This window comes from Arabidopsis lyrata (genome assembly GCF_000004255.2).
Source record: "Arabidopsis lyrata subsp. lyrata unplaced genomic scaffold ARALYscaffold_5, whole genome shotgun sequence".
NCBI lineage: Eukaryota > Viridiplantae > Streptophyta > Magnoliopsida > Brassicales > Brassicaceae > Arabidopsis > Arabidopsis lyrata.
In genome coordinates, this window is record NW_003302551.1 from 10,988,158 (window position 1) to 11,059,959 (window position 71,802).

The 71,802-nt window shown below is 33.6% G+C and overlaps 5 protein-coding genes, 2 long non-coding RNA genes, 1 other non-coding gene and 2 pseudogenes across 15 annotated transcripts; 7 read left to right on the top strand and 3 right to left on the bottom strand.

Moving 5' to 3' along the window:
* Positions 1 to 8,554: 8,554 nt before the first annotated feature.
* Positions 8,555 to 10,396, top strand: LOC9313409 (putative F-box/LRR-repeat protein 19). The gene is made up of 3 exons (XM_021026670.1): positions 8,555 to 8,590; positions 9,081 to 9,459; positions 9,719 to 10,396. Exons 2-3 carry the CDS (start codon positions 9,095 to 9,097, stop codon positions 10,230 to 10,232), a joined length of 879 nt encoding a protein of 292 aa, XP_020882329.1. The 5' UTR covers positions 8,555 to 8,590; positions 9,081 to 9,094; the 3' UTR covers positions 10,233 to 10,396.
* Positions 10,397 to 10,947: 551 nt separating this feature from the next.
* LOC9311729 (ABSCISIC ACID-INSENSITIVE 5-like protein 1) lies at positions 10,948 to 13,026 on the bottom strand. The gene is made up of 5 exons (XM_021026667.1): positions 12,920 to 13,026; positions 12,019 to 12,840; positions 11,839 to 11,910; positions 11,703 to 11,732; positions 10,948 to 11,277 (listed from the first exon to the last, which is right to left on the bottom strand). Exons 2-5 carry the CDS (start codon positions 12,826 to 12,828, stop codon positions 11,191 to 11,193), a joined length of 999 nt encoding a protein of 332 aa, XP_020882326.1. The 5' UTR covers positions 12,829 to 12,840; positions 12,920 to 13,026; the 3' UTR covers positions 10,948 to 11,190.
* Positions 13,027 to 15,426: 2,400 nt separating this feature from the next.
* On the bottom strand, positions 15,427 to 25,113 carry LOC9313410. 2 transcript variants are annotated; one of them, XM_021026668.1, is made up of 4 exons: positions 24,145 to 25,113; positions 23,461 to 23,672; positions 22,190 to 22,457; positions 15,427 to 15,928 (listed from the first exon to the last, which is right to left on the bottom strand). In XM_021026668.1, exons 1-4 carry the CDS (start codon positions 24,292 to 24,294, stop codon positions 15,578 to 15,580), a joined length of 981 nt encoding a protein of 326 aa, XP_020882327.1. In that variant the 5' UTR covers positions 24,295 to 25,113; the 3' UTR covers positions 15,427 to 15,577. The 2 variants fall into 2 exon arrangements, with proteins under 2 accessions (XP_020882327.1, XP_020882328.1); XM_021026669.1 differs by having other exon boundaries at positions 15,434 to 15,928; positions 23,461 to 23,684.
* A 651-nt stretch (positions 25,114 to 25,764) lies between these two features.
* LOC9313411 (protein HIRA) lies at positions 25,765 to 31,769 on the top strand. 2 transcript variants are annotated; one of them, XM_021025792.1, is made up of 11 exons: positions 25,765 to 25,802; positions 26,173 to 26,301; positions 26,865 to 27,140; positions 27,237 to 27,488; positions 27,673 to 28,064; positions 28,335 to 29,331; positions 29,764 to 29,974; positions 30,272 to 30,512; positions 30,600 to 30,722; positions 30,981 to 31,095; positions 31,169 to 31,769. In XM_021025792.1, exons 2-11 carry the CDS (start codon positions 26,194 to 26,196, stop codon positions 31,526 to 31,528), a joined length of 3,075 nt encoding a protein of 1,024 aa, XP_020881451.1. In that variant the 5' UTR covers positions 25,765 to 25,802; positions 26,173 to 26,193; the 3' UTR covers positions 31,529 to 31,769. The 2 variants fall into 2 exon arrangements, with proteins under 2 accessions (XP_020881451.1, XP_020881452.1); XM_021025793.1 differs by having other exon boundaries at positions 25,773 to 26,301; positions 27,234 to 27,488.
* Positions 31,770 to 49,240: 17,471 nt separating this feature from the next.
* On the top strand, positions 49,241 to 58,478 carry LOC9311730 (annotated as a pseudogene).
* TRNAD-GUC lies at positions 54,730 to 54,801 on the bottom strand. The gene has a single exon. It is a non-coding gene; the product is annotated as a tRNA-Asp (tRNA).
* A 3,170-nt stretch (positions 58,479 to 61,648) lies between the features above and the next one.
* Positions 61,649 to 64,986, top strand: LOC9311731 (annotated as a pseudogene).
* Positions 64,987 to 66,039: 1,053 nt separating this feature from the next.
* On the top strand, positions 66,040 to 66,854 carry LOC9311732. Its single transcript, XM_002875618.2, has one exon. The coding sequence runs from the start codon at positions 66,040 to 66,042 to the stop codon at positions 66,625 to 66,627; it is 588 nt and encodes a 195-aa protein (XP_002875664.1). The 3' UTR covers positions 66,628 to 66,854.
* A 961-nt stretch (positions 66,855 to 67,815) lies between these two features.
* LOC9311733 lies at positions 67,816 to 69,663 on the top strand. Of its 6 annotated transcripts, none has more exons than XR_002331689.1 (5): positions 67,816 to 68,271; positions 68,353 to 68,384; positions 68,507 to 68,604; positions 68,704 to 69,109; positions 69,622 to 69,663. It is a non-coding gene; the product is annotated as an uncharacterized LOC9311733 (long non-coding RNA). The 6 variants fall into 6 exon arrangements; XR_002331692.1 differs by having other exon boundaries at positions 68,722 to 69,109; positions 69,583 to 69,658; XR_002331690.1 differs by having other exon boundaries at positions 68,537 to 68,604; positions 69,583 to 69,658.
* Positions 69,664 to 69,727: 64 nt separating this feature from the next.
* LOC110228688 lies at positions 69,728 to 70,390 on the top strand. The gene is made up of 2 exons (XR_002332157.1): positions 69,728 to 69,936; positions 70,045 to 70,390. It is a non-coding gene; the product is annotated as an uncharacterized LOC110228688 (long non-coding RNA).
* The last annotated feature ends 1,412 nt before the right edge of the window (positions 70,391 to 71,802 follow it).

The window sequence follows — 71,802 nt, forward strand, 5'->3', positions numbered from 1 at the left end:
TCTGTTCTTGTATGCGTAGGTTGGTTCTAACCTTTAGCATTCTACTAAAGCTCTGTCCATTCATGAGAGTTCCCTGTTACTGTGAAAAAGTCTGAAACCATTTACAGAGGAACCATCTTTGTTTCTCAGCCTTGTCCTTTAAACCAAACGAGTTCTTCAACAATGTTTTGCTTGATTCATGGTTTGAGCTTAATCAATGTTAAAGGGAATTGATGATCTGAAGGTGTGTGTAGATTGGAACAAATGTTAGGTTGTCTTGTGATGAATATGGCTAAAGTTTTTAAGTAGAGTTTGGTCTCTAAGCATTCCACAATTACTAACTTGGACATTGAGTTCATTTGCTTTGTCTGCATGCTTTGGTTCTGAGTCCCCGCTTTCAAACCTCTCCTCCAGCTTGTTCTTAATTGTTTGCTTGAGGGCAAGCAAAGACTAAGTTTGGGGGAGTTGATATGTCTATATTTTACTTGTTTTGAGCATCCATTTAGCATCACTTTATCATCATTTCGTCATTGTTTCATACCATTCTTCATCATTTGTCATCACTTTGCATGATTAGGATAGTTTTGCATGCATGTTGCATATTTAAGTTGTTTTCAGGTGATTTGGAGCTGTTGGTGAGCAAATTGGAAGAAGTGGACCAGAACCCATCAGTATGCTCGACCACGAGGTCGAGCACCATCATCATGACCTTCCAAATGCACTCGACCACGACCAAGTCGAGCACCAAGTCGATCACCAAGTCGAGCACCAAGTCGAGTACCCTCTCCTTCACCAACTCAACCTACCACTCGACCTCGTGGTCGAGTACCAGCTCCTTCACCAAGTAGACCACGACTCCAGATCACGACTCGAGCACGCAGTCGAGTATCCTCCACTAACTTACTCGACCAAGCACTCGACTGCACGCTTCAGAGGCTTCTCAGATCCCAACTCAACCAGACACTGAGCATAAGGAAGAGAAGAAGATGAAGCGGGACTCGAGTGCATACTCGACCTAGTCACTCGATCGCATCACGACCAGATCAAGAAACCGCAAAGGAGTCAGCTTTGCTCGACCTCTTCACTCGATTGCACGAAGCCGAATGTCTCCGTAAACCGCCTTAATACTTTGTCGTCTTGTGATTTAGGGTTTCCTAGTATTTGCTATAAATAGGTTGTTTCTCATAATTTTGAGACTAAGTTTTATTCTGCAGAACAATTAGTGCTTTCTTCATATTTGTAATCCAGATTTCTCTTAATCTATTGAGTATTTGCTTTTGATTTCTTCTACAAAGTTGTTCATCTTGTTGAGATCTTGCTAATATGAAGTTTTTATGTATATCTGGGTTTGTGTTCTTGGTTATGAATTTTGAGTAGTGATTAGGGTTCTTGAGGATGAGTTAGAGTAGTTTAGAATCCTTGATCTGCTAGGTGGTTGAGTTTGATTGGTACATCCCTTCTGGATTAGTTGTTCTTAATGCTGATTGCTTTCTGATCAACTGGAATCTGAGCCCAGACATTTCCGCACCCAAAAGGTGTTCGATGAAATGTCTGAACCACTAATTCCAGAGATTCGTGGCTCTGTACCAAGGTATTGGTTACAGGGAGCGTTTTGGCTTTAACTTGTTGATTCGTAATGCCTGTTAGGTTAGCTCTCGTCAATGGTGATTGAGTCTGGGACTAGCTTTGCTTGAGGATCTCTGTTGCGGTAGCACTTTGATTTGGCTATTGAACTTGTTGTCTAGGGATAGTTTGTTGAGCATGTTAACCACCTGTTAGATTAAGGAGACTTCACTACTCGATTACCCCATCCTCGGGAATTTCTCTTCCAATTGATTTCTTTGTTTACATCGCTTTTGATTGCTTGATCTTGTCACTTGGTTCTTAATTTTCGTTTTTGGCTTAATTCACTTGAAGTACTCGACCACACACAGTGGTTTGGAAACGAACTGTGTGGTAGAGTAGTTTTATTGCAGTTTCTGCTGTTACTCGACCTGATACTCGACCACGCCCAGTGCTTGGCATCAGGCTGTGTTGGTCGAGTATATTAGCTATTTCTGTTATCAATTTCTGTTTTTGCATGATCACTTAGGATTGTTAACAACATCAAAACCTGTTATTGCTTGGCTTGACTCTGTAAAATCTGATTGCATCTTGATTGCTAGCATCACACCCATTTGGATTGACACCTTAAATACTACAATGACATGATAGTGATTTAAGGATAATTGATCGTAGTTAAAATCCTACTATCACCTGTAGTGAAACGTGCTTGGAGAATCCCCTTAGCAGTAGTCTTCCAAATTCCTGAGGTAAAAGAGCAAGCGAAAAAGAGATGATCTCTAGTTTCCACACAGTTTTGACAGAAGACACAAATACCTGTTGCTCCACCGTTCCATCGGATCATGCGATCTCCTGTAGAAAGACGGTCATGTAAACTTATTATATTGATTATAAAAAGAAATGTAGACATAATCCATTATCAAACCAACCATTTTTTTTTTTGTTAACTCTAATTTAATTTGAAGAAAAATCATATTTATTTTCCTTTTATTCTCTGTGTTGATTGGCCCCATGTAAATTTAAAGCATCAAAATCAAAAGGTTGTGTCAACTTCAATTCATTTGTAAGCCACAAAACAAGATATATTGCAACTTGCTAAAGCGTCTGTCCACTCATGTTGTGATCATACTCATAATTTCTTTTTGTCTACTGAAAGCAAATTTAAGAAAACTGACCATTTTTCATAAAAAAAGGAGACACAAAGTTCCCGACGATAATTTTTCTTATAATGAACTATATATCTGTATATCTTTTAGAATAGTTTTTTTTTTCCTTTTTTGCAAAAATAAAAGTTCCAAGTAACTCTTTTTGGTAAGTTTAACATTGTATGTTTTAACCAATTCCAAAGCAAAGTCGTTCTAAAAACAAATTTAAAACCCAACAAAGTACAAAATAAAAAAATTAGTTATGGTGATAGTGGACTTATCTGCAGGGGCGGAGCCAATTAAGAGAGAGGGGGGTCAGTTGACCCCCATAACATTTCAAAGTTTTAAAATTATAAGGTAAATTATCTATGATTTTAGATATTTTGGTACAAAATTTCCTAGTTGACCCCTATGTCATGCCATAATTTTATGTCTTTGACCCCATTCATATTTATTTTTTCATTCAACATTAATTTTCTTTCTATGTTTGTTTTGTTTTTTTCTAAAAAATGATTACAATTCTCTAATAGTTTTTTTACATATTGATTATTTCTCTTTGTATCACCGGATATCTTGTTTTTTTTTTGTCTTTTTTCTCAAAATTGTTTTGACATATATTTCTATAAAATATCATAAATCAAGATAAATATATTATTTAATATTAATATGTAATTAAATAAAAATAATAATATATATGACCCCTATAAACAAAAATCCTGGCTCCGCCACTGCTTATCTGCGAAAATATGTGATTCTAAAAACATAACTATAATTCGTTTCGTTTGAAAAAAAAAAAAGTATAATTCGTTCTAAGTCATGACGACAAATAGCGACCAGTCCAATTAATTTAAATTTAACTTAGGAAAACGAAGAATAGAAACCATTTAGATTATGTTAACAGGAACACTAATTCTTTGTCTTCCACCAAGAATTTTACATACTAAAGAAAAAATATGTTACTACTTTCTTTGGATCAACTAATTCTGGGGTCATACCATTCCATTCTTACATTGGTGGATATATTTTCCTTATGGTATGCTGATATTATTATTATTATTATTATTATTATTATTATTATTTTTTTGCTGATATTATTATGTTGTGCTGACATCACTATGTTTTGATATATTGTGTGTTCTACTGATTGACTTGATATATTGAATTTATCAATGATTTTATAAATTTGAATATATGTTTGGTTTCCCGCTTGAGGATGATTAGAATGATATAAAATCTTGGTGCACAAAAAAAAAATATATGTTTGGTTGTCCTGTTAAAAAAAAAAGAATATATGTATGTTTGTACCAATACATGAACATTTACTATTCATGGTTATACCATGTTGCCTTGACATATGTTTTCCTGTTTATCGAGTCCGGGCTTTGCTTTGGTTTAAAATCATTAGCTTGTTCCAACAAGTAGCTTCTTATCTAACATTGCATGCTTTGCCCAAAAAAAAAATCTAACAAAGCATGCACTTTCAATTGATACAACTAGGATAATCAGGCCCATCTCTACCCCATGGCAAATTAGGCAAATATCATGGGTCTACTATTAATTTCAAGAAAGTTTAAATTTATGGATAAAAGGCCACAATTTTTTTTATTTATTTTAGTTTACTAAGCGATTTTAGATTTTTTTATATTTTGTCCTAGGTCCAATTATATATTGAGACGGGCCTAGAATTACCATATTTCATTTTGAGGCATAGATCATGAACATGTCCGGTCTTAAGAAAACCCAAATGATAATGAAAAAATTTGAACTCATTTTAAGAAGTTAAAGACAGGAAATAAAATTTGGTTTTTGAATTTTTTTCTCTTTGATATTTTATGGTAAATTGTTAAATGATCTTCTATGTCTTTTAGTGTTTCTTTGAACACATTTTATAGGTTTCTTTTATATTTTTTATCGAATCTTTTAGTCGAGAACATGTAGTTTTCGATTTCTTTTAGTGTTTTCAGGATTCTGGACATGCGGCATGGAAATGAGGTTTTTAGAGGAAGAATTGGGCCAAACGTGTCAAGAGAAAAGATGATCCAATAAGTGGACCGACCGACTAAGAAATCAAACCGGTCGACATGAAAGTCGCCTCTAACTGATCAGTTGGACTTATAACCGATCGGTTATGTTTTTGTAAGCTTCTATTTATTTATTTTTAGGGCTGCATTTCAAAGCCTATATATTCTCATAAATTTTGTATCCATAGAGCATACTTTTCTGTATGATTTTTTTTAATAGTTTTAAGGTGTTCTTCTTCTTCTTCTTTGTTTATTTGTTTAAGATTATCAAAACCTTTTCGTAGTCCTTTCTCTAAACTCTTGATCCTTCTTTTGCAATAATGATCATATGTACTTAGGTCATGTGTGAGTAGTCTCATCAAAAAGTCTTAGGGACTCCAAAGGAGATGACCATATAAACACCTTTATATGTATTTCTCTTGATATGATTTATATTTGTTCTATATCTTTAATTGTTTTTAGAGCCTTAGATGAATTAGGCCAATTCCCTTATTGTCCATGATATAATACTTCAAACCACCAAAAGTGGTGTTGAATTGATGGGTTTATTATTATGTAGGCAAAGCTTCTTTAACCAACCTAGCCACAAGTTGTTGTTATCAAGCTTTGTGAATTTATTGAATTCTTTTCTTAATGCTTGATTAGATTACTTAGAACAAGCCTAACCAATGTTTATGGATCTCTATAGTCTTTTCATATGAATTATTACTAAAACGCCATTAGGATAATTCATAATAGAAATCTAATTACAAGAACCTTTATAATCATAACGGAAAAATCACATTTTTAACCTTCAAAGTGTCAATGGGTAGCACTTTAAACCTCAAAAGAATTTCACTAACATTATAAACCACCAAGATAATTTTACTAACACTTTAAACCTTCAAACTAGCTTTCGTGTTTGCACCGCCATAAAAATGATGAAATAGTTAATTTCTGTTTGTTTAATATTAATTAAATTAATTTAATTTAAATGTGAATTAATTTTATTATTTATTATAATTAATAAAAATCTAAAAAAAACTTCATCTTCTTCGTTTACTCACCGTCAGGCCATGAAAATTTCTTGATAAACCTCTAAAACTAGAGAAGAAGCACAATAAAATTTTATATAGAAGAAAAAAAACTAAATAATGTAGAATGTAAGGTAAAAGAAAAGCTTAAAATAAAATAAGAAAAACTAAAGAATGTCGAAGCTTAGCCAAAAAAAAAAATCATTCTCGGTATCGGAGGAATCTTTTGGGAGACTGATCTGAAAGCGATTTCACTCTCTCGAGTGGATAAATTAGAATCTCTTAATACCAATTGCAACAAAAGATGGTGAACATATACAAAGAACTGATAAAAATATAAAAATATTGTGGTCGGACGGTGAGCAGTCGAAGATGATGAAGTTTTTTTTTTTTGACTTTTTAATTAATCGTAAAATCATAATAAATAATAAAATTAATTAAAATTTAAATCTAAATAAATATTTTTTTAGTAAACAAATAGAAATTGATTGTTCCATCATCTTTTATGGTGGTGCAAACAGGAAAGCTAGTTTGGAGGTTTAAAGTGTTAGTAAAATTATTTTGGTGGTTTATAGTGTTAGTGAAATTCTGTCGAGGTTTAAAGTGATACCCAGTGATACTTTGAGGTTTAAAAATGTGATTTTCCTATTCTCTAATTCTTATATATTATATATCTATTATTTTTTATTTATATACTTATTTTATTATTTACTTTATTAATTTTATTTCTACAAACTTCACATGTGTTCCTACAACTGCTAATTGTTCTAGTTTAGTTTAATACTATATATGATAATGTGTCTTTCTTTGGTCTCTGCGGATTCGATCCCTAAATACTACTACTTTAGTATGTGCACTTGACTTTTATTGGTAAATTTTACTCGTATTATAAATGTTGAATAATTTTTGACAGACAAAATGTCAATAAATACCTCAAATTTGAAATTGTTTTTTGAAAAAAACACAGAGTTTGTGTTGACCGAGTCATTTTCCAAATTAAGAAAAAAAATCAATGTTGATAATCTATTAGAATATAGTAACTTTGATTTTATTTTTTGGGATCTGAAATAGCTTAGTGACCCAAACCCAAATTATCTCAATTATCACAATTTTAAAGGTATTATTTTGATAATTTGTTAGAAATATCCTTTCTTTGATACCTCTTTTCAAAAATACCCTTTTCTAGTCATTTTTCATTTATGCCCTCTTTTAATTTTTAATGGTCATTTTACCCCTATTTGAAAATAATTAAGTCAACAAAATGACAAAAATGAATTTTCATGCCAAAAAATTTTCCGACAAAAATTTTCCCGTTAAAGAAAAGTAATCCCTTAATTTTTGACGAGAAACATGATCCCAAATTTTTTTTGTGGGATATGGATTTACAAAGAATTTAAAAGGATTTTAGAAGGGTTTACAAGTGTTTTAAAAGATTTGCAAGGGTTTTTTAAAAGGGTTTAAAAGGATTTACAAGTGTTTTAAAAGGGTTTTAAAAATGATTAATAAGGGTTTTTGAAGGATTTTAAAAGGATTTTAAAAGGGGGTTTTAAAAGGTCTTAAAAGGTCTACAAGGGTTTTAAAACATTTACAAGTGTTTTAAAACGATTTAAAATAGATTTATAAGGTTTTTAAAAGGATTTACAAAAGTTTTAAAACAAGTTTATAAGTGTTAACAAGGATTTTTAAAGGTTTTAAAAGGTGTTACAAAATTTTTTTTAGGATTTTCAAGGATCTACAAGGGTTTTAAAAGGATTTTATAAGGGTTTAAAAAGGATTTACAAAGGCCAGAAAAGATATACAAGAGTTTAAAAAGAATTTTATAAGGGTTTTTAAATGATTTACAAGGGTTTTATAAATTTTCGTCTTAAAATTTTTTGGTGGGAAAATGTTTTGTCGGAATTTTTTTTTATTGTTACAAAAAAGTTTTGGCAAGAAAAATAAAATTTGGCCGAAAATTTTAATTTTCTCATTACCTTCTCTCAATTAAGAAGGATAATTTAGTCATTTGAACACATAAAGAGATGTATTTTTTTTAAAGAACATAGAAAATAGGGTATTTTGCAGATGCTCCTTTATTTTTACTATTCAATGTTAACTACAAATGTCTTCTAAAATAATTTTTTATTTAAAAGAATTCAAAACTAAAAATGTAGTTAAAATTGAGCAATCAAAACTACTATATATATATATATATATATATATATATAATTTTGATAGCTTTATTGTTAAATATATATATTTTAAATTTAGTATTATGAAGTTCAAATTTTTTACTTTTAACCAATGTGGGCTACGAATAATTTTTCGATCTCACTTAAAAATGGTATTGGGCTTTGCAATACCGAGCCCACCGTAGAAAAGTACATTTAGTCTTTTAATGAATCATTGTCCCCTTTTGAAACCCTAATCTTTTGTTGTGACACATATTCTCGTCTCTCCTTCTCCAGTCCTTGCGGCGACGCAAGAGGTAAATCCTTAATTTTTCAGTATCTTCTTGAAAATTCTTTTGAAACCCCAACCTTTTGTTGTGGCTACATGATTTATTATGGAGTTCAAATATTTTACTTTTAACCAATGTGGGCTACGAACAATTTTTCGAAGTCATTTAAAAATGGTATTGGGCTTTGCAATACCGAGCCCACCGTATAAAAGTACATTTAGTCTTTTAATGAATCATTGTCCCCTTTTGAAACCCTAATCTTTTGTTGTGACACATTTTCTCGTCTCTCCTTCTCCGGTCCTTGCGGCGACACAAGAGGTAAATCCTTAATTTTTCTGTATCTTCTTGAAAATTCTTTTGGAACCCGAATCTTTTGTTGTGGCACATTTTCTCGTGTCTCTTTCTCCACTCCTTGCGGTGACGCAAGAGGTAAATCCTTAATTTTTCAGTATGTTCTTGAAAATTCTTTTCTTTTCTCCAATTTATCGAGTTTCTTGAATTTATTCTGTACTTCGTCCAATATATTTTTGTTAAAAGCAGCAAACAAAATCTACATATTTTAATTCAATAAACTTTGAGAATTCCTATCATAAAGTAATACTCAATATGGAGATTAAAAGATGTGAGAATTTACATGTTTTTATCATTAAGGATGATTAGAGTATACTCAGAAAAAATAAACTAGATGTTGGCTTAAAATATTTCAAATTTTTTATTTTAGACCAATATTTCATTAATTTATTTTGTTATTACCACTACAAGAATGATATTTTGTGTCACTTATTTATATATATATGCATCAGTTATAATGGATGCAAATTAGTTTTTACATCACTTAAATAAGTGACTCTGAAAGTGATGATGCAAATATTTTTCATTAGTTGAAATAAATATTGACATTGACTATTTGTTAACGTAGGTAATTTAAACTTAATGGAAGTCAACAACGGTAGAAGAAATGTAGAGATGAAATCAGAACACATCCCTGACTGGACTAAGCTGAATTTGGATTGTCTCTTCGATATTTTCTCAAGGCTGAGCATACAACAAAGATGTGTGGCACCAATGTTGGTTTGCAAGACGTGGATGAACGTGTGCAAAGACCCGTTTCTCAACTCGGTCTTCGATCTTGAAGGTTGGTTTCTTTCTTCCACCGAAACGAGCAATCGGTGGACTTCCAAATTTTCTGAAAAGGTCGACTCAATCCTCATGTCTGTTGCTGAATGGAGCGAGGGCGGTCTCAAAGTGATCCGAGTGAGGCATTGCACGGATCAATCTCTCTTGTACGTCGCTGATAGGTACGTCTATAGAAAATTCTAATATTCCCTATGTTTGCTTGATTCTATGAAAGATTTGATTGAACTATAGTAAAATTTCATACACTGAAAGTGAAAACATTTTTTAAAAAATTTATAAGATATATATAGGTCTTCCACTTAGAAAATTTATTTTTAGCTGAAAACTCATGATTCTTGATAGATTACTATATAGAATTTGAGAATATTTTGGGTATCCAAATATCTTACCAAATTCTATGTTCAATAATCTGATTTGTAGATGTCCTAATCTTGAGGTACTTTGGGTTAAGCATTGCCCAAAAGTTACAGATGAATCGATGGGGAAGATAGCCTTAAAGTGCCCTAAAATCATGGAACTTGATATAAGCAGCTCTTATGCACTTACTCGTGAGTGTATGGGAGTGTTTGGTAAGAACTGCAAGAATCTTCAGATTGTGAAAAAGAATTATGTGTATCCAACCGAGGTCTCGAGGTTTGAGTCTCATGAAAACTATATGGAGAATCTATCTATCTTTACTTTGGGGAATATTGATGCTTATGTGATTTCGAGATACATGCAACATGTTAAGCACCTGGAACTTCGATTCAGCACAATGACTGATAAAGGGTTTGCCTCTATTTGTAAACATTGTGTAAATCTAGAGTATCTAGACTTGTCCGGGTCTCCGAACTTGACGATGGATGGCGTTATTAACGGTATCTCGATTTTGAAGAATTTAAAGGAGATCAAGAAGCCAAATTCTACAGCTTTCTTTTTCATTGACCTCTTATAGTTTTGTGTTAATACTATTTTCTTGCCTTGGTTGAATTTGAAAATGTCAGTTAAATTTTTCTTTTGGGGGTTCCTTTATCTTTTCTTGTAATTGGTTTCTAATTTTACAGCAACACTAAACTATTACAAATTTATCAAATTTTGTAAGAAAATGATTGTGTTCTACTTTCTTTGTTTCACAAAAGTTTAATTATCTTTATAAACAAAGTTTTCTCTTTTACAAATATTGTTGTCTTAGAAGTTTAATGTAACTTTTTGGTAACAAATTAACTAATCACTCTTGTTCAAATTAATACACAAAGTAGAGTAGACAAACCGACACAGGTTCAACTCAATTTTTGACCACTACACATAATATCATTAGAAGAAGATGAAAAAAAAAAATACTCAACACCAGATAATAAGAAAGGTTGTTAAGCCCATTGGCCTAGTAATCAAGAATTTAAAAGCTTTTATATTAGAGAAGTTCAATAATTATAATGTGGTCTTTGTATAATTGTATTGTGGTTTCGCGAAAGGATGTAAGAGTGTGTTCTAAGTATTTTTTCAGAAAATTATTATGTGAGAATCAAGAAGTGGATATGAAATATTTCCAACATGTAGAGAAAACAATTCGGTATGTATAATATGTGATTAACTACACTCATATTTCTCGATGTATTACTGTATTCTAATATCTTCAAAATTTTCAACTACACTCATATTTAAACACATGATTAAATTATCGGATTTCTCGATGTAATTTCAGCATCGGAGGAAGAAGAAGAAAACATGGAAATTAAATCTGGAGATACAACATTATGACTTATGAGTATATATATAAAAAGAAATGATCCTATATACACAAATTCCACTTTTGTCTCAAAATAAAAAAAATAGATACAAATATTTATATGTGTATAGATGGAAATGATCAATATAATATATTATATGCAAATTACACAAACTCTCATATCTATTTACCACCCTGCACTAGCCATCCTCCGAATCTTTCTCAATTTGTCTCCTTTCTTCTCTTTAGTCACTTGTTTGCTTCTATTTATTATCTGCATGCCATTCGTTAATTAATTATAATTAGTTTTTTTTTTAGCCTGAAAAATTCCAGATAAAAATTCATAGAAATCCATTTTTTATAATAATTTTATGGTCGCTAAATTGTGAAGTAAAAGATCACTTGAAAAAAAAATCGATTTCGATCCTAATTTATGAAGAAAGTTCTTACTTTAAATAGAAACCCCTAACCCATCAAAGCTTAGTTATTATCACTAAAGTTTGTTAAACCAAACTAATATTTATATTTGTTAGATACTGATATTCATACTTTATAATGCTCTTTAGAAACCGATGCAAACTCCTATGAAGTCAACTTTGAATCCAACAATATGACATATATAAATCCAAAATGATGTATTTGATAATCCATATTCGTTAAGTAACCGTTTAGTACATATGGAAATTGGAGTATTATTACCTCTTGCCTTCTTTTCTTTTCATTTTCCTCCTAGCAAAAAGTAATAAATTCAAAATGGTTGGTATGATTTTTTTTCCAAATAAGAATATAGCTTAATTATATTAGTCGTTATAATAATGTTTTATCGAGAAATTACCACAATTTCCTTCAGCTTTGTGTTTTCTTCCGTGAGGTTGTTCAGTTCCAACTCCAATTCAACAGTATACGCCTATAACGAGTGAAACAAAAATTAGTCTCTAAACCGGATTTAACCAATGACCATAGTCATGTTATACAAAATCAGCTTCTATATCTTTTGGTCCAGACTCTGATTTACCTGTCTCCGGGCTCGAGACCGAGCCGCAGATTCACGGTTTTTAATCATCCGCCGTTGTCTCCGCTCCATCAAAATTTCAGGTGGACCATCAATTATCCGTTTCTTGATCCGAAAAGCATCTAAACCGGTTAAATACTGATTACTTCTCCCATTCCCGGTCATACAGCTTGAAGATTCCCCCAAAACCGAGTAAAACGGCCGGTTATCACTATAAACCGACCGGTTATCACCATAATTGTTTTGGTTCTGACAATGTAAACCAACTCCAAACTCCGGGTTATAACCAAAATCAGAACTCGACATCCTCATCGTTGTCTTCAATGGTTCTTGTACAACACCAGCTTTAACAAGAAAATCCTCGAGCGTGATCTCACCAAGAGTTTGTTGCCGGCGAATATCTTCGTCGGAGTTTTGACCGGAATTTGACGACGGTGGATGTTGTTGTACGCCGTTTTGTATCTCTAGCCAAACCTCGTCCACGGTTTTCTTGCATAAAGGCACGGGGAGGGACAACGACCCTTGACGTGGAAGCACCGCCGGTTTCTCTCGGTCGTGGTGGGGCCCACCTCTTCCGTTGTTGTCGTTTTCTTCAACGGTTGTCCATAAGTTCGCTAGGAACTCGTCCATGTTCATCGCTCCAAAGCTCTTACCACTTTTCATCTGAATTTCGTCAAGAGTTAGTGACAAAATCGAGTTTTGTCTCCCTACCGGTTCCTCCTCCGACAGAAACGTTTGCATCTGCGGTTGTGTTTGGATTTCGTGGTTGTTGTAGACGTGGAAGGTCGAAGTCTCGGATTCAAAAACCGACATCGTTTGGAAAACCTATAAATCTTGAAATATTAACATGCATTCATATATCAATCTAAGAGTATAAAAGTGACATAAAAAGATAATTTGTTACCTTGAAAAAAATTGTGTAATAAAGATGAAGAAGAACAAAGGAAAATAGTTAAGGATTGTGTCAGTGGAAACTGATACTTTTAAAAGGAAGAAGAGGCGGAGTTTACTATGGTGTATATATATGCATGCATGCGAGTGATATTTTTTTTATGAACAAAAAAAGAGTTATTTGAGTTGTGAAAAAGAGTGTAACTGCCAGAGCAAAAATAAAATAAGATGAAATTTATTAATTTGGTACGTCGAATCTGGATTCTATAATTTTCCTTTTGATTGACACGTTCATGACACTTGTCTCACAATTTCTGCTAAAATTCTTCTTGCGAAATTTTATCTTACTTTTACTCGTATACGGATTTTTACCTCATAGCTAATTGGCCAATCATATCATGGATAAATATCATCGTAAGCGTTTTGTATGAATGTCCAAGATAACAAAATAATTTATATTGTACACGTTTTTGAAATATCTTCTAGAAGTTTATTTTATATTATAAGCCTTAATACATACAAACAAATCAAATTAAAAGTATTGGCGTTAATATATAAATGCTGCTTGCTTTTCACATATTCTGCAGCTATTTTCATACTAGATAATGTCGGAGCAATGTGCAGAATTATATCGTTCAATTTTTTTAATATAAAATATATTAGAAACATGTTCTAACCAAAAAATAAAATAAATTTTCAATGTTGTTTTGATGTTGAAGATTGTTAATGGTAATTAATTCAAATTTTAAATCAGTTTTTAAATTTATTTTTATGCATAATAGAATTGAGTGATATTTTGCGATATTTTTGAATATTTTAAAATTATAAAATATCGTAACGGCTGATTCATGTATTTGATTCGACATCTGACTTTTTTTGTACACGCTAAAATAAATTAATATTCTAAACTGATAGTTATCCGAACTGGTACGAATATGGTATTGCATGGCAATTCGGGACACGGATAGGTTGGGTCAAGTAATCCGACAGAGTGGCCGCTAGACTTATGCGGCATCTCGCCTAGCTTCGTTCTTGCAAGCTTATTTCCGCCGAGCTTCGTCTTATCACATGAAGATTTATCTAGACCTAAGGACTTTTTTCATTGAGCTAGATTTGTGACAGTTTTGCGGAAAAAGATTTGTGGGCTGAAATACACCTTCAACAGTATGTTTAATAAATGATTAATATAGGTAAATTTTAATAATTTCAAATGAGGTAAAATAAAAATAATTTAATTTTACCAGCCAAAAAATTAATATTATTAATATTATCTAAATTCTCTCCTTATCTTGATAAATTTATTAAACACATCATCTTTAATATTTAATATTTTCATTATTTGTTGACAAAAGGAATGATTTAATTCAAATTTTTATAAGTTTTATATAATTAATTAATTATTTTTTAAGAATTCAACTGTTATCTGTTTAAATTCTTAGTTTTTTCTCCAAACTTCTGCTAGAAATTACCACTAATTTATGTGAAATTCAGCTAAATTTAAATTCATTCATTTTCAGCCATAGCAAGCATAATTTAGCGAATAATTTTTTTTTTTCTTTTATCATCATTGATTTTTAAAAAACTTTTCTGTGTTTCATAGGCTTGATTGATATGTCAGATAAATAGTAGAATAATTGAACAACTGAATAACTATTAGCAGAACGAATTGAACTGAATAAATTTTTTGCAAATTAATTATAAAACATTGAAAAGGTAGCTTTAGTGAATTAATCATGTGTTGTTTTTTCTACTTGTATTTGTAACACACTAGTGGTATATAGTGGAAACACTTTTCCAAAACGTGAAATTTTTATAAAAATATTTTGAATAGTAGTAATAAATAGAGGAACCATATATTCAAAACGTGGATACATTCTTTCCTAAGTAAATAATGATTAAACAATATTTTTGTGAGATTAGTGTGTTGGCAGTATAAAATTTTATTTTGATATGTGAAATAAAATATTTTATTTATAAGAATTTAAAACCAAAATGATAGCTCAAGTTTTAAAACTCGAGATTACCAAGTCCATGGAAACATTAATCTAGTGTTTAAGGGTCGAATCCAAAAATAAATAAGAATAACTTAGTAAATATAAGGAAAAATGATTAAGCTAAATAAGTAATTGTTTTCGGGGTTTCTACGTACATACTAAGCAAATGAAAGCATAAAAGACCATTTTATTTTTTGTTTTTATTTTTTAACATCTAATAGACCATTGTATTTATGAGTCTAGTTTGAGAGAAAATATGAGTCTATAAGATGAATGTTGACTGTATTTATAAAACATTCAACTTCGTTAGCATATTTTTTTCACCAACTCGACAAAAAGGGGTTATTACGGATTTTACCATTTTTCTTAGTGACATTTATGGATTTTTCCATTTTTGTTAAAATCTTACGAATTTGCCTTTTTGAGTCAATCAGTTGGCTATGAGGCGAGGGCATATCAACGGATCTAAATCCTTGAAAACAACTCATGATTTTCGAGAGAAATTGTCGTAGCTACGAAATTTACCTTTCCGTGTAATGGATAAAATAAATATGTCATAGATATGAAAAATTCATAAGTACATATATATTTTACAAATAAGAGAATTCGACTTTTGTCAAACAAAATCAAAGAATCAAGCAAGAAAACGAAAAAATTTAAGAATAGTGACTTAGTCTCTAAGCTGGCTCAATGATCACATCTTTTGGTTTGTACATTGGGAGATGTTCTCCTAAAAGAAGTGATTTTAAAATCGCATCGCATACACCGTCGTAGTGCACGATCAGGTGGCCTCCTTTAGGGACCTCATGGTACCTAATCCACGGTAGCTTGCGGCACAAACATCTTTGCAGCTGAAATGGCATCACTTTGTCTTCGTAGCCTTGCCATATGTGAACAGAAAAAGAGCCCTTTTCGGGTCGAGACAGAGACGGGTCCGGTAGGTCGGCCGGATCGAAGTCCCAGTCGCCGAATGCCACCAAAAAATCGCTTCTCAGTGTCTCGAAAACGCCGCGTTCTCGTAACTTCTCCTGTGGACAAATGTGGATACTATATGAGTATTCGTAAGTTGACTAAGCAACTCCATTTTTTCTTTCAAGATATCTAGTTCTGAACTAATATCACACTTTGTAATTGAAATAAGTACAATTTAGAAAAATCATGAAGGCTATCAATTTAATTTCTCTACTGTTATAATACATCATATTGGACTTATAACCGGGCCCAATAAGCCCATCAGGGTTATTCATTATGTACTCTAAAACCCTAGGTTTATATGCCTATATATATGTATCATTATTCATGGAATGGAATGAGATAACAATAAGTTTCACAACACGTTATCAGCACGAGTTTGCTCTTAACAACCCTAACCCTAAAAATCACAAAACACTGTTCACGCCGACACTGTTCACGCCGACACTGTTCATCGACACTGTTCACCGATACTGTTCATCGACACTGTTCGCCGATACTGTTCACGCCGACACTGTTCATCGATACTGTTCATCGACACTGTTCATCGGTACTGTTCATCGACAGCGTGAGTTACCGAGGTCTTAAGCTCCCGGTTCAATTCGTTCAACCCCAATTGGTGAAAGGTAAAAACAAAACCTTAAAAGCTTAAAGATCAAAAACCTTGTATTACTTAAACCTAACACTCAAAATCGAAAACACTAAGCCATGGCCGAAATCTTAAAACCTAAATCAAATCAAATCCAAAACCGCAATTTTCGTGTATCCCCTAAACCGGAAATCATTCTCGGTTAACTCCTAAACCCGAATATCAAATCGGTTCATCGGTTAAACCGATTATCAAACCGGTTCGAAAAATAATAACCGGATCTCAATCTGGGTAAACCGGTTCAAACTGGTTATTCTAAACCGGAAATCAATTCGGCCCAAACCGGAATCTAATATTCCGGTCCAACTTTAAACCATTAAACCGAACTTATGTTCCGTATCCTTAAAATTTACGATTCCCGAGAAATTAAACCGAACTTATGTTCTGTATCCTTAAAATTTACGATTCCCGAGAAAGTTTCCTAAAATAGAAACTTTCCTCAAATAGCAAATGACTCAAATAGAAACTTTCCTCATTTAGAAAGTTTTCCTCAAATAGAAACTTTCCTCATTTAGAAAGTTTTCCTCAAATAGAAACTTTCCTCATTTAGAAAGTTTTCCTCAAATAGAAACTTTCCTCATTTAGAAAGTTTCCCTCAAATAGAAACTTTCCTCATTTAGAAGGTTTCCTAAAATAGAAACTTTCCTCAAATAGCAAATGACCCGGAATGAAAACTTTCCTCATTTAGAAAGTTCCCCAATTTAGAAACATTCCTCAAATATAAAGTTTGCTCAAATAGAAACTTGCCTAAAATAGAAAGTTTTCCAACTATTATTTTAACAAACCCCTAATGAAATTTCAAATGTCAAACATTCCGAAAGTCGAGTTCGAGGCCCTCAAGGTCTCCGGTGAAAACTATCTCGAATGGGCCCTGGACACCAGGATTTTCCTCAACTCAAAGGGACTGGGTGAGTGTATCAAAGCGGATAACACCGCATCTGATAAAGACCGGTCCTAGGCGATATTTCATATCCGCCATCATTTGGCCGCAAGCCTCAAACAGCAATATCTCACTCTTGAGAACCCACTCGAACTTTGGGTGGTCCTGAAAAAACGGTATGATCACCAGAAAATGGTGCTCTTGCCACAAGCCAAGTTTGACTGGAAGGAACTCCAGTTCCAAGATTACAAATCTGTGGATGACTACAACTCCGAACTCTTTCGGATAGTTTCAATCATGAAACTATGTGGTGAAGAGGTGTCTGATAATGATCTCCTCGAGAAAACATTATCCACCTTCCATACCCAAAACATTATGCTTCAGCAGTAATATCGTGCAATGAAACATACATTGTACGAAGATTTGTTATCTTGTTTGCTCTTGGCCGAGAAAAACAACGAGTTGTTAATGAGGAACAGTGCCCAGAGGCCCCCGGGATCGGCTCCAGTACCAGATTCCCACAAAGAATCCTACAATGTCCAGCGAGACAGATCCTCAGATCGTGGCCGTGGACATGGGAATGGACGTGGAAAGCGTGGATGCAGAAATGGACGTGGCAACCGACATAACCTCGGTTATTGTTCCGGTAAGGGCCGTGGTATCTCTAAACCAAACCGCCCTGCCCACCCAACCAATCAGTCTGCTTGCACCAGATGCGGAATGTTCAATCACTGGACAAAGAACTGTCGTACTCCCAAGTTTCATTGCGATTTGTATCAGAAACATGGGAAAGCACCTGCTGAAGCTAACATGGCCCAGCAAGTTGATACTGACGACACCACCACCGAGCCGACCGATCCCATGGACTACGAGATCTCAGATCTCCTCGATTGATTCTATCATCTGAACACATAGAAACCCAGGGTGAAGGGAACAAAGAATCCCTACTGATCACTAAGATCACACTTGGCCATAAACAAGTCCTCGAGACTATACCCGCATTATCTACTGGCCTTTACTATGCTAAGGTCAGTATGATTGAGGCTAATAATGCTCTCAAAGCCCAATTCCAAGATTACACTATTTGGCACGACCGGCTTGGTCATCCCGGTACGACCATGATGCGTAAATTAATCCAAAGTTCTCAAGGACACACCCTTCGAGAAAACCGAGTCTTCCCTCAGCACCTCATGTGCACAGCTTGCTCCCAAGGGAAGTTGATCACTCGGCCTTCACCAGTAAAAGTGTCCAAAGAGACATTGCATTTTCTGGAAAGAATCCAAGGAGACATCTGTGGTCCCATTCACCCACCTTCTGGGACATTCCGGTACTTCATGGTACTAATAGATGCTTCGACCCGTTGGTCGTATGTATGCCTGTTGTCTTCTCGGAACCAAGCTTTTGCTAGGTTGTTGGCTCAAATCATCAGATTACGAGCCCACTTTCCAGACTTCCCACTAAAGACTATACGTCTTGATAATGCTGGTGAATTCACTTCCCAAGCGTTTAATGATTACTGTATGGCCATGGGGGTGACCGTTGAACATCCTGTGGCACATGTCCATACTCAGAATGGACTTGCTGAATCATTCATTAAACGAATCCAATGGATTGCTCGACCATTACTCATGAGGTCGAAACTCTCGGTCTCAGCTTGGGGACATGCAGTATTACATGCTGCTGAACTAATACGCATCCGACCATCTAGTGAGCATAGATATTCCCCATCCCAATTATTACAGGGTCATGAGCCAGACATCTCCCATCTCAAAACATTTGGGTGCTCAGTCTATGTACCCATTGCTCCACCACATAGAACCAAAATGGGACCTCAAAGGAGGATGGGAATATATGTTGGTTTTGATTCTCCCACCATCATCAAATATCTCGAGCCGACCACTGGAGACCTATTTAAGGCCAGATATGCGGATTGCCAATTTGATGAATCGGTATATCCAACATTGGGTGGAGAGAAACACAAGCTGGTCAAAGAGCTATCATGGAATCAAACATCCTTAAATTGGTAAGATCCTCGGACTCTAGAATGTGATTCGGAGATCCAAAAGATTATACACTATCAAAAGCTAGCTAATCAATTGCCAGATTCCTTTGCTGACCCGAACAAAGTAACCAAATCGTACATACCAGCTTGTAATGCACCAGTACGAATCACTGTTCCAACGGGACAAGTTCAAGTTGCTACAGAGTCTGCATCACGAAATAAACGTGGCAGACCTCTAGGTTCCAAAGACAAGAATCCACGGAAATCAAAGAAAGGTACAATAGTTGAAACCGGGATTTCCAATATAACAGACATAGCGCGCGCTGAGACTCACTCTAATGAACCACCAGAAGAGGTTCGGGACGCCGGATCTCTAGGTTCTGACGAGATCGATAACAATGAGATCTCTATCAATTACAACATGTCTGGAACCCAATGGAACAGAAAAGAAGTTGACTTAAATGCTCTCTTTGCATACAAAGTAGCACTTGATATTGCGAACACGCAAGAGGATCTAGAACCCACGTCTATCATAGAGTGCACTCATAGAACAGACTGGCTAAAATGGAAAGAAGCCATAAACGTGGAGTTAAAGAGTCTCAAACTCAGGAATGTGTTTGGTCCGATCATCCGGACACCATTCAATGTCAAACCAGTGGGCCATAAATGGGTCTTTGTGCGTAAAAGAAACGAACTCGGTGAAGTCGTTCGTTATAAAGCACGGCTTGTAGCACAAGGATTCTCACAGAGACCCGAAATCGATTATGAGGAGACTTATTCTTCGGTGGTGGATGCAACTACTTTTTGATTCCTCATAAGTCTGGCCATAAGAGAAAATCTAGATTTGCGGTTAATGGATGTTGTCACCGCATATCTCTATGGGCCCCTCGACAATGAAATATACATGAGATTACCAGATGGCATAGAGCTTAAAGATAAGCATGCATCTCGAGATCAATACTGCATCAGGCTGAACAAATCCTTGTATGGACTGAAACAAAGTGGACGTATGTGGTATAACCGGTTAAGCGAATATCTCATCAGAGCAGGCTACAAAAACGATCCCATCAGTCCATGCATTTTCATCAAGAAATACTCAAACAAAGGATTTGTAATCATAGCAGTTTACGTGGATGATCTAAACATCCTCGGAACATCTGGTGAAATCTCCCAAACAGTCGACTGCTTGAAAGCAGAATTCGAAATGAAAGACCTAGGTAAAACTAAATTCTGTTTGGGTTTACAACTTGAGTACGTTAAAGGAGGAATCCTTGTGCATCAAGCGGCTTACATTGAAAAAGTACTCAAGCGATTCAATATGGACCAGGCCCACCCATTGAACAGCCCAATGGTTGTCCGGAGCCTAGGATTGGACAGTGATCCATTTGGTCCCAAGAAGGACGATGAAGAAATTCTCGGTCCAGAAAAGCCATACCTCAGTGCTGTAGGAGCGTTAATGTACTTGGCTAGTCACACTAGACCAGACATTTGTTTTGCCGTGAACCTCCTAGCTCGCTTCAGCTCATGTCCAACTCAGAGGCACTGGAATGGTATCAAACACCTCCTAAGATACCTTCAAGGTACTAAAGACTTAGGACTGTTTTACACTAACCACAACAAGGATGGACTAGTTGGTTTTGCTGATGCAGGTTATCAATCAGATCCGCACAATGCCAAGTCTCAAACTGGTTATGTGTTCACGCATGGAGGAACAGCTATCTCTTGGAGATCGATAAAGCAGACAATCACTACCACTTCATCAAACCATGCAGAACTTTTGGCCATTCACGAAGCCAGCAGAGAATGTGTTTGGCTACGATCCATGACTCAGCACATCCGATCAGATTGTGGTATGAAAGAAGATAAGGAGCCCACGGTTATGTTTGAAGACAACGCGGCTTGCATTGCTCAACTCAAGGAAGGTTATATCAAAGGAGATCGGACGAAGCACATCCTACCAAAATTCTTCTCAACCTCGGATTGGCAGAAGGATGGTACGATCAGCGTTCAACAGGTCCGATCATGCGATAACTCCGCCGACCTTTTCACCAAATCATTGCCCGCTTCAACACTCCGGAAGCTCATCCAACAAATAGGAATGCGTAGACTTAGAGATCTACGGTGATGCTCTAATCAGGGGGAGTAATGCGTGTTGTACTCTTTTTCCTTCACCATGGTTTTTCCCACTGGGTTTTCCTGGTAAGGTTTTAATCAGGCAACATTCCCCAGCGTATTATCGAGATCCCGATTGACCATCAGGTCCGGTTACTCCGTCCAAGGGGGAGTGTTATAATACATCATATTGGACTTATAACCGGGCCCAATAAGCCCATCAGGGTTATTCATTATGTACTCTAAAACCCTAGGTTTATATGCCTATATATATGTATCATTATTCATGGAATGGAATGAGATAACAATAAGTTTCACAACATCTACCTCTTTATGTTTTTCTCATTAAAATTCTGGTGGAAATTGTCATAAACAAATTTAAGTAACATGACTGTTGATAATCGAAAGGTTAATTCAATGAGTAAACTATATTTCTTCCCCATAGATACTTATTCTAATCACAATTTTTTTTGGGTCGTGTACAAATCACTATGATATAAATTATAATAAGTAAAACTCTTAATTAAATTGTTGAAAATGGATGGCTTGATAATTTGGTCTCCTAGATCAAAGTCATGGATAAATATTGGGTGTACACTTGGTGATATTCTAAAGGAATATAGCGGAAAAAGCTCTAAGGGATTATAGTCTTCTTGGTAAAGAGTAATATTTACCTTAGTGAGCATTGGGAAGCCTTTGGTGTTGTGCTTGAGGACTTCGATGTCTTGGTCGTTGAAGTAAACAGGGTTTTTCTCTAGCATCGAATTAGTTGTAGAGAATAAGTTTTGAGTCACCAACCACTTCAGAAGTCCCGGAAAATAGTTAGCGACCCAAACGGACCATTTCACCACTTCTCTTCTGTAGTCATTTTGCATCAGACTCTTTGGAATCGACGGCCACCGGTAATTCACCATCGGAGCCACCATTGCCACTCCTGCTAACCTGTTAAATGTTATTTATTTATGAAAATCCACAATTCTGATAGTAGTATAACAAATACATAATTCTTGTAGATTTGTTTTTTTTTGGTGGCAAATTCTTTTGTTAACGGCTAATGTGTATCAATGGGTTCAAATCATGAAAAGTAAACTACTCACTCAGAAATGGTGAAATCAATGTACTTACTACGAGTCATGTCTGATTGATTCTAGATTTGTTTTTGTATGTACTAGTAAAAAAGTAAATATATTTAAATCTGAAGTTTGAACCAGACTAAAATATATATGCCGACAAAAAAAAGGAACCAGACTAAAATATTTTCAACTAGGCCAAAAGGTGTTTGACTATTTAGTTGAATAGAATTCTGGTTGCAAGGAAGAAAAGAAAACGATTATGTTCTATTTTGAAGATTTTAAATCTAGAGCAATAAACCCATTGAGAGTCCATTAATGATTCTGAGCTTTTTTTTTTTTTTGCCGTCTAGATTTATTATTAATTGCAAATTATGAGAACTGTTACATAGACGATTCTACAACTGACAATTTCTGCCGACCCTTAGTAGATCCACGACAGACTACACTTCCTTCTTCATGATTTTGATGAATACCTTCAATGATCCACGACCTAGCGACACTTCCTTCTCTGCGTAGAATCCTGGCGCACGGCTATAATTGTACATCGCTGGAGATCTCCTGCACACTTGCCTCCATTAATCTGCAAATTTGTTAATAAATCGCAATATCTGGGACTCGAACCCCAGACCTCTTAGTGTAGAAGCATTAATCAACCTTTGGTCAACCAATGGGCCAAAGGGGCTTCCACAATGATTCTGAGCTTTATGTCAACAAATATTAAAAACCAATTGATCCTACAATATGAATTTGAACGTCCTGTCTGACAATTTATCCAATCTTCAAGCAACTATTTTTGCAACATATGGGGCTTGGAAGATTTGTAAGAATTCTAAATTAATTTATAATTTATTTATTGGATAAGATTTATTTACCTTTGAGGAATATGTTTAAGGCAACTCCAAATAGTGTATGAACCCATTGAGATTCCAATGAGATAAAACCTGGATCCGATCTCTAACCGATCCGCCAGTTCTTGAACATCGTGTGCTTCGCTCTTCAATGAACGTTTCGGATTCGGGTCACTCTCTCCGTAACCAGCTCGATCGTATAGCACAAAGTATATCCCAATTTCATTCACAAACTCCTGAGATTATAACTAAAACAAGCCTTATTAGTCTTCAACCAAATCTTTAACAACATCTCCTTTTCTAATTACTTTTAATATTCCTTTTATTGGTGTACTCTTTGGAAAATTGAAAATAGTTTAGCTTTTCAGACATCTATTTTTTCAGACATTCCAAATTAAAGATTACAATTACAAAATCATATATGATAAGTCAGTTTCTTGAATCCAAAATACCCAAAAAAGAAAATAGGAAAAAGTGTTGTTTTTTGCCAAGTCATTTTCAGAAGATTTAAAGTCAAATTTGGATTAAGCACCTTTATCAGAGCAACACTTAGAAGAAAGAAAAGAAAAGACACTGAGAGTTCTTCATTTATACTTTAATTGCAAAATTTGAAGCACATAATTGGGATCTATACAAATTTTGAAAACATGACTCATAAAAAAGATATAGGAATCAAGAAGATCGAGGAAATAGAGGATTAGTGTATACTTGTGAGACATTGAAGTTCATATCTTTGGAGCTACCAAATCCATGAACAAGAACGATGATGAACTTTGCATCATCCTTGGGGACACCTCTTTCCTTGTAGGCCAAGTATCTACCATCGCTTAGTTTGATTCTTCCTTGAGGATCCTCCATTAATTGTCAAGCAAGAAGAAAAACGAAGAAGAAGAAGAATATATCAAGCATTAGGACAAGGAGGAAAGGTAGATCTAGCTGGAATTATTAGTAGATCATCATTATTCTAATTATTAAATTGTTGAATAGTATTATTTGATTTTATTAGCAAAATTGGTTTTCCCTTATTGGTTCGATTATGAATCTTTTAAATAGAATATTTCAAGAATCACTGGAATATTCGGACTGCTAATCTGAAGGAGAGAAGCGAGGGGGCCAGAGAAAGAAAGGACGATTTTACGAAAATGATTTGTTAATAATATTTAACTTAATATCTATAAGCTTTTGCTATTTCTATTATTCTGTATAATTCGATGAACACATACATATTCACTCAAATCAATAGTCATCTTATATATAGTGTTAAGTGTTGCTTAGGCGGTTTCGTAAATAATGGTGCCCTAAAAAAACACAACTGTAAATAATGGTTTATTCTCGGTAAATTGTCTAGAATTTTTTTAAAGTTGTTTTTTTTACGTAAATAATGGTGAGTAAAATATGGTTTTATTCGTGTTTGATTGTGACATATTTAATTAACTTACTCGTTTATGAAATGTATTGATTATAAAAAGTATTAAATGAATAATTATTACGTAAATATGACTAAATTAATGGTAAAAAATGATGAATGGTGAAAAATGTTTATTGTTTTGGGTGGAAAATGATGGTTTCTTTGGATGTAAACGGGTCCAAGCCAAACAATTAGGCATAAGCGCGACGGTCCATAGATCTTTTGTTAATTTTCAAAAATTAATCTTGTAAAAACAATTACAAATAAAATTAGGCCGCAAAATTCAAAACGATTTAACTTTATTTTAAAAAGCCTTAAAAATAGTCACAAATATTTAAAGTTTTCACATTTCTTACTTAAGTTAGGCCCATTTCAAAAAGGTAGATTTATTTGTAAAACCTAATGTTTTATAAATAGGCCCAAATATTTAAAATTTTCACAGGCTTTTTAGTAAAGTGGGTTGGGGTTGAATGTAAAATAATGAGTGGGTTTTGACTTGGTAATGATGGCTACATATTAACGGTCATGATGACCTAACTGTGCTGAATCGTTAGTTCGAGCGTTGAGATGACCAAAATAGGCCGAACCATGTGTTTAAGGGTCGAAATAGGCCAAACCGTGTGTTTGAGGGTCGTGATGACCAAACCAGATGATCAAGGCAGTGGAATGCGTCTAAACCGTGGGTTCGAGGATTATATGACCAAGATTGGCCGAGCACAAGGGTTTGTCACTAAATGACCTAGAGGTGTAGCCAATTTGAAAACAAGAAAATGTGATAATGCTTTTAAGCTAGTTAAGTCATTAGCAAACATCTAACATTGGGAGTTGCATTACCAATAATTATTATCCTTTTTATTGAAATAGAGACTTAACACAAACAATTGTAATTTGTATTTTAGATTGCAAAAACTTAATCGAGAATCTTAGAAAGAAGTCGAAGAGCTCTTTGTCTCCAAAGGTAGGGTTTTTATTCTTCTCACATATCAGTTACACAAAACACAAACTCTGTCTTCCAAATTTGTCACATTTAGCCCAAATGTTAAAGTCTTTTCTACTTTGTCTCTCTGCTAACAACGAAAAATTAGGGTTTTTAAAAGAAAATTTTACCGAATTGAGGAAGAAAAATTAACCTCGAAATTGACTTCATTCTCTCCTTCACCGTTTCAGTTCTTTAGTATCTTCTCTCTTTCGTAGCTTTCTGGGTTTTTGGTTTCGTCCATAAATTCGTGTTTTTGCTGAGTCTCTGTAACTTCCTTGAGCTTGTTCATGGGTGTGATCTCAATAAAGTTTCTGTCTTGAATCTTGGTTTTTCTATTTTTCGATTTTAGTTCGAATTGGGGAGAAGAGAGATGATTGCGGAGAAACCCTCTTGGGTTAAACATGAAGGGGTACAGATATTCTCCATTGATGTTCAACCTAATGGAGAAAGGTTTGCTACAGGCGGTGGTGACCACAAGGTCAGTGCTTTATGTTTCCAGATGAGTTTGCTATTGTTCTGTAGTTAGTTTGAATCGAAATTGAATTGGCATTCGATGTTTTGATGGCTAGTTTACTTGATTTCTTGATCTTATATGAGTATGCTGCTACTTTTAAGATTCTATTCAAAGAGTTAAATTTTGTGGTTCTTGCATTGCTTAGTATGTACATGTGCAGTTCTTGTATCTTATTTTGATTTGGTGATGCGTTCTTTGAACTTTGAGAATGTCTATCCAACACTATGAATTGTGGATTTAGTTTACTACGCCATCGCTTGAGTTCTTCTTGGTTCGAGTGTAGGTAAGGTTTGTAGCATTTGGACCATGTCACTGACATAGCCTTGTTTATCTTTTCCCTCAGTACTGAAACGGGTTGAGTTTGGGTTTAAAAAGTTAAGAAGTGGTTTTCATGCTGTTAATACTCAGGACTGTTTTTGCTTTCATTGTTTGTAATCGTCGAGTGAATGAATACATAGCTGAACCTTTCTCTTATTTGGGATTAGTACTTTTAGTATCAGTAATCGTAATGTCTAATATGAATATAGGTGCGGATATGGAACATGAAGTCTGTTGACAAGGATTTGCAAAACTTAGATACAAAAGAGAGGCTTCTTGCAACTCTTCGTGACCACTTTGGGTCAGTCAACTGTGTTAGGTGGGCCAAGCACAGTAGGTATGTAGCATCTGGTTCTGATGATCAAGTTATTCAAATTCATGAGAGGAAGCCTGGTTCAGGCACCACTGAGTTTGGTAGTGGAGAAGCCCCTGATGTTGAGAACTGGAAAGCTGTAATGACTTTAAGGGGACACACTGCCGATGTGGTAAACGCCACTTTGCTTTTCTATATTATCTTATAGTGGTAATTTCAGTATTATGTAATAACTGAGGTTTTTTTTTTCTAATTATCCTTGAAGTAGGTGGATCTTAATTGGTCTCCAGATGATTCGATGCTGGCTAGTGGGAGTTTGGACAACACAGTGCATATTTGGAATATGCGCACTGGTATGTGCACTACTGTTCTCAGGGGTCACTTGAGCTTGGTCAAAGGTGTAACCTGGGATCCAATCGGGTCATTTATTGCTAGCCAATCGGATGACAAAACTGTGATAATATGGCGAACAAACGACTGGGGCATGGCTCACAGAACAGATGGTCACTGGGCAAAATCGGTATGCAGTATTTGTTTAGCAATTCTGTTAGGATGTATTTACATAAATGAAATGACTTTATAAAGGATTTGAATAGTGATTCTCACTCTGTTATTTGAAAGTTATTACTATTGATTCCCTGTTCTCTCAGGACGTTTACCGCTAATATGATGTGCTAATTTTTATTTTTATTTTTATTTTCTAGCTTGGATCCACATTTTTCAGGCGACTTGGGTGGTCCCCGTGTGGCCACTTCCTTACTACTACTCATGGATTTCAGAAGCCGAAGCATTCTGCTCCAGTTTTAGAAAGAGGGGAATGGTCTGTAGCATATGACTTCTTAGGTCATAGTGCTCCAATCATTGTAGTTAGGTTCAATCATTCAATGTTCAAAAGAATATCCTCTAGTACCCAGGAAACTAAACAAGTTGGGTGGAGCAATGGAACATCAAAGACAGGGGGGAAAGATTTGCAGTCATACAATGTTATTGCAATGGGGAGTCAAGACCGTACTATAACCGTATGGACAACTGGAAGTGCGCGTCCTCTTTTTGTTGCGAAGCATTTCTTTGGCCAAAGTGTTGTGGATCTATCATGGTAAAGTTTTCCCTTTTTTTGGCCAGAATCTACATATTCATGATTTCATGATTTGCAGTTATGTCTCCATAATGGGTTTTTGTTTGTGTCTCAAAAGTGCATTGGGTTTTGCCATTTATTGGTTTTGCCGTTTATGGGTTTATTATGTAGTTAATTTAGGATTCGTATATGAAATCCTAGATTTCTTTTCTAGGGTCATAATTAATCTTCTAAAACATAAATGAAGAAAAGTCTGATTTTTAATCATATATTTACCTTCGGAAATTACAGGAGTCCAGACGGATATTCACTTTTCGCATGTTCCTTGGACGGAACAGTGGCGATGATTCACTTTGACCCAAAAGAACTAGGCGTCAGGCTAACCAATACTGAACTTGACGAATTGAAGAAAAGTCGATATGGAGATGTCAGAGGCCGGCAAGCAAACTTAGTTGAGAGCCCAGCCCAGTTATTACTTGAAACAGCCTCGACAAAGCAAGCCGGTAGTAAGAGGGCGGCATCGGATGTTCAACAAAATGAGGTGACAACAAAACCATCTGCTAGTGTGGAGAGTACTGCAAAAAGGCGTAAATCGCAAGTCGATGATCCGAATAAGGCAGCAGAGGCTACTGGTCACACATTAAATAAAGCATCAACCTTAAATCGGGTATCTAGTCCTGTGAATCAAAAAGTGTATAGAAGGCCTGACGGAAGAAAGAGGATCATTCCTGAAGCTGTTGGAGTTCCCCAACAGGAGAACAATATCACGAATAATGGGCAATCTCATAATTTTCTGCCTGCTTCCGCTGCTGCTCCTAGTAAGGGAGATAGTGGAGATTTTCCTGTGGAGATTAGCAATATAGATTTGTCCGGGAAAGAGATAGTGTGCAGGAACCCTGATCTGAAAGAGCGTTCAAGGATTACAGCTCGTGCTACCATTACTGAGAGCCTTATTATTGAGAAGGTTCCTGGAACCTCTGGTAGAGATGGAGTTTTAAATGTTGAGCAATCTGTAGGTATAAAAGAATCTTCTAGCACAGATCTGTTGATAAGGGTATTCGATTGGAAAGATGGGGAAGCCGCACCACCTGTTTGCTTAGAAGCTTGTCCAAGGGAGCATGCTTTGGACACTGTTGGTGCAATAAGTACATCTATGGTCAAGGAAACTGAGATTTCTTGCAAAAAATCAGGCGAAACTCTTTGGTCTGATCGGATTATAGGGAGAGTCACTGTTTTGGCTGGAAATCCAAATTTTTGGGCTGTTGGATGCGAAGACGGAAGCCTCCAGGTAAGAATAATATTTTTGTTGCATTGATTTGAAGTCCCTGTGTGTCATTATATTTGACGAAGAAAATTTATAGATCAAAGTAGACCATGACTCATGGTGCTTTCCACTTCGGCATTTGGTGTTATTGATATCATTCCTATTAAAACACCTACATTTATTATTTGGATTTTAATAGCATCTATCCCTCTCGTTGTTGATATTCTGAAATATTTTTCCTCCACCAATTTAATTCCATCGGAGTCACTTAACTTTATACCAATAGTAATATTTGTGTTGGGACCTGATCTTCATAGGAAGTGCCTAGTTCAGGATCTGAGGCGATAAGTATATTAATCTCTTGGTGAAGCAATTTCTGAAAGACATATATAACCTGAATGCGATGTGGTTCTCGGTATAATATGTGTTAACATGTTTACTCTCTTTTTTTTGAAGGTGTACACTAAGTGTGGAAGGCGTGCAATGCCTACAATGATGATGGGGTCTGCTGCAACATTTATTGATTGCGACGATAGCTGGAAATTGTTACTTGTAACAAGAAAAGGATCTCTATATGTATGGGATCTATTCAATAGGAAATGCGTTCTCCATGACTCTCTATCTTCTTTGGTCTCTTCCAATGTCAATTTATCTTCCACAGTAGAAGGTATGCTCCAATACTTGAATACATTGCTGGCTTCTAATCGTCTAAAACGTGACTCTTGAAACACTATATTATATTTTGAAACGGATGGGATGGGAAATTCACTAAAAAGAATGAAGAACTGGTATTTACTAATTTTCTCTCATGGGTGACTTTGTAGTTGAGATAGTAACTTGGTTTTTGAATGAGATGTTATTGGTTTGGACTTTTATGCTTACCTAGTGGAATCTGTAAAATGAATTAACCTTGTGTCATCAGTGATGGGATGAGCTCTGCTGATACATTGTTGCGATTTTGCAGGTACGATAAAAGTGATATCTGTGAAATTATCCAAATCTGGTTCACCACTTGTTGTTCTAGCCACACGTCATGCATTCCTCTTCGACACGAGTCTAATGTGTTGGCTGAGAGTAGCTGATGACTGCTTCCCGGCCTCAAATTTCAGTAGCTCCTGGAATTTGGGCTCAGCTCCATGCGGCGAGCTTGCTGGTTTGCAGGTTGATGTCAGAAAGTACATGGCTAGAAAGCCAGGGTGGAACAGGTTGGGCTTGTCTTCCATTTTTCTTATGCCAGCCCTGAGATCGACCACCTATTCCAAGTCCTTAAAGAAGCTTATTTCATTTTACAGGATAACTGATGATGGAATGCAAACGCGTGCACATTTGGAATCTCAACTTGCATCTTCTCTTGCACTTGAGTCTCCTAATGAATACCGCCAGTGCCTCCTTGCCTATGTGAGGTTTCTAGCAAGGTCTGTGCCCTTTGCTCATATTTTAGTAAATAAGGATTAAGTCTCTCATTTGTTAAAATCATCCAAGCTAGAGGGATCTTTGGAGGTTTATTGGCTTTGCGTGGGTTTAACCATTGTATACCGAGGAGAAAATATTTCTCAGTTTCAGATTCTGTTTCGTTCTCCAAATTAACAATGAACTGCTATGGGGTTACTTTAATTTTTGATTTTCAACTCTATCATATTCCACCTACTTAAGGTCTGTGTCTTTGTCTGCAGAGAGGCAGACGAGTCCAGATTACGAGAAGTCTGCGAGAGCTTTCTTGGACCTCCAACTGGTATGGCAGAAGCAGCATCTTCAGACACAAACTTGTCCTGGGATCCTTATGTTCTGGTAAATACTTTGTCTTGATCAAAACCTAACCTTTTCCAAACCAGAATACTCCAAAATTCCTTTTAATTTCCAGGGTGTGAAGAAGCATAAACTTTTGAGAAACGATATTCTCCCTGCAATGGCGTCAAACAGAAAAGTACAGCGTCTACTCAATGAGTTTATAGATCTCTTATCTGAATATGAAGACGCAGAAACAGCAGATCCTGCCCCCAAGGGCTCGACACCTACCATGAACTGTGGTGGAGCCCCATCTTCACTTGATCAAATGGGCTCTGATCCTCCAGCCCTGACAGCTACTACCCCTATGACAATAGACAATGACAAACCAGTTTCTGTGGCGAATTCAGCGGCTTTGGAGATAGGTGTGTGTGAGAAACCGGGTTCTGAAGACCGGGATAGACAAGACCAGAACTCAAGAGACTCGGGCTCTTGAACTTCTCTCAATGTTTTTTTGTATATCAAGCAAGCTCAGAGAGCTGTGTAAAGGTTCTCAGTTAGGCGTTGTTAAAGATTGATAACAGAGAAAAATGATGAGGTGTAACAGAGGGATGTTGAGAGTCTCTCAGGTTAGTTATAGAGTGACCCGGTTAGTGTCCCATTATGAGTATTTGGTTTAGTTTTCTTACTTTTCAAATTTAACAATATTTTGTATCAATCGATTTATGTTTTTTTTTTTTTTTTTTTTTTTTTTTTTTTTTTTTTTTAATTACCATTCTAAACTACAATGTTTCTAAATTTACCATATACTAAAATCATTCTTCAAGGTCAAGGCAATTCTTATTTTAAGGTGAAAGAAAAATGTGAAATGTAATGTTGGCCAAGGTTCCAAAGCTCAAGATGATTGATTCTCATTGTTTTTGGGATATGTTGCCGTTCAAACAAAGTGCTTAACGAAGAGACAATCAAAGCGAGCAACATTCTTCTGTTTCAGGTATCTCAGTTTATGAATACTTTTGGGGAGCCTGGATCAATCCGTGGACTGATCATCATTCCATTGGATCAAAGCACACACTAACATAAATTTGGTAGATAAACAAAGGATTTTAATCGACCAAAACTTCCCCAACACTTGAGGAAGAAGATGACGTGTCCAAGAGTTTAGTTAATTAGTGGGAATGTGTTTCCTTGCCCACGTTTCACGTTCTTAGTAGGTAGTTTATTTCTTTTGTATTTAAGCATCATGCATCGTCTATTGTGGGAAAAAAAGAAGAAAAATTGTCTAAGAAACTTGTGTGTTTGTGTTGTTTTTATGAGCAATTCTTTTTGGCTTTGAAGAGTGACCAAAATTAACATTGATTGTTAACATAATATACGATGAAACAACGAGAATTCAGTGATGATAGGCAAATAGTCACTAAATCCCACAACAAAGCGGCAAAGAATAATGTTATTAGATCATCATGAATAGCTACAATGCTAATGTGAACAAGACGTGAATTTCTTATGCGTTCAACTCTTATATAGGCCATAAATTAATATGGTTGAACAACATTACATAGTCCCGACCCAAGAAAAATAAAGGCCGGTGGGCCAATAAGGTTTTTGGTGTTTTACTATAACAAAAATTATTTTCCAAATGTTGGGCTCTTTCAGAATTATGTTTTTTGAAAGAGGGGCATTTACCTTTACTATCTAAATTTTGGATTACATATAATTTTTTGAACAAATGTTGGGGAGGGATTTAAAATCTTAGTCCGTCACACCCATTGTTTTCATGTTCGATCTGAATCGTCTAATTCGATCGGTTAATCCGCGACCCTGACATTTCTCCAGTTTAAGTTTAGAGCTAATATTCGACAATTTTAAAACCAAAAAACCCACAAAAAATCCGTCATTAACCCTTCTCCTCTCTTGTACGGTTCCCTAATTCTATATGAATGAATGAATCTGTTTGTCCAAAAAAAAAAAAAAAAAACCCGCAAACTAGTAAACCGGTTGAACCGGGGTATCAGTAAAAAAAAAATCATTTGATTTTGGAAATAAAATATAGAGTTTTAGACGTTTAATGTATTCACTATTCAGTTATTTTTAAAATTTTTTTTCAGTTCTTCGTATTCACTATCCTATTATCTTAGTTTTGTTTTTACGGTTTTAGTTTGATTTAAAATTTTAATCAGTTTATTATAATTGTTTAATTTCATATTTGCTAAACATAGTATAATTCTTTTTATTTTTATATTTATAAAACTATTTAATCTCTATAAATATTAAATATATTAAACAATTTTCACTAATTGTTCCGTGGTTGAACCGAGTTGATTTATTAACCGACTGACCTAGAAAGTAAGTCCAGTTCAACGTTCGGATCGTGTTTAAAAATATTGGTCGCACCCTTGCCCACCTTCTATGGGCCATGTCTAGGATTACACATGGAATATTATTTTGTTTGTATTGGTTTGATCGGTCTTATGCATGTCAACTAAAATATGAACAAAAATTTAATTTTTTTTATTATTATCGTCTCGTCGGCTTCTTCCAATTTGTTGTTAAATTTTTTTTTTTCTGCTCCTCCCCACCATCCCCTCACCTTTTTAATTGTGCGGCGAATATTCGTATGGTCACAATTGTATATTTGGTACTGAAGAAAAAGTTAAACTAGGTAAGGAGGACTAGGGGATGTTGGGTAAATAGGACATTATAACATATATTGCTTGATAATATGTTCCAAAAGTGAGTTACTTCTAACTGGAGATGACAAGACATCATGTAATATCCCATATCATATTAGAAATGACCGTGAAAAGTGGTCTCAACATGTCAAATATTGATTTTTAGAAAATCTGGGAGTTATAGGAAGTTTTCAATGTTTTTGGAAATGGCTGTGAAAAATAGTTAAAGTCATAGGAAAAACATGTTTTCAATGTCTTTGGAAATGGCTTTGGCCATATGATAATTAGTACCAAGATTTAGGGAAAAGTATGTTTTTGATATTGTATTCGGAAATCCATAACATTTGGTAATAAAATAGATTTGCTAAGGAAAATTAAGGAAACATGCGAATGCAAGAAAAAAAAACTCAACAGAGATTATTTGGTTACGAAGATTTTTCTTTTTGAAATTAGTTTTTCTGCTTCGAATTTTATAAGATAATATTTTTTGTTTCTTTTAGTTTAGCAAGTCACCATCCTACTAGATGAGAAATATCAAAGTAATTAACTTCTTTACCTACCAACTTTCTTCAAAATAGGTTTTTAATGATGAACGACCGACCATACCAAATGAACAAATTTAGCAAACACTCGTTATGTTTCAACTACCCATTAATTAAATTTCCATAGTGACATTTCTATGAATTCACATATAATTTTTAAACATATGTAAAGTACTTGTCATTTGAAAGGGATTCTGAAGTTTGTTTTCAAATTAAAAAATTTCAAGACTTATACTTCTATGTGCACAGTTTACTTTAAATTTTCCATTTGTATATTCATGAATTCATTTTTAGAAATTTGTTAGATAAATTTTGATACTACCAAATTATTTTTTTATCAATTAATTATATTATTAGTTTATACATTTTTGTGGTTGACTCGTTTTTGAACTATTGAATTTTTGTAATCCAATTAAATTTTTAAGGGCTGCCTGTAGGTGGCACCCTATACTATAGTCGCTTAAGTAGGATCTATCTGTACTTTTGTGCTCTGCCCAATTCAACCTATACTAACTAAACACTTTATAATTCCACATATTCTCTTAATTTCTCCTATTTCAACAAATTCAATTAAGCTAGTCAATTGCGTTTTAAAATCATGATTTCGCGATTGTTGTACCGCGGTTAGATCAAAATCGAATTTTAATTAGTTGACCCGACTACAATGCTATAACCCGAATTGAAACCTTCTTTCTGTGAAAGAGGTTTCGATTTCTCCTTAACACATAAATCAACAACGGGATTTCAGAGAAATCGATAACTGAAATTCCTTGTGAGAATGCTTATGTTGCGATGAAAAACTCGTTTAACCTATCGATTTCTTTGAAATCTAGTTGTTGATTTTTGTTTCAAGGAGAAATCGAAACCTCTTTCTCAGAAACGAAAATTAATTTACTTAAATGAAAATCATAAAACAAAGCAATAAACTAGAAAACCTAAAACGTCATTTGCTCTTCTTCTTCCTCCTTGCAATCGCAATCGTCATTGTCGTCTCTTCAACCTCATCAATCTCTGACAAAGCAACAATATCATATTCATCTTTCTCTTCTTTTCACTTTGGTCAGACTTGAGTTTTAAATCAATTCAGGTTTGCCAATTGAGTTTTGAATTTTTGATATGTATTTAAACCTGAGAGAAAATAATTTTCTCTATATGACTCTATCTCTTTCTTGCACTGAAAGTCATACTAACTATTGATTTGTTCAATGATTTTTATATTTTTTGTGTAATAATATTATTTATTTAGTAAGTAGTTTGATTGTAGGAAGATGACTTCGAATCAAATAAGAAAAGAGCCAGAAGGGGCATCAAAAGTAAAAAAAAAAAAAGACAAGACAAGTTAATTTGATGTAGAGGCATGTAAGATTTGAAAAATAATATGCTTATTTTTTGTGCTTTACAAGGTCTACGGATTAGAGTTTTTGTTTAACATTTAGATGGTTTTGGATTTTTCTGGTTATTTATATATATATTCGAAGCAGCTTTTTTTCATCCTTCGCTTGTGGCCTTCAGAAACGTAGAACCGGCTCTGTTCTTAAATCAAGATAGAAAAAGAAAAAGAATCAATCAAAAATAAAAGAATGGGGACCGGAGCAAAGAAAATTAAAAATTTTATATTAGAAAATCGACTTACATTAGGAGGCATATGAGATCTCTTTATATACATAGATATTTTATATTATGTAGAATTTGTTTAGGAATAAAATTATAATTACAAATTCTAAGAACAAACATAAAACTTTGCAAAACTAGAAAATCAAAAGATATGAATCCAAATTGATAGTATGTTTTCCAAATTGAAATCTAAGATTAATATTATAATCTTTTATATCATGAAATTATTTTAGCATAATGTAATTTGATTTTTTTAACATTAAATGATGAAAAAAACCCATAAAAATATATTAAAGTGTCTTTTAGTTTTAACTTTAATATGAGTTTCTAATATGATACATGTCGAAAGAATAGACCACAAATTGTCAACTTCTTAATCATTTAGCATTTTATAGTTTGATTTTATTTTTAATTTCAAATGATTAAAAGAATGTAGGAAAAATATGTCTCTAAGATAAATATTATAATTTTTGTGTCATGAATAGCATAATGTAATTTGATTTTTTTAACTATAAATGATGAAAAAGAAAACATAAAAAAAGAAGATATGAAAGTGTATCTTTTAGTTTTAACTTTAATATGAGTTTCTAAAAGTACACATGTAGAAAGAATAAAACATCGGGGGTGATTGGTGTGATGCTGTAAAGACTTTTACTACATTTAAAAGTTTTCACAGTCAATTATTTACCAATCAGACTTTTCACTCCTTTTTTTTCTCTACAGCCTTAACAACCCATTCTTTTTTCTCTCTCTTTAATTGCACTAGTTTTTTCACTTGTCAACTTCTTAGAGCATGCATGAATATGAGGAAACATTAGTTTATTATATAAGATAATTTTTTAAAAGAAAATATTTTAGTGGGGAGTATGACTTACAAATGAATTTGAATGTAGAGTTACATATAATTTTAAAAATGTTAGAAAAATAATGTTACAAACTTAACCTATAAATATATATTTAACAAATTTCTTATATTACCATTTATGAAACATATTTTTGAAGTTTTCTTTAAGTAACAATTACTATTTTTCATGTGTCTCAATTTAGGGATTAGCTAGATTTACTACATATTTTTTATTTCTTTTTTTGACGGTTTGTCTTCTCATAGTATATTGTATTTTTGTCAACTCATAATATATGTTCTCTTCAAAACTTTTTAAAGGTGAAATTGAAAAAATGTTAACCCAAAAATGTTTCAAAAATCATTTTGTAGGAAATATAAAAATTCAATTGAAACATGTTGTTCTAATGGTTAAATGAATTTGAAGTTTTGTTAATGTTTAGGTGAAGAAATTATTTGAATTGTCTTACCATGATTTTTTCATGTGCAGTTGGTATTATTATATTTATTATATTATTTTATTAGTGTGATGGTTAATTTGATTTATATTTTGAACGTTTAGGTGAAAATATTATTTGAATATATTATTATCTACTAATTATAATGATTATAAAAATCTATAATTCGTAACCTTTTCAGATAGACATCTCCATAAACCTTAAATTTTGATATCTAATTTGAATTATTATAATATTATTATTTGTTATTTTCAAATTATTCATTCACGATTGGATATAAAGCTCAATATTTCTTAATCTCTTCAAATCGAGATTTCCTTTCATCTCAAAATTTTGTAAATTTACGTTAAAATATTTATTTCATTATTTTAGTTTATATATTAAATATAAAATTATTATTAATAAATTATATATTTTTTTAGAAATTAATATCTTCAATAAATTAGTGCGAACACCTTTTAAAAGATATTATAATAAAATATTCTTCATATCGAGAATAATAGATCATTTAAACATCTACTTATAAGATCATAATTAGTTTTTTTTTCAATCATAAGAAGTATGTTGATAAAGAAAAAAAATTGAAGACAACATCATCAATAGAAAGAGAGAAAATAAAAAAAAAAGATATGAGAAGAGACAACATTATGAATCGGTAATTTTAAAATGTTTGATTTTATATTCTTTTATAATTTATGATTTTCTGTGAAAGTAATGAGATATAATTGAAGACGGCATAAAATATTAATGTTACATAACAACTAGATATGTATGCAATCATTTAGTAATATATAAGTCAAATACAATCACAATTAAATTATGTTCGATGTTACTTAGATAATCTCATAACCTAGAGTTGATGGTCCATAAATTATGGTAAAAAACTTATTAATACTGGTCAATTATCTAATTAACTACACTATTTTACATAAGAAACTAACTTAGATTTTTTTAAAACACATTCTATATGGGCTTTCATATTTAAAAATTAGAGACTTTGACTTTCTAATTCTTGGATACATACTTTAATTTTTGAAAGGTGAATTTTGTTAAACCTTTATTTTTAGTATATGTATGCTTTTGAATATTCTAAATTTTACTTTTACATAAGAATGCATGGCGTATGAATATATAGTTTCAGATTCAAGTTTGATTACTTAGTTTCAAATTCAAGTAATAGATTATCGAATAAATAATATATATGAAATTCCTAAGAGAATAGTTCTACTTATTTATATTTAACCAAAATAAGTTTTGAATATGTAAGAAGTAAAAATTAAAGTATAAATAAGACATCTATTTAATAAGGTCAAGGTCAGGTTCTCAAAGCAATCTCTAATTCTTAACTGCAAACAAAATTAATTATATACCTTGACGAAAACAAAACAAGATAATTTTATTACATATGACAAATGAAGTTTTTAATAAGTTTTACACCATAAATCTAAAATGTTTGTAACTTAAAGAGTTTTTTCTTAATTAATGTGTGGTTGACAAAAAAAAAAAAAGAGTTTTGCCATAATGACCAACATTTTTGGTCTATACGAAGACAACACAAATAAGGTATGTCGAAAATGAATTTTGAAGGAACAATCGTGGACTCTAGAATGAGATTAGATAACTCTAAGGAGATGTAAATCATATATTGTAACTATAGCACATTTACAAAATTAAACATGCAGAATGACGGATAAGGTTTCATGATATATATGGCTAGAAGAATTATATGAAATTTGTAGTTATAACATCGTGGGTCATCACTTTTATATAAATTTGGTGGTGCGGATCTCAATAAGGTAGTTCTCTCGTTAGTAGCATTGTAAGTATAGATATTTGAAGGAACAATCGTGGACTCTAGAATGAGATTAGATAACTCTAAGGAGATGTAAATCATATATTGTAACTATAGCACATTTACAAAAATAAACATGCAGAATGACGGATAAGGTTTCATGATATATATGGCTAGAAGAATTATATGAAATTTGTAGTTATAACATCGTGGGTCAACACTTTTATATAAATTTGGTGGTGCGGATCTCAATAAGGTAGTTCTCTCTTTAGTAGCATTGTAAGTATAGATATTAGTTGATATATCTTTTTATATATGGATTACATTTATTACTTCATCAATTGTTTGTAAAGTGAAAATAAGTAATATAAGTGAACCACTATTGGGTTAATTGTTGGAGATATCACATTACTTCTCATTTTTATCGTCTATCTCTTATACAAAAAAAAATTGTAACACAAAACATCCCATCTGACTCTTTATGTAAAACTAGGTAAAGACGTATGCTACGCGTGGGTTGTTGTTTTGAAAATTGTTAAAAGACATTATGTTGATTGTTTTTTGTTGATAGTGTATATAATTACACTAAAGTTAGATCCATCTTATATAGTTATAATTTTTATGGCTAGATTCATCTTTGAATAAAAATATCAGTTATACTTTTTCATGTAGAAATATGATAATTATCTCTATACATAAGGTTCTAATCTTTTATCAATATCATAACTACATACAACAACAATATATGATATATTGATATAATGATATTTCATTATGTTACTTATGTGGTTTGAAAATTATCTAACTTGATTCTAAACAAATTATTCTTTGTTTCATGTACTCGTTCCTGATCTAATACTCAAGTTACGTCACGATAGACTCATGATTAAATACTACAATGACACAATTTGGATAACATATGTATAACTAATAGCTCAATTTTTCTTCAAGAGTTTTCATATGAAAAAAGACAAAAAAAAACAAAAAATTTGAAGAGTCATTTAACTCAACAATTTTAGATCTCTTCTCTTGCATTTGCGTATATCCATTTTTGGTATATCTAATGTATCAAAATTCTATTAGTTTAAAAAACTTGCATATCATAGTCAGTGTTACCAACTTACCATAAGACACAAAAATGAAAATAAATAAGGTCATATGTTCGTATGTTGACCACAAATATAATAATAAAAAACGACTCAAGATAAAATTACTAAACTAATAAGAAGTTATGTAGCAAACATGTAGACTGCAACACAAGTAAATTTTACCGAGTAATGATTAGTGATAAAATTTTTTTAGTAAAATAAGAAGAGTATAATGGAAGTAGTGTTGATACATTAGCATGATTATTTTATTTTACTATTTCTTTGGAGAAATCAGACAATAGTTGTTTTGATGGAAGATTTAATACAATAGAGGACTTTTGATTTTTCTAACTTAATTTTGCAAAAACAAAAATTAAAAAATAATGTAAAAGAACACATATCATTTTTTGTGTGATGCTATGACATTTATATGGAGAAAGTTAGCCAACTTTCATATATATATATATATATATATATATATATATATGATAGATTCTTAAGTTTTTTTTCATTTTAGTTGATTTTTTCAGATTTCATTACAAAAATTATATTTATTTTAATTTTCTAATACTATAAAAATAGTTTTGCTAAGGGAGTTCAAAAGCCATAATATTAGTATCAATTATTTATTATTGACGTCAATGTTGTGAAGAAAAATTATTTAATGTTGCTACTATTCATTAGTCTTTAAAAAAAACCCAAACATTATTGATATGATTAATTCTTGAAGTATTATTAGTAAGAAAAACAAACTAAACACTACAATAGAATATAAAGATGCCGTGAAAAAAAAAAACAAGTCAAAAGATGTTCAACCGATCCAGAAGAAAAATTCTAAAACCGTTAGAGACTTTGATCTGAACAAATTGTTATACTACGCCACTACGGTGTATGAAATTTTCATCCCAACAAAGAAATTGAAGACACTATAGTGGATAAGTTAAAGCTTTATTTTCCAAAAAAATTTAAAGGCATGCAATCTTCAGTTTCATAGTATTATTTAAAAATTATTTTGGTATTATATAAGATCGGGTCATCTTTTACCTTTTGTTTTTTGAAATAATTTTTTTTGTTAACCTTTTATCAAAGAGATAAAATAAAAATTAATTAGGTTACTTATACATTTTTTTATTTATAGCTTCTACGGAAAAAGTGTTTGAGGGAGAAAACAACAAAATTATGAAAAACTAAAATGAAATACATTTTTTAAAATCAATACATGTAAACCAACCAAACATAAAAGTAACGATAAAAAACAATGCATGTCAGTGAAAATTATGCCATCAAATATTTGAACCCCAAAGAATCACAACTTATTTGTATGGGAAGAAATCCATCTTTCTCCGATGCAGATTTCTCTATGTGCGGTATCTTGTATTTGCTTGATCCACCAATCTTCATGATCACTTGCATACATGATTGAAGAGTAAAAAAAATATGGTTTACATTTTCCTGTGAAGTATGTTTCAAAAGACTATTCTACCGCACATACAATATCTTTTACAGTTTTGGGATATGTCTTATGTTGTAGGGATTGAATGACAATGAAAAATCGAAGATCTAAAATATTTAAATCCGGCGAGTTTGATGGTTGGCAAATCAATCAAATATCATAACCTATTTTGGGCGCAGCTTCTTGAAATTTTTTATCCCAACACTCAACATTTGTCCTTGCATTGTCTTGGTGAATGAATATAGTATTCCTCCGATCTTCTCTTGGCAATTTTCATGAATTACCGAAATAAATTTTTCTATCATACATGTTTTTATATCATCTCTCTTGATGGAAGTTAATGCTTTTAGTTCTAAAGTTCGAGCATCTCTATTATTACTATGTCTCTTAGTTAGTTTCAAAGTAACAAGTAGAAATATTCCAATTTTACCAAAAAATACCTCTTTTCATTCGTCGTCAAACCTTGGACGAACCATCGCAGCAAAAAACATTACTTTGCCGATATAATTTTTACTTTAACAAGTACATACCAAATCTTCTTCACTAGGGAGTAAATAATATTTTCCGGACTTCTTTCGTCATATAAAACCATTTTTCATCGATATACACAATATATACATATCAACAAATATTGGTTCATAGGATAGAATATTCCTATTAAGCATAGAAATGCAAAATTGTAGTCTACCTCTCTTATTGTCTTCCTTCAATTGAGGTTTAATGGTGTTGGTATGGTGTCGATTAGCTCATTCCTTCTTACGCCGAAATAATGTTGTAAGACTCATGGTCATCGTCATAGAAAACGATTTCAAAGTTGTTCGCGTGTGTAATGGAATAGTCACAACTTGATCTAAATCAAGTAAAAGTTTCTTACGAACACAATTTCAGAATCTCCTTTCGGATACATACTCTTTTCCACTACTAAACTCTCTTGCGCTTGTCACCAAATCCTTTGTACCGTTAGTATAAATACTGAAAATAGATTAGAAACTTATCTTGTAATATACTATTTCAATTTTCCATCAACACTCCTCTCTAGTAGAGCATTAAATCTCACATCTCTCTTGATCAAAGAGATTTCTTCTTGCCACTTATAGATTTGGTTCATCTTGAGATGGATCATTGTTTTTCTGTTGATTTAAAAATGAAAATACACGTTTAACACCTAACAATTCAACAATATTCAAAGAAAATAATATAAATATGACAAGCAAGTTAATAACTGAAAAGAAGATTATTTTAGAAAATCACATTCTCTTTGTGATAGAACACTACTGGAATTTAAGTGAAACAGTGAAAAAACAAAAGTCACGTCTACGTATTTTAGAAGATGACTAGCACTGGACACTAACATATAGAAAAAGAATATTTTACTAAACAATTTAAGGAATCAATTTGTTACCAACTGGAAAAACGATTTTCATTGAAGTCAACTGAGTTATGATCAACTGGAAAAACTTCATAACCATTACTAAAGTTTTCTTCTCTCGGTGAAATTTCGTTTAAATCGAACAAAACTTCACTCTCATAGTTTAGAATTGGAAAATTCAAATCAAATTTAGAATCTATGAATAATTTACAAATCATTTTTAGTTTGAAGGTTATATTTAATGATTAAAAATTAGAGGATCGTTTTGATTTGGCTCCATTCAAAATTTTGAATATTGGTTTTAAATTAAGCGTGAAAGATTGGCTCCAAAAATTTGTTTTTTTCTAAGATTCTCCAACATGATACTAATTGAATTATCTTAAGAAAACTGAAGTTGACCGAGATTCTCATAAAGTGACCATTTATATCGTCGTTTTGTACTTACGGATTTATGTTATTTTCACTAGATAAATTCCCACGTTACGCGTGAGTTTATTATGAAAATTATTAAGATAAAAATATGTTAATTGTTTTTGTCGCTAATTTATGTTTATTTTTTTGTTATTGTATACTTAATAAAATTAGACTCATCTTAAACGGTGGATACAGAAGGCTGGTCTATAGTCTCACCAGGGAAAGGATGCAAAAGTAGTGAGAAAAACATTAAGCCGCTTGAATTTGGCCAAGTAACAATTCTGTCATCTTCTTCGTTTCTTTTTTCTCAATGATACAGTGGAAGACATAGCTGAAATAGTGGAAGAATCAACGGATTTAAAGAGATCAGATAGTCCTGCTCAGATTAAAGAAAGAGAAGACATGATTGACAGTATAGGCTGCGTAAACAAGCCTACTAAGACAGTGTACAAAGCAAGCTCGCAAAGAGCAACTCGACAAACAAAAAATTCGCAAAGGACCACCTCGGAGTTTTTCTCAACAAGCTAAGGGTTTCCCTAGCACCTCGAGCAGAAGAACCTCCAAGAAACATCATTAATGTTAGGATTCTTCTGGAATGTTCTCGGCTAAAAAAACATTCTATAGTTCGTGATTGGATACAATCAGATTCTCTTCAGTTTGGATGTTTATTGGAAATGTGGGTTGAGGAAGGTAAGGCCCCTCTAATCATCTCATCAGTGTTCCGAGATTGGTCTTCAATGTCAAACTATGAATTTAATTGTTTGGGAAGAATATGGGTTGTGTGGAGGGACAATGTTAGAGTCACTCCGATTTTTAAAAGCGGACAACTCATTACATGTTCTATTCTGGTTGAGGGTGGTATAGAGGAATTCTTTGTTTCTTTTGTGTATGCTTCTAATCATGCTGACGAAAGGAAAGAATTGTGGGAAGATATTAGACATCACTTCGGGTCGCCACTACTCCAAGATAAACCTTGGTTAATTCTTTGAGATTTCAACGAAATTCTTGACGGAGAAGAATAATCAAACTATGAAAACTCACCGTCCATATGGGTATGAGGGATTTCCAGGAGATAGTGAGGCACTGCTCATTAGTGGATCTGAGCTCACATGGTCCATTATTTACTTGGTGTAACAAGAGGGAAGAAGGAGGATTGATTTACAAAAAGCTAGATCGGGTGTTAGTTAATGAGGTTTGGAATCGTTCCTTTCTAGAATCTTACAGTATCTTCGAATCAAAGGGGTGCTCTGATCACTTGAGATGTCGTTTTAAGATGGGAACTGAAACTCAAAGAAGAAGAGGTCCTTTTAAATTCTCGAATGTCATCACTACTTTGCCAAAGTTTTTACCAACTTTACAATAGTATTAGGATAGCACTCCGGTTCTCTTTCACTCCACTTCAGCATTATTCAGGTTTGCCAAAAACTTAAAAGAGCTGAAGCCTATCTTACGTTCTTTAGGTCCCATGAAGCTCAGCTCTTCAACGGTTAAAACAGAGGAAACTTTCAAAATCCTTTGCGACAAGCAATTGGTAACTTTAGGAAATCCATCCCCGGCTGCAATGGAAGAAGAAGCTCAAGCTTATAAAAATTGGGATCATGTATCTGAACTAGAAGAGGCTTTTTTGAAACAGAAATCTAAGCTTCATTGGCTTCAAGTGAGAGACAAAACAACAAGTATTTTCACAATGCAGTTAAAGCCAGATTAGCTCAAAATGCTATCAGAGAAATAAAGTGTCAAGACGGTTCTATAGCTACAGAGTAGGCATATATAAAAACTGAAGCAGTAAGATTCTTTGAGGAGTTCTTATCGCATAAACCAAGAGATTTTGTAGGAAGTCCAAGCGATCAAATTTGCCAACTGCTACCATTTCGTTACTCAGATTCTGATCAGGTTACATTGACAAAAGAGGTGAAGAGGAGGAGATTTACGAGGTTCTGTTTAAGATGCCAGGAAACAAAGGTCCGAGTCCTAATTGGTTCATAGTAGAGTTCTTCAAACATTCTTGGCAAATCTTAAGGAAATATTTTGTTACAGCAATTCAATCTTTTTTCTTAAATGGTTTTTTACCCAAAGGAGTAAATACTACGATCCTAGCTCTCATCCCTAAAAAGATTGAAGCTTAAGGAATGAAAGACTACATGCCTATTTCTTGCTGTAATGTCTTATACAAGGTGATTTCAAAGCTAATGGCTATTCGGCTAAAGATGATTCTCCCTTCTTCAATACTTCAAACCAATCCGCCTTCATCAAAGATAGACTTATGATGGAGAATCAATTACTAGCATCAGAGATAGTAAGGACTACCACAAAGAGTCAATATCTAGACGTTGCACTCTTAAGATTGATAATTCCAAAGCATTTGACTCAGCATAGTGGCCGTTTCTGCTTAATATCCTTCAGGCCATGAATTTTCCGGATAGTTTCATTCATTTGGTTGAGTTGTGTATTGGGACTGCCTCTTTTTCTGTTCAAGTAAATAGGGAGTTAGCTGGGTTTTTTTCGTAGCTTGAGGGAACTGAGACAAGGCTGTTCTTTATCACCATATCTCTTCGTCATCTGCAAGAATGTTCTTTCACTAATGCTTGACAAGGCGGCTGCGGATAAACTAATAGGTTATCACCCTCGCTGCAAAAAAATGAGACTCACTCACTTATGTTTTGTAGACGATATTCTGGTATTCTCGGATGGAAGTTCTCCGCAATTGTGGGTACGCTGCAGGTTTTTGATCAGTTTGCAACTATTTCGGGTTTAAAAATAAGTTTGTAGAAATCAACCTTGTTCATGGCTGGGTCTACTCAACATCATCGAGATAATATTCTGCTCCAGTTTCCCTTTGAAGTGGGCTCACTACCAGTTTGATACCTTGGTCTCCCTCTGCTTATTAAAGGTATGACACGAGCTGACTACCTTCCACTACTAGAGAGTATTCGATCTCGTGTAAGCTCATGGACTGGTCGGTCCTTTCAAGTCTCACAAATTTTTGGCTCTCCGCTTTTCATTTGCCAAGTAAGTGCATTAAAGAAATTGAGAGTTTATTTTCAGCTTTTTTGTGGTCAGGCCCTGATTTGAATCCCTGAAAGGCGAAAATAGCTAGGAAAGATGTTTGTAAACCAAAACAAGAGGGTGGTTTGGGGATCCGACCACTTTCCGAGACTAATACGCTTAGTGTTTTGAAGCTCATATGGCGCTTACTCTCTGCCAGGGACTCAATGTGGGTCAATTGGGTTTGTAAAAATCTCTTGCGTAATGCTTCACTTTGGTCAGTCTGTGGAAACTCTTCATCAGGGTCGTGGATGTGGAGAAAAATTCGAAAGTATAGATCAAAAGCGAGACCTTTGCACAAGATGGAGGTAAACTTGGGTAAGGATACGTCTTTCTAGCATGATGATTGGTGCCGTATGGGGAATTTGTTTGATCATTTAGGCCCACGAGGTAAGATAGACATGGAAATAGGCCCTCAATGCACAGTGGCCAACGCTCTAGCCACTCATCGCTGTCGACGGCACCGTCTTGACATTCTGAATAGAATAGAGGACGAGCTTGATACTAACCGAAACAGAGTACTTCAAACTGGCCATGATGTTTCGTTGTGGAAAAGAAAGAATGACTTTTATAAGTGCAAGTTCTCCTCCTGACATACTTGGCACTTAATTCGGGAAGCTAACCCAATTTGTGAATGGTACAAGGTAGTATGGTTCCCCAACTCTACTCCTAAGTTCTCTTTCATCACTTGGATTGCTATTCAGAATCGGTTAGCTACAAGGGATAGACTGATAAGGTGGAATGTGGGTGCAAATGGTAGTTGTGTTCTTTGTCGAGATGGAGTATAGACTAGAAATCATCTGTTTTTCTTGTGTTCTTACTCATCTCAAGTTTGGGCTGCTCTTGCCCAGGGTATTCTCGATCATAGCTTTATGACAAGTTGGGAAAACCTTCTCCCTCTACTCACTGCTTCAAACACCTCTTGACTACACTCGTTTGTTTTGAGGTACGTATTCCAGAATACTACCCATAGCATTTGGCGTGAACGTAACAGTCGATTACTTCAATGATTGACAAGAGTGTTCGAAATCGGCTTAGCACAATGGCAACGTCGGGATCCTCCGAGTATGAAGGCGGTCTTCGATTCTGGTTCCAAACCCATAGTCGCTAGTCCTCTTCTGTATATATTTTATTTCTGATTTTTTTCAACGCATTTCGATTTCAATGACATATTTATTGTAAAACATTTTTTTTTTTTGCTGAATAAATTTTACATTCATACAAAAAAAAACTACAAAGTACAAACGTCGGAGTTAAATGCATTCCGCTTAAAGAAATGTCGACGTATTACCAGTTTACTACAAATGTTGGGTTATTAAATGCTTAAAAAACAATCGACGTTTTGTGGGCATCCACAACTACTTCAAATTTATGTGGACAAAGATTACACTAGACTACAGCTTTAGATATTTTCTCTTGAGTGGTAAGAATCAAGTTCTTCGACTTCTCTTCATATATATATATATATATCTAAGCATCAATTAGTATCTTCAGCTTTTAGCAATCATACATAGGAAGTTCTTTAAATTACAGTAAGAGAATGTATTTTACTAACCCTCTTTTACCAATCTATTTAGTGATTGATAATAAAAAATTTAGATTTAAGGGTTCAAATAAATAAAATGAAAGTAACATGTGGTACTTGACCTTTTGTTATTAGTAAAATAGATACAGATTTTTCATTATCTAGATAACATTTGATTGTCATTATAAAACGGTAATGACATTTATGCAACGACTTCACATAAACTATTAATATTTAACGTCATATGGTCTAGTGGTATACAGGGTTGGTTCTCTTGTGTTTCAGGTTCAAACTCCTTTTGGTACGAAGGATAATATTTTAATTTGGAATATCTAAAAGTTGATTACGGGTACTGAAAGCGATTATAAGGGCTTGATTGGTTCTCCCGCTAGAACCCTCCTAGCGATTGCTAGCGGTCGGTTGCGGTTGTTAGCGGTTGGTACCAATCATAGAAACCGCTCCGTACCGCTTCAAACCGCTCGAAATCGCTGAATTTCAAAAGCTCATTCCCGCAAGCGTTTGCGGTTGCGGGCGGTAGCGGTTGGAAAAAAAAAATCAAACGTTTATATATATCTTTCATCTTTGTCCCATTACTTGATGCGATTTTTGGAGTTAAACCAGCATAAAGTACTATCTTATTACAAAAATTTTTATTTTTGAATAATTATTTAATACTTTATTTATGGTTTTAATTATTAAGCATGTTCAATTTTTCTAATATTATCATAATAATATATTGGTGTTTTTAATTCTTTTCTTTGTAATATGTTTTATTTTTTTGGTCATTTTTCTATTTAACTGCTACCGCACCCGCTGGTTTACCAGTCATAAAACTCCCGCAAACGCATCCATTTTCAAACGCTAAACCGGTCGTTCAAAACACTTGGTAACGCTTGAAACCGCAACCGCCCGCTTCCGCAAACTTCCGCAACCGCAACCGCTGCGTTTAAACCAGTTAGGCCCTAAGTCGAAAGTTTGGAATACCCCGGTTTATCAAAAAAATAAAACATATTAATATCTTTATTTCTAACAATCATTTCTTAGAATTTTGTTAATAAACCATACCTAATAAACTATGATGACGCTCATAAATATCAATGTTGTTTTATTGGTTGATGTTAGTTTATCATTTATCTGTTCTAAAATTGGATTAACAACGTTTATAAGCGTCTTTTAATCGATAATTTTCTTGGAATATTGTCATAGACCAAGCATAGCCATAGTCATGCAGTTGCATTTCGTTTAGAATTAAAATTTTCTTTTTGAATCTTATTGTGTTTAAATTGAAGATATTCCTCCCGTCGCTATTAACAATTTTATCATTTTTATGTAACCTTTATTTATATAGTACTGTCGGTGCTAACGTTGGTGTTGGTTTTAAGGCCATCATAAAACTTGAACTCTCCACAGAATTTTGTTGTTGTATCTTGTCTGTCCGATTATTCTCTCACATAAACGCAAACCTTTTTAATAACACACACAATGTCGAATGAGAAGGAGGTCGTAAGTGTTCTTCAGTACCTTGACAACAAATCTATATTGATCATTGGAGCTGCCGGCTTCTTAGGAAAGAGTACTGATCTCTATCTCTCTCACTTTCTCTCTCTCTCTCTCTCTCTCTTTAGATATACAATATATTTGGCAAAAATACGTCTTAAATTTCAGAGGCGTCGACTAATTAATTAGTCATGTATTTGCTAGCTAATCCTTTCGAAATTTTTGTTCATATAACACAATTTTCAAATTATGGGTTTGTGCAAAAGTTCCAAAAAAACACTTCTAGAACTTCGCTTCTCCCCCACAAAACTTTATATATCACTTTTTACAACAACAGAAAAAAATATAGAGTACTGTTCATCAAGTCAAACTATCCAAAATTGTACAAAATTTTTTGGATGTTTTCTAAATCTTAAGTTTCTTGGAAACTCATAAACATTCTTTTTTTACAAAGGAAACTCATAAACATCTAATTGCAAATCAAAACCCTAATTACTAAAGTTATAAACTTAAACTATACACTTTAACCTTCGCTGAGGCTCACCACCGTTGGATATGGAACCTCTTTCCCTATCTTTTATTCTCTTTCTCTCTCTCTCTCTCTCATCTTTCTGTCTCCACGTTCACGTACGTTCTCACTCAGAAGCATTTTCCCTAAATGTATAAATAGGTATTTTTAAATTACAAAAACTCAAATTGTTAAAACCAATTAAATCCAAAAATGGGTTAGTTTTTATATGTAAGTAATCATATGAACTAGTTATGAGTACTAGTCTATGATGTCATCAAATAAATGTTGTGGGGGATATATAACAAAGGTTATGCAAGTCATCTTAGTTTGAGCCAAAGTACAGTATCCCATTGATGACTCAAAAACAGTTGAACCGGCCAAGATTTTGGATAGTACACTTTAAGAATATCCCATGCATGCATGTATTTGTGCATCATCGTATTAGCTATGTAAGGATATATGTACGAATGTGTCCTTGTAGTGTGTTACTTTTTTTTGCATTTGGATCTAGAGTTAGATTTCAATTTTTATCTTTTTTTTTGCTTCTCCTCTCGAGGGAAAGTTTTTTACGAGATCAGACCATATGCTACTAATTCTTATAGCGTGTATAGACAAAATATTTTAAAATATTAAATTAAATGAAATATTAATTGTTATAATCTATAAATAATTTTTATGTTAGCTTTTCAAAATTGTATGCAGTTTTTGTGGAGAAGATACTACGGGTTGCACCACAAGTTAGGAAATTATATCTTCTTATAAGAGCATCAGGCGAAAGCACCGCTACTGAGAGGTTCAACGATGAGGTTTATATCATTTCTTACTATACTTTGCGAAGTTTGATTCAATCAAAGAGTCACACATCACCCGACCATAGTAATTGAGGATTTAGCCTCTTAGTCGAGGGAAGAGATAATATTACATCTTTTTGTTTGCTACATTATTATCCTTATATACTTACCCAAAACATATATATATATATATATATATATATATATTTATTTATCTCAATTATTTGTTTTGGCAGCATACTTTGTTTGTTTATTTTTCATATAAACCAATCACCATGTATATATAAATTTGGGTTTAAGATTTTTCAGGTTAATAAACAAATAATCCACCTCATAATTATATTTATGATTTTTTCTTACAACAAAATATTGATGAAGTCAAATTTTGATGTAAATCAATTGTATGGTATTTTAAAATTTTAATTAATATTATATTTTCTGAAGCATTTTTAAAAACAAAATTTATTCAAAATGTAAATATGGTATTCATGTTATTGATATAAGCAAATTAATTCACAATGTATGTTGTCTGAAAGATGTAATTATTTTTGTCCGCAAATTAATTCACAATGTATGTTGTCTGAAGTCATCTAAACATTTAACTACTAACAAAATATGAATTTATTGTTATTCTAAAATCATATTCAAACAAAACTGCAATATTATGCTTTTTTATTATAAATTCCTGCGAAAAGCGTATATATATCAAAAATATTGTTTTTGTTGATAAACTTTATCAAACATCTTCTTATTCAAATTTTACATTTAACATTAACAACTTTTTCAAAAAATTTATAACCCATGAAATTGTTCCAAATGTCTACAGATTTTGGGAAAGGTCCTGTTCAAGGTAGTGAAGGAAAAATATGGATCAAATTTAAATCGGGAAAAATATCATTAAAATCCCCAATTTATTCAAAAGGTTGATTTAAATCATCAACTCATGACGAAACGAAATAAATATCAAACTTATGTTGACTTTCCAAATAAATATTAAACTTATGTTGACTTTCCAAATAAACACCAAACTTTCATTGACTTGGCCATATTAGGCATAACGTTAAGTGAGTTAACAGACCATGTTAATGGGATTAATCTTTTGTTAACAGACCTGCTAATTAAAAATGACAATATTCCTTCTAAACATAAAACAACGTTGTTTTGTCGTAACTGCTCAATAAAATCCCGAGTTTCAAATCATATGAAGATTTAGGGTTAGAGATTTTGCTCGATTTGGGGATCTAAGATTGACTTTAGAGATTTAATTCAATCGTTACGACAAAACGACGTCGTTTTGTTGTTATATAAAACGATGTTGTTATCAATTAACATTTATGTTAACAGTAAATTAACTCCGTTAACGAGATCTATTAACCCACTTAACGTCGTACCTAATATGGTTAGGTCAACGGAAGTTTGATATTTATTTGGAAAGTCAACATAAGTTTGATATTTATTTAGAAAGTCAATATAAGTTTGATATTTATTTAGAAAGTCAATATAAGTTTGATATTTATTTCGTTTCGTCGTGAGTTGAGGATTTAAATCAACGTTTTGAATAAGTTGGGGATTTTAACGACATTTTTCCCAATTTAAATCTTATTTTGGAGAAAATTATTATTGTGAATGGAGACATTGGCTTTGACGATTTGGGTCTTCATCATATAGACCCCTAGTTAGAACATCAGATGGTCCACCAACTTGATGCCATTATTAATTTAGCTGCAACTACTAATTTTGATGAAAGGTAAAATATTATAACATTCAATTTTTTGTTATTACTATGAAATAAATTTTGACTATATATCACCGACGCTAAAAGATGTTGTATGTAACGATTGATATGTGTAGGCCCTGTTCAAAAACGTGGACGCCTAGCCGCCGAGGCGGCCACAAAGGCGCTCAACGGTGGACCTCCGCCGCGAATAACCCAAATCGGCCGTATTAATCGCTTGCTCGAGTAAATCTCCTGTTTGGAAGCTTGGGTGAAGTTATCTTGGCTTAGTTTCTTATAAATCTATTAGATCTATAAAAGTTTGGTACATAAAGCAAAAAAAACAACTAAAAATGGTGAAAAAAAAAATATTAAGACGGCTATTAGGGTTGGATGTCGCAGGGTATAAAGAGGAAGAAGGAAAGAAAATTACGATTTTACCCTTAATTAATAGGGAAATCAAAAAAAATGTGACCAACATGCGGGTAATGCGGGTCGAACTGAGGACTTGTGGAGTTACGCAGAGGAGTTTACCACCAAAGCTAGAGTGATTTTTGAAAAATGAATGCGGTAGTTTGTATATATTATAGATTTTAATATAAAAGCCTTAAAACTAATCTCCGATTAATCCCCGTATAATCTCCGATTTTGTCGCTAGGCGCTAGGCCCACCTCGAGCGCCAGACTAGCGCCTAGCGATGTTTTGAACAAGGTGTGTAGGTCGCTTATTATTATTATTATTATTATTATTATTATTATTTTTAATGATTTAAGAAACGCTTAGTACGTAAGGAATTCTAATATTATTGTGAAACCAATATACATGTTATCAATCAATTCCGAATTTAATATTTAGCCGTCTATATAGATACTAGATAGTATCGATCGATTCTTCATTATTAAATATGGTGTCTATCATAATTTATGGAGTTCTAATAATTCAAATCCAATCAGCATCAATAAATTGGTTCATATCATTTATAGATTTTCTTACTAGAACTTAAAAAAAAAAAATCCAAACAGCATCATCGTCATATCATTTATCATAGATTTTCTATTTCAAAACTTTTTTTTTAAAAAATCATATTTGAATTTTATAACAATGTCAAACTTTAAGATATGTTAATCAATCACAGATATGATGTAGCACTAGGGATCAACACATTGGGTGCTGCCTATGCCCTAAACTTTGCCAAGAGATGTGCATAGGTATATATATATATATATATACACAAAATTGATCAAAGTCTTTGTTCATGTGTCGACAGGTATATATATATATATATACACAAAATTGACAAATAATTCTTTTTTTTTTGTTTGTTTAAGTGAGCTGACAAATACTTCGTGTGATATTAGATCGTAAATGAAGTATATACGTCCAGCAAACTTCATTTCCTTGACAACTTTCCAACACTTTCGAGACAATCTTTTAGCATTTATCGTTCATGTTCTTGTCTGTTTAAAACCGAATAGTCTAATAAATTTCAGTTTTATTTCGGCTTTTTAATTCATGATTTTAACGTCCAAATCCAAACCGAGTAAAATTTGGCACCCGTTTTCAACTTGACCAGATATTGAAAAAATATTCTAAATCAGATCTGATCCATAATTTAATTTTCTAATAACATTATTATGTATATATATAGCTTATGTATGTGGTGAAAAATCGGGATTGGTAATGGAAACGCCATACCGTATGGGTGAGACGTTAAACGGAGCCATCGGCCTAGATATCAATCAAGAGCAGAAGTTTGTTAATGAGAAACTTAGCAAGCTTCAAGCAACCGGAGCTTTGCCCGAGACCATCACACAAGCCATGAAGGATTACGGACTTAGAAGGTGATCCTTTTTTTTTTGTCACAGTAAAAAAAAAAAAAATACCGCCCTAATATAAATCACCAAGTTCATACGTACTCGTTTTATTTGTCAGATCAATAAAGGAAAAAAGAAATGATTTGTCACTTCGTGAACTGATTTAAAAAGTCAGTTTAAACGCGTCTGAATCCCATTGTATAATTGCATGATGTGTCTCTTTAATAGTTGTACTAGGTTATGAACCCACGCTACGCGTGGGTCTATTTTTAGAATTTCTAGTAAATTTTTGTGTGACTAATAATATTTGTTGAAAATTCTGAAATATATGTCTACTTATTGTGTATAGTTTAAATTCCTTGAATTTTAATTGCTTGATTAGTGTAGAGTTATTGCCATGGAAGTGGATTAGCTTAAATTAGTGATCTTAGACCTAAGGATTAGCAAATGATTGATTGTATTAGCATCATAGACTATCCTTTGACCACCCAAGTCAATAACCTTAACCCAAAGGCTTATTCATTTAGTATTTTCGTCTTTGACTTTAACCCATATGGCGCCGTTGCCGGGGATCGAACCCGGGTCACCCGCGTGACAGGCGGGAATACTTACCACTATACTACAACGGCGCCAAATTGATTAAGAGGTTTTTCTATCAATTAATATTTCCTCAAGGTCCAAAAACCACAATCTAATGGTTATCGTTTATAGCACTTAAGGGTCGAATCCACAGGGAACTAGAGATCTAATACACTAAGAATACACAAAATTTCTTAATCTAAGCAAATATAGGATTGGTTTTAAACTAACAACCTAAATGAAATGAAAACGAAAGGAACTAAAATGCAAATGAAATAAACAAACCAAAAGCAATTGACAAAGCTAAACAAGTGTCTAAGCTAAGCAATAACCCATAAACATAAAGCAATAGCAAAATAAATGAGAAAGATGCAATTTATAAAAGTCAACAAAAAGTCAACGAAAGTCAACAAAAAGTCAAAGACGAAAATACTAAATGAATAAGCCTTTGGGTTAAGGTTATTGACTTGGGTGGTCAAAGGATAGTCTATGATGCTAATACAATCAATCATTTGCTAATCCTTAGGTCTAAGATCACTAATTTAAGCTAATCCACTTCCATGGCAATAACTCTACACTAATCAAGCAATTAACATCAATTTCCATTGGCAATCACAAGACTAATATGCATTAATTTCAAGCCTAACTAACCACCTAGCACCCTAATCATCAATTTCCATTGGCTAGGAATGCTAAGCACTCAGTAAGTTCTTTCGGGAATTTCATCGAACACCTTCCGGGCATGAAACTTCCTATGATCTAGACTAGCTTAATCAAGACTAATCTAGCACTAAGAGCACCTAGAGAGTAAGGATATATTAAGACTAAGTCCTAAGCATCACAAATCATCACCTAACCACCCTAATCTACTTGACCCAAAAGCTCTAAGAAGACTACTCACTTAAAGCCATGAAAATCCAAGGAGTTGACACTAATCCTTGAAGATTTATGTTAGAAGAAGAGTATAAGAGATAGATAGAAGTTGAATCTAAAGAAATACTTATATAAAAGCAAGAATCACAAAGGTTTGAACTTGATTACAAAGAGAAATTAAGAAAACTAGGCTTAGGTAGCATAAGAAATCTAGAAATTAGGTTTAGACACATTTATAGGAAAAGAAAACGAACCGGGTCAACAAGGAACAAACCGAGTTTTGACCCGGTTTAAGTACCCAATCGACCAGGCAATCGACCAGTCAATCGACCTAGCAATCGACCAATTGGTCGACTGCTTCCTCGATTCCTTCTCGTCCGCGGGTCTGGTTTGGTCCCAATCGACCAGTCAATCGACCAACTGCTCTATTGCTTTCATCCTCCTCTTGATTCTTTGATTCTTCACTTCTTTTAACGTCATTTGCTTCTAAAACTCAATGCCCCACTCCAAGAACCTAAAAGTAAGAAATGCTATGGAAATATGCACCTAAGAACCTAAACAAGAATGCAAAATGATGAAAAACCAAGAGAAACAAAGCTTAAAAAGGAGCAAAAACACAAGATATCAAGAAACTTAGCAAGCTTCAAGCAACCGGAGCTTTGCCCGAGACCATCACACAAGCCATGAAGGATTACGGACTTAGAAGGTGATCCTTTTTTTTTTTTGTCAACAGAAGGTGATCACTATTTACACTTTAGTTTTGTTACCAAACTATTTTGAAAATAAATTTGCACAAAAAAAAAAAAAAAGTATTTTGAAAATAAACTTGAGGAGGATTATGGTTCATAACTATTATTTTCAAACGAAATTGCTAATTTGGGAGGGGGACAATAGTACACCTGAAAAACGAGTATCATATATTTTTATATATTGGCCAATGAAAAAAATTATGAACAATCTTTTTACCAGAAAGAATTTGTGAATGTTATGAAAATTTAAAATTTCGTTATATTGAAAACATATTTTATACTACCAAAAGATATCTCGAAACAATATATGTTATAAACATTAACTTAATGTCTTAAAAACTTTTTGATACTGTATGAAACTTTACGAAAACTTATTACAAATTTGAAAACTTGTAAACCTACTTTAACAAAAAAAAAATCATTGTAAAAGCTTTAAAAATATATATAAAATCTTTCGCAAATTTGCTAAAAATTATGTTTCACATTTCAAGGAACACAAGATGAAACATCGCCACCAAAATATAAAAATTTAAAACATATGACCAATATTTGTCATCTTTTTGATATTTCCGTGAAGAAAATACAATAATATGAGTTCCTAAATAAATATGAGAGCATGATATAGTATTTGAGAATATTGATTTGTTACCTCATCGTCTAATAAAATTCTAAATCTTCGGTATATCTATAATTTATTAAATAGGGCAAAGATGTACGGATGGCCAAACACATACGTGTTTACGAAAGCAATGGGGGAAATGATAGTAGGGGTAAAAAGGGAGAATATGTCGGTCGTGATAATTCGTCCTTCAATTATTACCAGCACTTTCAAAGAACCATTCCCCGGTTGGACCGAGGGCATTAGGTAAAATCCAAAAACAAAAATTAATTGGTTATTTTAAGTCTTTCATAACAATGAAGTAACGACACTTGAAAAAAAATGCAAGTAACGACTCTTTATTGTATAGGACAATTGATAGTCTAGCTGTTGGATACGGTACAGGCAAACTCACATGTTTTCTTGGTGATCTTAACGCTACATCGGATGTGGTACCTACTTTCATCTTCCTATATATATGTGAAATTTTCTGTATAATATGATAGTCACCACATAATAAAACTTCATAAATATATTAGTGAGTTGTTTTTATTTGATACATTCTACGTATTTGATGGACCAGATACCTGCGGATATGGTTGTTAATACAATGCTAGTATCAATGGCTGCTCAGGCTGGTGGACAGAAAGAGATGATTTATCATGTGGGTTCTTCGATGAAAAATCTATTTAAAAATGAGAAAATGCCGGAAATAGCATACCGGTATTTTACAACGAAACCATGGACCAACAAAGAAGGGAAGGCGGTTCGGGTCGGGAAAGTAGATGTTTTAAATTATATGCCTAGTTTCCATAGATACATGACCATTCATTATCTACTTCCTTTGAAGGTAATGTTTCTGACCATTTGCCGTGATTTAAATTTATATTTCGAATAATCAGAAATTTCCTAATTATAGATATGACTTATTGGTCTATAGGGACTTGAGTTACTAAACATGGTACTTTGTAAGTCGTTAGAGAAGAAATTGAGGGATCTCAGTAAGAAGATAAATTTTGTATTGCGGCTTGTCGATCTCTATCAGCCTTACCTCTTTTTCTATGGAATGTAAGTGTTTATTTATTATTTTTTTTTTCTTCTAATCTCAATTTGGATTGCTCCTTTTGACCTGACCCACTACAGTAACATATATGTATCATATAGATATTCGAATAACTAAATTACATATACACGCAGATTCGATGATACAAATACGGAAGAACTGCAAAAACTATTGCCAGTGACAGGAGTGGAGACCGACATTTTCTATTTTGATCCGAAGATTATCAATTGGGACGACTATTTTGTGTATACACATATTCCTGGGCTGGTTAAGTATGTCTTCAAATGATTTTATATATTATTCGTATATTTTTCTTATTCTGGCCCAAGGAATATATATGTGATTAAGTATGCTAAGCCAACGTACTTGCTTTGTTTTTTTTTTTGGCAACGACAACTGTACTTGCTAAGACCATGATATTCTCATATTCATCATTACATGTCAGTATAGGCCTGGACAAAAATATGGATCCACATACAACCGAACCGAACCGAACCGAACCAAAATTGATGGGTTCGGTTCTGGTTCTAGTGAAAATATCGATTGGATCTTGAATCAAATATCCATGGGTATCGGTTCGGTTCGGGTAGGAACCGATATCCATTCGGGTACCTGAAAAATATAGCCCATTAACCTATATTTATATAACCCAAAGTTCCAAACCCATCAAATCCTAAACCTAACTACCCAAGCCCAATAGCCCACCATAAACCTAACACAAAGTCTCTCTTAGCCTCTTATATATTCCTATCTGCACCCAAACCTAAAAACCCTACTTTGTTCTCTCTTTCTCAAAGACAAAGAGCAGACAAAAACTCTCTCTTGTGTTTTGTGGTATCTTTAAAACTTTGAATATCTTTTGACCTAATACTTTCCAAGTTTCAACTATTTTTTGGATTTGTAATGGTATAATGACTAATATGTGATGTTGTATTATATACTTACATAATTGCATTTGAATATTGCATTATGATTCTATTATTATTTTCGGTTTAAAAAATACCCGAAACAATTTGGTTCCTACTCGGTTCCAAAATTTACTACCCAAACCGAACCGAACCGAATAGGAACCGAACTGAACCGATTTTGATTTGGTTCCAATATGGTTCCTAAATCTCAGAACGAAAATATTAGGAACCGAATGGTTCGGTTCTAGAAGCGAACCGAATACCCAAACGCGTATATACTATTTGTTCTTCATATAATAATGAGTACAATATACAGTAAAACTTCTATAAATTAATACTCAATAAATTAATAATCTCTATAAATTAATAAATTCTCTGGATCCCGAGTTGGGACTAATGTAAAAAATGACTTAAGTCGATAAATTAATAAAATAATAATTTTTTTGAAATTCTTATGTAAACATATGGTCTCATCAATATCATAAATTAATAATTGTATAAACTTCAATTCGTAATATCTTTATATATATTATAATGTAAAATATTTAGTGAATTATGACTCTGCTATTATTTTTCTTTTAATTTACACTAATTTTTGGTATAGTTTATTTTTAACATTTTTACTACATCAAAAACTTTTTTTGTTGTTATCTAGACATAATAATTTTTTATTCTTTGTAACTGGTTTAGAAAATAATGATTATAAAGCAATTTCAGAAAAAAAGCTTTTTTAAATTACAAAATTAGCCGAAACTCTCTATAAATTAATACTTTTATAAATTAATAGAATTTCACGGTCCCAACACTATTAATTTATAGAGGTTTTAGTGTAGTAAACATTTCTTAGCTACCTTCTACTTCAATGATAACTTTTTTTTTTTTTTTTTTTATCTCAATATTAATTTATCGCAACCTCTAGCTCGAAAATGTCCATCTTGCTTGCAAGTTAATTGTGTTGAATGCGACTAATTATTGTTAGAAATCTGCTAGCTATTATATGATGTGTTAGTATATTTACCATTTTTGACTATACTTCTCATTGTGAAATCAATGTTTTATCGAGTCTTTTTAATAGTTATTTTGTCGTTTCAGGTAAAAAGTGTTTAGACTAAGATTGAAGTTTTATTTTATGCAAACCGGATAAAAAACAAGGAAAATAAGGAAATCGATCACTTGTTAGACAACACATTTTTGTTTTCCAGATTTCAGCTGTCAGATTCAAGTTTCGGAGAGACTCTAACCCTACATCTTTTGAAAAAAAGATGTTGTTATGCAATTTTGTTCATTGGTGTGTTTAATTATTCTTTCAAGCTTACGAAGAGATGAACATACTAAATGATGTATAGAACAAATAGAAGTCGAAGGCCTTGATTCGTAGAGAAACTTTTTGCAGCAAAATTCATTTAATGTAACCTTTGTTCACATAAATTTGATCCCATTTTGTTTTCGAGTCTCTGCCTTGCCGTAGGAGACTCTACTTCTCCTTTTTCCGGTAAAGCTTTCAAGAAGGTGATTCGTCCCTTTGTTTCGGCATCTCTTTACCTATATCATTAAATCCTCTTTGAGACGTGGCTTTTTAGACTTCAGTCCTTATCTGAGCCATCGGAGATGCTGAGGAAGCTGATGCAGATAAGACGGTGGAGTTCAGAGATAGGTGGAGAAAGCCGGTTGAGTTTTATAAGCAGTGGCCCTCTCTTCGAGTGATTGGTGTGGAAGTCGAAACTAACACAATCGAGATTTGTCTAGAGTTTTAATTTAGGGATACGATAAATGTGAATTCTCAAAGAACAACAGAAACAATTGTAACCAAAGATGGTGTTCTTGATCTTATTGATGAAAAAAGTAGTTTTGATCGTACAAGAGTTTGATCGCAAAAGAAAAGATGTTTGTGCTATGAGAGCTTTGCGTAGTGTAAATTCTAGAGCGATATTGCTTGCCTTCTGCTAGAGCCTTGAATCTCTTTATATAGGGGTGATAAACCGCCTCTCCAGCGATATTCTCGGAAGATTTCCATTTATCTTGAAGTCGGCTCAGAATATCGCGGATTAGGATAGTTTCCTTATTTTTTGGGGGTTTTCGGAAGGTTTCCTGATTTGAGTTGATCTTTCGAGATTCTCCCCTATCATTTCCGGGTCTATCGGAAATGATCCTTCGGAAATGACGCCGTGCTTGGAAATGATACTTTGAAGATGAATATTTACCAAGTCTTTGCCTCGGGTGATGATGAAGACTTCGCCTCGGAGAACTTGTGCAATCGGCTCGGGTATACAGGAGAGACTAGCTCGGGTACCCCGAGCTGTCTTGTTCGAGTACCCCGAGGCGATGGGCTCGGGCACTCCGAGACGATTGGGCTCGGGTATCCCTAATGTCGTGTCCGGGTACTTCCGAGGCGATGGGCTCGGGTATCCCTAGGTTGATTAGGTGGATAACCCCGGGTGGATGATGCGATATCCCGAGGTGATCTCTGTAAAACTCCCGAGGTGTTCTAAGTCTGGCTCGGCGCCAAAGGATGGAATCCGACCCCAACAATTGGTGGTCTTGTGCATTGTGTGCTCCTTTGGTTTATTTTCTTAGTTTTATGAGAAGTCTTTTTTAGTTTTTATGACGTTAGTGTTTGTCTTTATAAAGAAAACTTACACGATTATAACTCTCGACCTCTCCAAATAATTTAGTTGTCCTATTATTTTCTTACTTAAAACGCATACAATGTGGACTAAGGAGATCGTAAGTGTTCTTCAGTATCTTGACAACAAATCTATATTGGTGATCGGAGCTACTGACTTGGCCCACACAGCTGTGGTCCAGTGGTAGTTGAAAATTGGGGAAAGGTTGGAAGGAACTAACCCAGGTTCGATCTACGCTGGAAACAAAAAAACACATTTGTGTGGAAGTCTGAGCTTGGGCCAAAAAGCTCAAGCAGTTTACCTGGTAGTCCAGTAACAGGCGATCTGGTTACCCCCTATCATTAGTCGGAAAGTATTCCAAACTCGGGTCAGACCGTCAGACAGTGTGGTGGCCGGGGAGTAGTCCACTCTGAAGCACTTCGGTGCGTTTCTACCGGGACTAGTCGAATCAGCCGATAGGATTTATCAAAAAAAAACTACTGACTTCTTAGGAAAGAGTATTGATCTATATCTCTATGTCTAATTGTCTTTAGATATATTGGCAATAACGCTTCTATAAATTTTGTAACGTCCATTAATTAGTTTTTTTTTTTTTTACAAGGGGTATTTGCTAATTAACAAATCCTTTGAATTGATTTTGGTCATATTTATTAAATAAGTAACACGTTTATTTATTAGGAAAGTACCACTGAGTTGATAAATTAACATTTGTGGATACAGTTTGCTACGTACAATTATCGGAAATTTTGTAAAATTAATTACATGCATGCATGTATTTTTGTAGATCATCGGATTAGTAATGTATATTAGAGACCTATAATGTAAACATATTATATAGGTCGTAAATGTACAAATGTGTCCTTGTAGCGTGTTATTTTTGTTGTCGATTGGATTTAGATCATTTAAAAAAAATTCACCTCTCGGGTTAATTTTAATAGTAGGAAATACTGTAACTGCGTGTGGAGTCAATTTCATTCAGAAAAAAAGAGAATCAATTTCATAAAGAGGATGAAAGCAATATCAACATCGAAGCAGCTGGATCGACATGTGTTCAAAAATAAAATAAAAACTTTTTTGTTTATCAAGAAGATATACATTAAACTTCAAATAAATATTGTTTTTTTTTTCTTTTGAAATTTGTAATAAGTATTGTTAGTCGTTCTTAACTCTTATGTTAGCTTTCTTTTAACTTGAATGCAGTTTTTGTGGAGAAGATACTAAGGTTGCACCAAACTTGAGGAAACTATATCTTCTTCTTAGAGCATCAGACGAAAAATCTGCTACTGAGAGGTTCAACAAAGAGGTTTAATATCCACTTTTTACTACAATTTGCTAATTACTTTGATTAACTAGACCAAACACCTTGTTATTCAAAATTAAATATTGCTAGAAATATTTTAAAATTGTAATGTACCTACATTTAAATAATATTGCTTCAGTATGAATATTGAAAATGGCCTCCAAATGTGGTTAGCATCTAGGATATGAAACCAAGTTTTTATGTTAGCATTTTAGATTAAAAACTCTTTATCTAAACGATGCACTTGTTGTAAAACAGTCATTTTTACTTTTGAATATAATTTAACATTAGATTCAAAAAAAAAAAAAAGAATATTGAAAATGATACTTCGAGTTTTTAGGAGCTTATGTCCAAATATTGTAAATAAATATACTGAGATTTACCTAAAATGACTCTAAACTTAGCTAAAATAACTCAAATGATACACGGTTTATTTGGTTTACTAGACTAACCCATATTTTTGGTAAAAAGTCTAATTAACCTTCTTGAGTAACATTAATAACAATTATGCCATTATATTTTAAATAAAACAAAAAAAAAGAAACAAAACTAATATGTAAATAAAGAAAATTTTAAACGTGGCAAGAAGGCCATAATGTGTTACAAAGCCCATTTATGACAAATAGAGAAGAGAAAAATATCCAGCCGACGAACTCGTTTCCAGAAAAATTTCCGGCCGAACGACATTTAGGGGGTGTTATTGGTTTATGATTTAAATAGAGTTTTAATGACTTTAATTGTTATGTAGAATCTATTTTTATTCGATCAAGATTTTGTTAAACTCTCTTAAAATTTGGTGTTATTAGTTTGTGACTTGTAAAAAATCATTTAAAATCCTAATGAATATGGTGTTATTGGATTAAGAGTTTTATAAAGTCATTAAAAATTTTGTGTTATTCAACTAAAACAAAATAATCTATGATTGTTAATGACTTATTGTAGTAATATCCACTTTTTACTACAATTTGCTAATTACTTTGATTAACTAGACCAAACACCTTGTTATTCAAAATTAAATATTGCTAGAAATATTTTAAAATTGTAATGTACCTACATTTAAATAATATTGCTTCAGTATGAATATTGAAAATGATACTTCGAGTTTTTAGGAGCTTATGTCCAAATATTGTAAATAAATATAAGTATCGATCTTAGAGCGATGCTAATTAATAGAAATGTTATAACCTTGAATTGTTCCAAATGTCTGTAGATTTTGGGAAAGGACTTGTTTTGAGGTGGTGAAGAAAAAGTATGTGATCACTAATGTGAATGGAGACATTTTCCTTGATGATTTGGGCCTTCATCATCAAGACTCCGAGTTGGAACATCAGATGGTCCACCAAGTAAATTAATACTATTATAACCAAATTTTATTCTTATCAAAATTTAAGAAAAGAAAAAATAAATTATAAGTGAAATTTCTAACAATGTGAAACTTAAAAAATGTTAAATTAATCACATATGTACCACTTGGGATCAACACATTGGGATCTACCAAAGCCCCGAATTTTGCCAAGAGATATCCTAAAGTTTAAGTCTTTGTTCATGTTTCCACATGTATACACACATACTCACACAAAATTGACAAATAATTAATTTTCTTGAAAAAACTTAGCCAGCTTCAAGCCACCGGAGCCTTGACCGAGACCATCACACAAGCTATGAAGGATTTCGGACTCACTAGGTGATCCCTAGTTACATTTTAGTGTTGCTATCTACTTCATCTATTAAAATTCATAATTTCTTGAATATAAAATAGGGCAAAAATGTACGGATGGCCAAACACATACGTGTTCACGAAAGCAATGGAAGAAATGTTGGTAGGTGCAAAAAGGTAAAATATGTCGGTGGTGATAATTCGTCCTTCGACTATTACCAGCACTTTCAAAGAACCATTCTCAGGTTGGACCGAGAAAATCAGGTAAAATATGAAAAAAAAAAATTAACTGACTAATATCAAATTATTAACTAGTGAAGTACCAACACTTTAATTTATATATAGGACTGTGGATAGTGTAGTTGTTGGGTATGGTACAGCAAAACTCACATGTTTCCTTGGTGATCTTAACGCTATTTCAGATGTCGTATCTACTTTCATCTTTCTACATACACATTTGTGATTTTCTGTATAAGATTATAGTGTCCGCATAGAGAAACTGCATAAATATATTATTGAATTGTTTTATAATAATTTGATGGACTAGATTCTTGCAGACATGGTAGTCAATGCGATGCTAGTATCAATGGCTGTTCGGGCTGGTAGACAGAAAGAGATGATTTATCATGTGAGTTCTTTAATGAAAAATCTATTAAAATGAGATAATGCCGGAGATAGCATACATGTATTTCTCAAACAAACCATGGACCAACAAAGAAAGGATGGTGATTCGGGTCAATGATATAAAGGTTTTGAGTTCTATGCCTAGTTTTCATAGGTACATGACCATTCATTACTTACTTCCTTTGAAGGTAGTATTTCGAACCATTTGTCATGTGGTGAACTTATATTTTAAGACAAGGGTCCAGGAGATGGGACTAGCAAAAGGGTAAACTGGACATGGTTAGAGTTATTACGGATCCTAAAGAGGAAGCAAAATTCACTGTTAGCAAGCTATTACTTGGTTTGCACAAAAAAAAAAAAAAAAAAAAAAAAAGCAAGCTATTACTTGGAGAATTGTGGCTAAAAGCAAGCAGAGTTCCGTACGAAAAGGACTATGATGATATTGTCCTCTTATGCTAATTTATTATGTATGAGTTAACGTACTTAACAAAAAAGTATCTGCCAAATTCTCTATTATTCGTCTATTATTCCTCTACCTCTAAACTACCAAAAAATAAAATCTATAATATAGATAGTTAATGGGATAATAAGAAGTTTAGATCTCAGTCAGTTGGTAACAATACCAATATACCATGTGCTACATATTTCAAATCTAAAGAAAAGAAAATTATCTAATGTGTCGTCATAATGCTGTTCAAATCAAAACTAAATTATTATCTTACTAATTAAAATGGTCAACTAATCAACAAAAAAAATATTGAACAGTTTGACATATTGCTAATAAATTAAATCATTTTAGTATGGTATATAATCTATTAGTATTTAATTTTGAAGATATTTTATAGCCTATATAAATCTCACTTAAGTTCCAAAAAAACATAGAACAAGAAAAATGGTTGTTTATGTCGATAAAAACTTTTCACCAGCTTGTTTACTGGTTTTACTTCTTTTTGTTGTCTCATCATATGCAAAGTTTAGTACCATGGTTACAACAGATGAGATCCGCACCTTATGCACCAAAGCAGGTGTCAAATCTTCATTGTGTTTTGAGGTTCTAAAAGCAACTCCTGAAATTGCTAAACTAGATTTTTCTGGTCTCGCCAAATATTTGATTAATTATCATGCTCAAAATATTTCGGATACGCTGAAGCAATTTAAATTATCAGGAGGCTATATACCGGATATTGATTCTGAATATCGCTTATGTAAAGAATTATATAAAGATGCTCTCGACAAATGTCCTTATGCCCTCAAATATTTGGCTGCCAAAGACTATTACAACTTCAAATTTATGGTAGCTCAAACGATGGGAGATATGAATAATTGTATTTATGATGAGTTGTCAACAATGAAGCCAGTACCACAATTTTTTATAACGAAAACTAATGATATTCAAGAAATTGGTTACTTTATCATAGTATTTGTCGATTGTTTCATACTAAATGAACCAATAGACTGTGGTAATTCTCGCGATCTATAATTATAATAATATTTAGTATGGTTCTTGTCTTTATCCCTAAAAAAGTAATAAAGATGTATGATTTTATCCCTAAAAAAGTAATAAAGATGTATGATTTTATCCTTCACATTTATGTTTCGAAAATAGCAAATGCACCCTACGATAATCAATCCTAGGGCTAGTTCAAATCTAGTTAGATTCTCAAACCATTTTGCTACTTTAACATTTTGACAGTATCGTCAATTTTATTCATGCATAATGTTTTTTCTTTATTCTAAAACATGAATACGCACAGTTATTAGTAATAATAAGATATCAATATTACACTAGCTATTACTGTCACAACCAACTAGCGGCAGAGATCATAATTAATAAACTATGAGATAAGGAATCACACAAATTAAAACATTGAAAGCATGAAAACAAGAGTAGAGATTCTAGTATCTAAAAGCATCACAATCATGGTTACGTGTTGAAATCTATGAGTACGCTCCCGCGTGTACAACGTTGTTGTGATGGTCGTTTTTGTTTAGGGATTTTTAAGTCTCGTACTTGTATTATATTGTGTGCTTAATTAAACTTCGTTTTCTTTAACATATTTCCGTGTATGTTGTGCAAGATGCAAAACATCTCTTTACGTAATTAAGTTTCCTTTCAATCTCATGTCATTAAGCTTTTTCAAAATGTGAACGTATTGAAGATTCTTTAAATCCTTTAACAAAGGGAAAAAGATTCCTTAAAACAAAACAGGTTGGAACAATAAAAAAGATTGACAAAAAAATTCCAATATTGGTTTTAACAAGTGGTAATACTTCATATATAGTAGAGGAAAGGTTGGTCATGACCATCGAGAAACATGTAGACCAGGCCATGTGATGTAATTTGAAGATGCTAATTCGTTCGTATTCAACATATTAACAATGAGCAGGGGATTTTTTTTGGGCATGTATAGGTTGGACAGAGCATCTGAGGTGTTACGTTGAGTAGCAGACATGAATTTGACGTAACGAAAAGAAGGACAAGAAAATGTGAGATAGTGATTAATCATAGCAACTCTGATTGTAACGCTCCGACCACCACGCCTCTTTTAATGGGCCTCACGTCCTCTTTCGGGTCCGTGGGCCATCCGTATCTGATACGTACGTGAGACTTTAAAACTTGGTTATCGAAGCTACACTATAAGAATATTGGCTTTTAATAGCACAATACTATAGCGTTTTGTTCACAAATGCTATTATAAGTTATAGGACGAGTTTAAGATAGCGTTTGTAGTTTTGGAAACGCTATTAATACTCTTAACAGATAAAAATATAAACATGCGCCTAATAATTTGGGTTTCTAAGTATTTATAGCATAGTTTTTAATAGCAGAATTATCAGGAAACGCTATTAAAAGTGAACCGGGAAAACCTAAAAATAATTGGCCTTGAACCGAAACTAAATTTCCTTTTCCCTCTGAAAGTCTCGATATTTTCTTAAGTATAGCTCAGAGAACTCAAAACAAGCTCTCTTACATTGTCTCGCTCGATTCACTCTCTCACTCTCTCACTCGATTCAATCTCTCACTCGATTCAAGCTCTCTTACAATCTCTCATATCATTCGATTCAAGCTCTTTGTGTTTACGGGATCTACTCGATTGGTGTTGCATCTCTCTAACTATAAACGGTACTTGTGTGAAATTTCGTCTCGATTTAGGGTTTTTAAAAGTTGTAATTGATTCCAGTCGATTATTACCTTTGTTTGCAGGAAGATTTCGGCTTATTTTGTCACGGTCAAAGGTATGTTAGATTGTTAGGGTTTCAATTTGGGTTTCAAATTAGGATTTCGATTTGGGGATAATCGATCTGGGGATAATTGGGGTTTTCAATTTGGTTATTATTCTGTTTCTTTCTATTTGCAGAGAGCTTACTATACAATCTCCTGTTTTCAGGACTCTCATCGATGAAGTTCTTCTCCGATCAAAACCTCTCTTACGCTGATATTCTTCTCCCTCACGAAGTAAGTTTCGCTCCCAATTTTCTTCACTGATCTTCTTCACCGTCTAATCTCGTAGTTCTGACTAAAATCGCTGATTTTCTTCACCGTCTAATCTCGTAGTTCTGACTGAAATCGAAGCTCGTTGTTTCAGGCTCGTGCTAGAATCGAAGTCTCTGTTCTTAATCTCGTACCTAATTCGAGATGTTCTGGGTTTTTGAAAATTTGGGGAATAAAATTGAAAATTCTCGTTGGAACAGATCAATAGGAAGAGAAGCAATAGCTGTATAAACCAAGGGATACTCACAGATGTTTCATATATCTTCCTCTCTACTTCATTTACTAAGAGTTTTCAATTTGGGTTTCAAATTGGGATTTCGATTTGGGGATAATCGATTTGGGGATGATTGGGGTTTTCAATTTGGTTCTTATTCTGTTTCTTTCTATTTGCAGAGCCAGTGTGGGTGGCTTGAGCTCTAGGTACAAAAACAGTGTGGCTTGAGCTCTGAGTTGCTGAAAATTCTTGAAGGTAGTTTCTGCTCCATTTCTTACTCATATGATTTTTATATTTATCTGAGAAGTTGAGAATGTCCTGTATTCTAACCATTATATTTTCCTCTTAAATGTGTCTGCCTAGATCCCTACAGGAAAGTTTCAGGTGAGATATTGGCGAAATTATACAACTTTCTTTAACCGAGATACTGTTTTGCATGTTTTTAACAATATGCTCTCCAACAGGTTGAGGAGATTTACAACTTTTCGCAAGATGACCTCTTAACTGAGGATATATATATATATATACTAGACACCCATGCTGAAGTTTTTGTCTGGGTTGGTCAATGTGTGGATCCCAAGGAAAAGCAAACTGTATTTGAGATTGGCCGAGTAACTATTTCCTTATCAACTTTGCTTCTCGTTTTGATTCTCTCTCATTATTGTACTATTTGTTCATCAAGACAGTTTATGGGCAGGAATACATAGATCTTGCTGGATCCTTGGAAGGCTTGTCTCCTAATGTTCCACTCTACAAAATGAATGAAGGGAACGAGCCATGCTTCTTCACCACTTACTTTTGTTGGGATCCACTAAAGCAATCATAAGTTTTCTTGTCCTTGATATATGTTTTGTTTCATCTTCTTCGGTGAGTGCCATGAAAATGTGTCTGCTTTCCATGAAGGTGCTAGTCAGGGACTTAGTGTTGAAGAGGGATTTAGATAGTATAACTCTCTGCGTGTACCTCGCGGATTTTCCTTTGCACTTACCTTTCTTCAATGTTTTAAAACTGTGATATAGGCACAAGGAAACTCATTCCAGAAAAAGGCAGCGTTGTTATTTGGCACTCACCACGTTGTGGAGGTATTACACCTCTGCATTTTCAGTTTTGTTAATTAGGACAATGGAACAAACCCCCTTATTACTTTCCGGCTACTTTGGTTCATGATATTTGTCCTTTCGCTGCTGCAGGATAAGTCTAACGGTGGAAACCAAGGACCAAGGCAAAGGGCTGAAGCACTAGCTGCCTTAAATTCTGCTTCAACAACTTACCACGTGCGAAAGAGTGGAAACCAAGTTCAGAAATTCAGACCATTGATGATGCATTAGGTAGTCTTGTGGCTTGGCCTAGTGATAAACTTTTTTTATGTGATGATGTTTGAAAAAACTTGTTGTGGTAGTAGAGAACCTTAGTGTGTGGATGTTGCCTTAGTAGAGAAACCTGTTGTGTTGACTTTTATGTTATGTTTGGATTAATGTTATGTTTGGATTTTATGGAGTATTCATATTCTAAAATGGGGTATTCAAAAACAGGTTATCAAATTGTGTACCAATAATAACGAAAAATCGTTTATATCTAACGCTATTATTATTCAAAACAATAACATTTATAAAACGCTATTAAAGATAATACAATAATAGCAGGACATAAAACCGCTATAAAAAGTGGCGGAGCTATTATAGCGTGCGATGATATAGCGTTTGGTAAAACGCTATGGTATCTATCAATAGCGTTTTTCGACCGCTACGAAAAGCCAATATTCTTGTAGTGCTACAAATCACCACATGATCTTTCCCTGTGTTTTGTCCTCACTCACACAGTTCCGACAATAGCTTCCGGAAGGTCACCTATCCTGAAATTGTTCCATCTGAAGCACCCTTAACTGTAGAGTTCTCTCAGGACAGTTGACCAAAAAGATAAGTGCCTTTTGATGACATAGGTGGCCAAATTAATTCTTTTAGACTTCTCCCCATGCACCACCATATTCCTGAAACCAGAGTGCTACAATTCACCCCCACTAATAGATCGCAATGTCCTTGTTGCGGACCAAGTCCGTCACCTCGACGGTGTAAGCCCTCTTGACTCTACAGTCGCCTGGGTTTGGCTCAGATACCATTTATAAAGCCCCGACTATCATCTCTTTTAATGGGCCACACGTCCTCTTTCAGCCCGTAAGCCCACCATCTTCCGACGGTCGGTACGCTATGTCCGAGAACCTTTAAAGAGTTGTTACCGACCCTACAAATCACCACATAATCTTTCCTTGTATTTTGTCCTCACTCACACAGTTCCGACAAACACTTATCGGAAGGTCACCATCCTGAAATTGCTCCAGCTCAAGCACCCTTAACTGTGGAGTTCTCTCAGGACAGTCGACCGAAAAGATAAGTGCCCTTTGGTGACATAGGTGGCCAAATCAATTATTTTAAATCTATGCGCATGTACCACCATATTCCTGAAACCGGAGTGTTACACTGATATCATATAGAACTATCCTCATAGTTTAGAAGCTCTTCTATTTTTTGTTTAAAATATGTAATTTAAATTATGTAATAGGACAACGGTATTTAGAAGCTCTTACATAGACCTATATATAGAGATGAGAGTTTACAAATATCAGAAATGAAGAATAATGTATGGTTTCAAGATTTAGAGTTCAAGAAAATAATGCTGCTATTAATTTCTCTCATAAGCTCATGTCACTAATACGTTTACAAAAGGATGTGGGAGGGGCATAGGACTAATTCTTGAAGAAAGGGTGTCCCGTAGGTAGGGTTCTCCCAGATTTTTAAAAGGCCCCGAAGCAATGGGCCTATACCCGCGTGACCAAAGAGATAAAGCTGAGCAATTCTGCGTTTTAGGGAGAATTGTAACAACCCTCTCCCACAATTGTGGGTTTTTTTGTTTTAACATTAGGATTAAGTCCATGTGATTGGTAAGCCACAAAA

Bases quoted from the DNA above. Each gene is read 5' to 3' on its own strand.
- LOC9313409 (XM_021026670.1), top strand. From the start codon at position 9,095: ATGGAAGTCAACAACGGTAGAAGAAATGTAGAGATGAAATCAGAACAC. The intron at 9,460-9,718 runs GTACGTCTATAG...TCTGATTTGTAG, and splicing joins CTCTTGTACGTCGCTGATAG to ATGTCCTAATCTTGAGGTAC.
- LOC9311729 (XM_021026667.1), bottom strand. From the start codon at position 12,828: ATGTCGGTTTTTGAATCCGAGACTTCGACCTTCCACGTCTACAACAAC. The intron at 11,911-12,018 runs GTAAATCAGAGT...CACTCGTTATAG, and splicing joins GGTCTCGAGCCCGGAGACAG to GCGTATACTGTTGAATTGGA. The intron at 11,278-11,702 runs GTAATAATACTC...AATGGCATGCAG, and splicing joins AAAAGAAAAGAAGGCAAGAG to ATAATAAATAGAAGCAAACA.
- LOC9313410 (XM_021026668.1), bottom strand. From the start codon at position 24,294: ATGGAGGATCCTCAAGGAAGAATCAAACTAAGCGATGGTAGATACTTG. The intron at 23,673-24,144 runs GTATACACTAAT...TTATAATCTCAG, and splicing joins TGAACTTCAATGTCTCACAA to GAGTTTGTGAATGAAATTGG. The intron at 22,458-23,460 runs GTAAATAAATCT...AACATTTAACAG, and splicing joins CTTAAACATATTCCTCAAAG to GTTAGCAGGAGTGGCAATGG.
- LOC9313411 (XM_021025792.1), top strand. From the start codon at position 26,194: ATGATTGCGGAGAAACCCTCTTGGGTTAAACATGAAGGGGTACAGATA. The intron at 26,302-26,864 runs GTCAGTGCTTTA...ATATGAATATAG, and splicing joins CAGGCGGTGGTGACCACAAG to GTGCGGATATGGAACATGAA. The intron at 30,513-30,599 runs GTTGGGCTTGTC...TTCATTTTACAG, and splicing joins AGAAAGCCAGGGTGGAACAG to GATAACTGATGATGGAATGC.
- LOC9311732 (XM_002875618.2), top strand. From the start codon at position 66,040: ATGGTTGTTTATGTCGATAAAAACTTTTCACCAGCTTGTTTACTGGTT.